This window comes from Plecotus auritus (assembly GCF_963455305.1).
Source record: "Plecotus auritus genome assembly, chromosome: 2".
In the NCBI taxonomy this organism is placed as follows: Eukaryota; Metazoa; Chordata; class Mammalia; order Chiroptera; family Vespertilionidae; genus Plecotus; species Plecotus auritus.
In genome coordinates this window covers 157,525,266-157,597,354 of record NC_137771.1, presented here as the reverse complement: position 1 = coordinate 157,597,354, position 72,089 = coordinate 157,525,266, and positions in this window count along the sequence as shown.

Here is a 72,089-nt window from a genome sequence, read left to right as displayed (position 1 = left end):
GAAAGAGTTCAACCTAAGGTTCTTCCCAGTAAACAGAGGGGACCCTGTGAGCAAGTGGCTGCTAGGCTCTTATTACTTATAAATTTGGGCCCTCGATTGACCATGCGGAGTCCATCTAAGCAGATAAATTGTGGGCTTCACATATGAAATGTCCAAGAGAAAGTCAAAGGCAGAACTGGAATTCAAAAACAAATCTCTGTCTTATTAAATAGCCTTCTTTTCATGCCTTTTCTCAATGACAGAAATTCCAGACTTCCTGGCAGTAATTAAAAGAAATAGCAATGGAGGATTAACAAGTTGTAAATTTCATTGCTTACCTATCTCCCTTCCCAGTCTACTTTAGGTCTAGCATTTGATTAACCATATGTTAGTAAGTGTTATTGACTATTATTACTTCTTTCATTTCTAAAGTTCCATGGTCCTTATAAAATACTTTTACCATCAGTGAGATAAAATTACTTTTCCTAAGGACAAGTTAGAATAAGCTGCAAAAATGACAGGCTCTATGCACCTCTATGAGGCATTAAATGAGGTAATACTGCCTTCACCGGGAGGTAGTATCATGCTAGCAGCCTAGAACTGCCTGCATAAAAATCTACTTGAATGGAAATAGAGATAATAAAACTTAGAGAGTACCTGGGTAATCCTAGAATAAAGGAACAACAAATATTCAAATAATACTTTATAACTTACAGTTCTCCCCAAATGAATGAAAATCTCAAGTTGAAATCTGTTTTCATAAGCTAAAGGTGATTAGATTTTTAAAATTACTTGTTTATTTTTAATTGAATTTATTGGGGTGACATTGGTTCCCAAAACCATACAGGTTTCAAGTGCACACTCAATAAAACATTATCTGCACACTGCATCATGCACCCATTGCCCCAAGCAAAGTCTCTTTCTATCACCACCCCGCTCCTTTTGCCCACCTCCACGTATCTCCCTCTGGCTATCACCACACTGCTGTCTGTGTCTATGTCAGATATATATAATTTTTTTTTTGCTAATTCGTTCACCTTCTTTCATCCAGTCCCCCCAAACCTCTCCCTTCTGACAGCTATAAGTCTGATCTCTGTATTCATGCCTCTGTTTCAATATTGTTCAATGTAAACAGAGACACAAATTGCATTAGTAAAATACCTGAAATCTACTACCCAATAGCAACAGAAAAGCAATCCAGTAGCTGGCTAGGTACCCCTAATCAATAAATCAAGAATATTCTAAAGCAATGGAGCAATGGTATACAGGGATACAGATTATTAGTCATAAGATGCTTAATTCATCCCAGTTGGGGAAATTAGTGATCACTCAACAACTTTTCACAGTGTGAGAATTTCATACTGAAGTAAAAAATAATATCTTGTAAATGGAATATAACAAATTCATGCTACTGAAGCTCTAGCATTTTGGACAAGGATAGTGTGTTAGCTGTCACTGTAGGTTTTATTTATTGGTTTATTTGCTTCCTTATTTATCTACTAGAGGCCTGGTGCATGAAATTCGTGCATGGGTAGGGTACCTAGGTCTGGCCGGCGATCAAGGCTGATCTGTGGGGTGACCAGCAGGGCGATTGGGGGACCCCTGCTGGCACCCGCCTTGGCTGGCCTGGGGCAGGGCTGGGGGCAGCTCCTGTGTTGAGCGTCTGCCCCCTGGTGGTTAGTGCACATCATACCTACTGGTCATTCCGCTGGTCATTCCACCATTCGGTCAATTTGCATATTAGGCTTTTATTATATAGGATTATTGCTAACTGTATTCCTTTCTTCAAATACAAGGTATTTATTCCTTCTGGAACTATGCAAATGGCTAAAGTCTCATTTTTATTGTCTTGTTGTGGGTTCTGAATAGGTCCAACATACTGAAAAATATGAAACATAAACTTTGAGCTCTATCACTGAGGTGGCATATCCTTGTTTAAATAATTCAAAGAGAAAAACACTGATGAATTTGTCATTCCAAAGAATTCAGTCTGCTATACTTGAGTAAGAAATAAATTCTTCAGATGCAGTAACATAGTAAGGGATGACAAAGCATTACATAAAGAAGGACATCAAGAGGACTGCACTTCTGAGTGGTCTCCTCTGTGATTCTTTTCAGGAGATCAGACTATTTGGCAGATATACACGGAAATTTTATACTTTATAAATGTACCTAAGTTGCAACTAAAGTTATCTATGAAATTCTATGATTTATGATATAATGTTGCTATTTCAGCTTCCAAATGCTCCTGTTCTTTCTTTGGAATGAATATATAGAATCTATTCGTTTTTGCCCCGAGTTTGTCAAATATCTTTTTCTCATCATTTTTCACTTTCAAATTAGATTCTGATGATAGTTCTAAAAAACATTTTAGCTTTTTTACCTTAGTTAATATACTTTTTATAAAGCAGTAATAAATATTTTAAATAATCAGTTACAGACACAAATAAATTAGAAATTGCTTCATGTTTAGTATTCAATGCAAATTTTGTAGCAGAAGAAAATATAACAAGTAAACAAAACACATTTGACAGGTCATGTCTAAAAAAATTCATTGCTATGCTGTATACATAAAATAATACGATACTAAATATAAATTGTAATTAAAAAGAAATGTAGCCCAGCCAGTGTGGTTCAATTGGTTGGAGTGTTAATCCATACACTGAAATGTGGCAAGTTCGATTTATCCTATATAATAGAAGGCTAATATGCAAATCGACTGAACGGCGGAACAACTGGTCACTATGCCATGCACTGACCACCAAGGGGCAGATGGTCAATGCAGGAGCTGATCCCTGTGGTCAGTGCACTCCCACAGGGGGAGCACTGCTCAGCTAGAAGCTCTGGGCCAGGATCATGGCTGGCAAGCACAGCGGCAGTGGTGGGAGCCTCTCCCACCTCCTCAGCAGTGCTAAGGATGTCCAGCTGACAGCTTAGGCCCGGGGGGGAGCGGGTCTAAGCCGTCAGTCAGACATCCTCTGAGGGCTCCCGGACTGCGAGAGGGCACAGGCTGGGCTGAGGGACTCCCTGAGTGCATGAATTTTGTGTACCGGGTCTCTAGTTGAGATATAATTGACACATAACATTGTGAAAAGTTAAGATATATACAATATGATGATTTGGTACACAAATACATTGCAAAATGATTACCATAATAAGCTTAATTAGCATACTGATTACATCATAATGACAATTTCTTTTGTTTGCTTTTTTAATTTTTTTATTGTTTAAAGTATTACATATATTATTACATATATCTCCTTTTTATCCCCCATTGACCTTCCCCCAGCCTCCCCGACCCCCTGTTGCATACCCTCATCCCACCCCCGCAGTGTCTTGTGTCCATTGATATGCTTATATGCATGCATACAAGTCCTTTGGTTGATCTATTTCCCTCCCTCCCAAACACTCCCCAGCCTTCCCGCTGTAATTTTACAGTCTGTTCGATGCTTTACTGCCTCTGTATCTATCTTTTTATTCATCAGGTTATAATGTTCTTTATTTTCCATAAATGAGTGAGATCGTGTGGTTTTTTTCTTTCATTGCCTGGCTTATTTCACTTAACATAATGCTCTCCAGGTCCATCCAAGCTGCTGCAAATGGTAAGAATTCCTTCCTTTTAAAGCAGCATAGTATTTCATTGTGTAGATGTACCATAGTTTTCTAACCCATTCATCCGCTGATGGGCATTTAGGCTGTTTCCAAATCTTAGCTATGGTGAATTGTGCTGCTTGCATATATCCTTTCTGATTGGTGTTTCTAGTTTCTTGGGATATATTCCTAGAAGTGGGATCACTGGGTCAAATGGGAGTTCCATTTTTAGTTTTTTGAGGAAACTCCATACTGTTCTCCACAGTGGCTGCGCCAGTCTGCATTCTCACCAGTAGTCCACGAGGGTTCCTTTTCCTCCACATCCTTGCCAGCACTTGTTGTTTGTTGATTTGTTGATGATTGCCATTCTGACAGGTGTGAGATGGTACCGCATTGTTGTTTTGATTTGCATCTCTCAGATAATTAGTGACTTTGAGCATGTTTTCATGTGTCTTCTGGCCTTCCTTCTGTCTTCTTTCAAAAATATTCTATTTAGGTCCGTTGCCCATTTTTTTATTGGATCATTCCTTTTATTAAGTTGTATAAGTTCCCTGTAGATGTTGGAGATTAAACCTTTATCAGTGATAACATTTGCAAATATGTTCTCCCATACAGTGGGGTTTCTTGTTGTTTTGTTGATGGTTTCTTTTGCTGTGCTAAAGCTTTTTATTTTGATGTAGTCCCATTTGTTTATTTTCTCTTTAGCTTCCATTGCCCTAGGAGCGGTATCAGTGAAGAAATTGCTTCGGCACATGTCTGAGATTTCTCCGCCTGTGGATTCCTCTGGTATTTTTATGGTTTCCCATCTTATGTTTAAGTCCTTTATCAATTTGAGTTTCTTTTTGTGTATGGTGTAAGTTGGTGGTCTAGTTTCATTTTTTTGCATGTGTCTGTCCAATTTTCCCATCACCATTTATTGAAGAGACTGTCTTGACTCCATTGTATGTTCATGCCTCCTTTGTCAAATATTAATTGAGCATAGTGGTTTAGGTCAATATCTGGATTCTCTATTCTATTCCATTGGTCTGTAGTTCTGTTCTTGTGCCCATACCAAGCTCTTTTGAGAACAGTGGCTTTGTAATACAGCTTGAAATCTGGTATTGAGATCCGACCTATTTTGTTCTCCTTTCTCAGGATTGCTATGGCTATTCGGAGTCTTTTTTTTTTTTTATTCCAGATGAATTTTTGGAGAGTTCTTTCTAGGTCTGTGAAATATGCCGTTGGTATTTTAATGGGAAGTGCATTGAATCTATAGATTGCTTTGGGTAGTATGGACATTTTAATGATGTTGATTCTACCAATCCATGAACATGGTATGTTCTTCCATCTGTTTACATCTTCCTCTATCTCTTTTTTCAGTGTCCTGCAGTTTTCCACATATAGGTTTTTACCTCCTTGGTTAGGTTTATTCCTAAGTATCTTAATTTTTTTGGTGCAATGGAAAATGGGATTGCTTTTTTAGTCTCTCTTTCTGTAAGTTCACTGTCGGTGTATAGAAATGCCATATATTTCTTGGCGTTAATTTTGTATCCTGCTACATTGCCGAATTCATTTATTAAGTCTGTTAGTTTTTTGATGGAGTCTTTCGGGTTTTTTATGTACAATATCATGTCATCTGCAAATAAGGACAACTTTACTTCTTTTTTTCCAATTTGGACGCCTTTTATTTCTTCTTCTTGTCTAATTGTAATGGCTAATACTTCCAGTACTATGTCGAACAGGAGTGGTTAGAGTGGGCATCCCTGTCTTGTTCCTGTTTTTAGGGGAAGTTGTTTTAGTTTTTGCCCATTGAGTATGATGTTAGCTGTGGGTTTATCATATATAGCTTTTATTATGTTGAGGTATGATCCTTCTATTCCCACCTTGTTGAGAGTTTTTATCAAGAAAGGGTGTTGGATTTTGTCAAATGCTTTTTCTGCATCAATTGATATGACTATGTGATTTTTATCTCTTAATTTGTTTATGTGATGTATCATGTTTATTGATTTGTGGATATTGTACCATCCTTGCATTCCTGGGATGAATCCTACTTGGTCATGGTGTATGATATTTCTGATGTACTGCTGGATCCAATTTGCTAGAATTTTGTTGAGGATTTTGGCATCTATGTTCATGAGGGATATTGGCCTGTAATTCTCTTTCATTGTGTTATCTTTATTTGATTTTGGTATTAGGCTGATGCTGGCTTCATAGAATGAGCTTGGAAGTGTTCCTTCCTCTTGAATTTTTTGGAACAGTCTGAGGAGGACAGGTTTAATTCTTCCTTGAATGTTTGGTAAAATTCCCCTGTGATGCTGTCTGGCCCCGGGCTTTTGTTTCCTGGAAGCTTTTTGATGACTGCTTCAATTTCTTCCATAGTGTTTGGCCTATTGAGATGTTTAGATTCTTCCTGATTGAGTTTGGGAAGGTTATATTTTTCTACAAATATGTCCATTTCATCCAGGTTGTCCAGTTTGTTGGAATAGAGTTGTTCATAGTATTTTTTAACAATCCTTTGTATTTCTGTGGCGTCTGTTGTTATTTCACATCTTTCATTTCTGATTTTGTTTATTTGGGTCCGCTCTCTTTGCTTCTTGGTGAGCCTGGCTAGAGATTCATCAATCTTGTTGATCCTTTCAAAGAACCAGCTCTTGGTTTTGTTGATCTTTTGTATTTTTTTTTTTTTTTTTTTTTTTTGGTCTCAATGTCGTTTATCTCCACTCTGATCGTTACTATTTCCTTCCTTCTGCTTACACTGGGCTTTTCTTGTTGCTCTTTTTCTAACTCTTTGAGTTGTAGGCTTAGGTAATTTATTACCATTGTTTCTTGTTTTTTGCAGTAGGCTTGTAGAGCTATGAACTTCCCTCTCACGACTGCTTTTGCTGTGTCCCATAGATTTTGGATTGTTGTGTTTTCATTGTCATTTGTTGCCATGATGTTTTTTATTTCTTCCTTGATCTCTCTGGTAACCCAGTCATTGTTTAATAGCATGCTGTTTAGTCTCCAGGTATTTGCTTTTTTTGGATTGTTTTTATTGTAGTTGATTTCCAGTTTTATGCCACTGTGATCTGAGAAGATGCTTGATATGATTTCTATCTTCTTGAATTTGAAGAGACTTTGCCTGTGACCCAACATATGGTCTATCTTTGAAAATGACCCATGTGCACTTGAGAAGAATGTATATTCTATGGCTTTGGGGTGAAATGTTCTGAAGATGTCAATTAATTCCATCTGGTCTAGTGAGTCATTTAGGATTGATGTTTCTTTGCTGATTTTTTGTTTAGAGGATTTGTCCAATGGTGATAGTGGGGTATTAAAGTCCCCTACTATGATTGTATTGCTGTCATTCTCTCCCTTGATATCCTCCAGGAGTTGTTTTTTTATGTATTTGGGTGATCCTGTATTGGGTGTGTATATGTTTACCAGAGTTATTTCTTCTTGTTGGATTGCTCCCTTTAGTATTATGAAGTGGCCTTCCTTATCTCTTGTTATGTACTTCACTTTGAGATCTAATTTGTCAGATATAAGTATTGCTACCCCAGCTTTTTTTTTTCATTTCCAATCGCCTGAAAAACCTTTTTCCATCCCTTCACCCTCAGTCTGTGTGCATCTTTTTTTCTGAGGTGGGTTTCTTGTAGACAGCAGATATATGGGTCTTGTTTTCTTATCTAATCTGTTACCCTATGTCTTTTGATTGGGGCATTTAATCCACTTACATTTAAAGTTATTATTGATAGGTACTTATTTGTCGCCATTTATATTCTTTACCCCTGTGTTTCTTCTTTGCTTCCTATTTCTTTTTTTTACAGCAGACCCTTTAGCATTTCTTGCATTGCTGGTTTGATGGTAATAAATTCCCTTAGTCCTTTTTTGTCTGTGAAGCTCCTGATTTCACCTTCAATTTTGATTGATAGCCTTGCTGGGTAAAGTATTCTTGGATTCAGACCCTTCCTTTGCATGACTTTGTATATTTCATTCCATTCCCTTCTGGCCTGATGAGTTTCTGTTGAGAAATCAGTTGCTAGTCTGATGGGGGTTCCTTTGTAGGTAACTTTCTCTTTCTCTCTGGCCACTTTTAAGATTCTTACTTTGTCATTGGTGTTTGCCAATTTAATTATAATGTGCCTTGGCGTCGGTCTTTTGGGTTCATTTTGCTTGGGACTCTGTGAGCTTCTTGGATTTGTGTGGGGTTTTTCTTCCCTATATCAGGGAAGTTTTCTGTCATTATTTCTTCAAACAGGTTTTCTATTCCTTGCTCAGTTTCCTCTCCTTCTGGAACTCCAATTATGCGGATGTTGTTTTATTTCGTATTGTCCCAAAGTTCCCATAGGCTCTCCTCCTGCTTTTTATTTTTTTTTCTAGAAGCTGCTCTACTTGGGTATTTTTTCCTACCTTGTCTTCTAGCTCACTGATGCAGTCCTCTGCTTCTTCTAGTCTACTCTTGATGCTTTCTATTGAGTTCTTTACAGCAGCGATGTCATTTTTCATTTCTTCTTGGTTCTTCTTCATTTCCTCTTGGTTCTTTCTCATATTGTCGAATTTGTCTTCCATTCTTTTCAGCCACCTTATGACCATTTCTCTGAATTCTTTCTCTGACAGGTTGCTTGCCTCCATGTTGTTTACTTCCTTTTCTGGTGATGCCTGCTTTTCTTTCATATGCGGGCTGTTTCTTTGTCTCCCCATGGTCTCTCTTCTCCAGGTGTCTGGTTATGTAGTTCTCTCTCTCCTTATCCCAGGCAAAATCTGACCTTTCCATGGTGGAGTGTAGAGCTTCTTGAATTCACATGTTTGTGCCAATTGGGGACCAGTGTTCTGGGGTTCGCAGCTGTTTGGTGGGTGCCGTAGTTGTAGATTTTCAGGCTTCCAATAATATCCACTTTCCCCTTCAAGATGACACGGTCTCCGCATCCGAGCCGGTGGCTCCAGGAGGGAACCCAGCAGCAGTGTGGGTTGCCCAGTCAGGGGAGCCCTGTCCAGCAGTCCCCCACCTTCTCCTGGAGTATAGCTGTTCCTTGACTCACCAACAGACACTCCTCGTGCAACCCTCAGCTGTTGTTTCTATCTGCTCCAGGACAAGGCTCGGGACACATCTGTCTATTCCGCCACCATTTTTTTGAGTCTGACAAATTCTTTTGTTATGTGAAATTTTAATTTATATTCTTAACAATTTTCAAGAATATAATACAGTATTGTTGACTATGTCACCTTACTGTATAATAGATTGCCAGACCTTATTCATCTTATAAATGAAACTTTGTACCATTTGACCAACATTTCCACATATCCCCCAACCCTCGTCATGAACAACCACCATTTTACTCTGCTTCTATGAGTCTGGTTTTTTTTAAATGCCACATAAGTGTGATAATAAAATATTTTTCTTTTTCTGACTTATTTCACTTAACATAATGTCCCTAAGGTCCATCCATGTTGTCACAAATTGCAGTATTTCCTTATTTTTAAAGGCTGAGTAATATTCCATTATATGCCTACCATTTTACATACACACAGGTTAGCAAATGTAGGTTAATAACAATAAATAATATAATAATCAATCAATAAATGATAATACAAGAATAAACTCTGTGTTTTTCTTACTCAAAACTATAAACCTACGTTTTCCCACCCCTATTTATATAAAAAAATCTTTACCATTCATCTAATGATTGACACTTAAGTTATTTCCATATCTTGGTTGTTGTTATTTCATTTCCTTCACATATATATCCAGAAATTGGAGTGCTAGATCATACGATACTCCTATTTTTAATTTTTGAGGAACTTCCACATTGTTTTTCATAATGGCTGTGACAATTTATATTCCCACCAACAGTGCACCTTGGGTCCCTTTTCTCCACATCCTCATCACTTATTATCTCTTGTTTTTTTATAGTAGCCACTATAACAAAAGTGAGGTGATATGTCATTAAATCATAATTCAGCAGGTCTGGAGTGGAGCCTGCAGTTCTACCTTTCTGCCTAACTTCCAGATGATGCAATGCTACTCATACATGGGCTACACTGTGAGTGGCAAGGCTCTCATCTACTTACAAATTCACTGACATGTTACTTCTTTATCCACATTTTTCTCTTTGTGTGCATATTAACTGATTTTGTTGGGATAAATAACAGGGTGATAAGAATATGAATTTCTAAGAACAGCATATTCCCTAATAATCAAATGCATAAATTATTGTAATCTACTCTGCTTTTATTAGATGATCAGCAAAGAGTTATTTACCAATTTATAGCATCTATATAAAGCCAACCCCCTGTAATTTTGAAACCTTCCTTGGCCCTCTTTGAAAGGAAACATGGTGCTTTCCACAGAATGAAACATTTTAAACAGCATTAAACAAAGCATAAGAAGATTATTAATTTGTCTTGGCCAGTGCTTCTCAGTGGTTAGAACATCACTCTGTGCACAGGTTCAATTCCTGGTCAAGGGCACGTACCTGGGTTGTAAGTTCGTTCTCTGGCCCCTGTCAGGGTACATTCAGGAAGCAACCAATAAATGTGTTTCTCTCACCTCTATCTCCTCTCTCTCACTCCCTCCTTCTCTCCCCACACCCCTTTCCTCCCTCTCTCCCTCTCTAAGAGCAATGGAAAAAAATCCTTGGGTGAGGATGAAAAGAAGAAGACTATTACATTATGATAGGGTACTCTATAATTACAAACTATTTACCTAATTATATGCTGCCCTGACATTCAATAAAAATGCAGATGAAAGATTTAATGTATTTATAAGCAAGATCAAATTTGAATGTTTTCACTAAATATGCCAGTGGTATCTATTAGCTCCTTGCTTGGTCTTGTTTTCTTTCTCACCTTTGGCCAAACCTTATTATTGGAAGAGAGATACTGGTTTCAGGCTTTTAATCCTATAAAACAATCAAGAAATAAAACATCTAAAATACCACTCAAATAATCATTTTTTAATTATAAGCCCAGCTTGACATTATTAGAGTCAGACTATTAGTTTTGCTCAGAGGTGATAACCCTTTCTCTAACACAAAGTTCACATATAACTATTTGTGCATTCTTATTCATGAAATAAAACACAGAGAAATGAGTCTGATTAAAAGATAAGTGCATAATCATGGAAAGAGACAAATATAAATTAAGAATAATTTTTTTCTTCAATGGCACCGTTTCAGAGCTGACTTTAGAAAGAGTCATGCAGGCTCTTTATTATCTGAGAGTCAGGATAATTTGAAAGAAAGAACCATGCCAGGATAATTTCTCTCAAAATTCAAACACACACACTTAGAAATCTTTGAAGAAACATTCTGCCATAGATATCACAAATATCATAAATTCCTTAGTATAAATGTCATGAGGTTCATGTCCCTTAACATTGTGTCTACATGGCAGTATTGTAGACTGAAGGGAAAGTACAGGGGATCTAAAGAGGGAAGAGTAAAATGAAAGACTAATCTAACTCGCTTTTGCCAGCTCTCCCAAAGCATATAGATGAGAATACACTATTAAAATGTTAACACCACTCACAAAAAAGTATGACTTCAATCATAGAAAAAATATATAAATATTTATTAAACACTTTTAATTAAATACAGCTAGTTTTTGTCTCCAATCACAATAACCACTATTGAGTGCTTTCAAAGTAAGAATTTTCCATGCATACACTCATTAAATTTTGTCCTTAAACAACCCTATGATATAGGTTTATTTTAATCTCCACCTTACAGGTAAAAGCATATCTAAAATGATTAATTTATCCAGGATCATACTTCTCATTAGAGACAAAGCTGGGATTTTTAAAAAATCTTTATTATTAAAAGTACTACAGATGTCCCCTTTTTCCCCCATTGATGCCTTCTAGCCCACACCCACACCCTGCCCCAGGTCTTCACTACACTAGTATCTGTGTCCATGGGTTATGCATATATGCATACAAGTTCTTTGGTTGATCTTTTCCCACCTACGCATGCTTTCCCTCTGAGATTCCACAGTTGAATTCATGCTTCTATGTCTCTGGATCTATTTTGTTCAACAGTTTGCTTTGTTCATTAGATTCCACATAAATAAGATCATGTGATACTTGTCTTTCTCTGACTGGCTTATTTTGCTTAGCATAATACTCTCCAGGTCCATCCATGCTATCTCAAAGGGTAAGAGATCTTTCCTTTTTACTGCTGCATGGTATTCTGTGGTGTAAATGTACCACAGCTTCTTTTTAAAATTTAAAATCTTTATTGTTTAAAGTATTACATATGTCTCTTTTTTCCCCTGGCTGCTCCCACTCCCCAGCACATGCCCTCAATTCCCTACTGTCTGTGTCCATTAGTTATGCTCATATGCATGCATACAAGTCCTTTGTTTGATTTCTTACCCACACCCCCCGCCCCCATCCCTTCACCTTCCCTCTTAGGTTGGATGGTCTGTTCAATGTTTCTATATATAAGGATCTATTTTTGTTCATCAGTTTATGTTGTTCATTATATTCCACAAATGAGTGAGATCATGTGATATTTCTCTTTCTCTGACTGGCTTATTTCACTTAGCATAATGCTCTCTAGGTCCATCCATGCTGTTGCAAATGGTAAGAGTTCCTTTTATTCCATTGTGTAGATGTAGCACAGTTTTTTTAATCCACGCATATGCTGATGAGCACTTAGGCTGTTTACAGATCTTAGTTATTATAAATTGTGCTGCTATGAACATAGTGGTGCATACATTCTTTCTGATTGGTGTTTCTGATTTCGTGGGATATATTCCTAGAAGTGGGATTACTGGGTCAAATGGGAGTTCCATTTTTAAGTTTTTGAGCAAAGTCCATACTGTTTTCCACAGTGGCTGCATCAGTCTGCATTCCCACTAGCAGTGCACGAGGGTTCCTTTTTCTCCACATCCTCGTCAGCACTTGTCATTTGTTGATTTGTTGATGATAGCCATTCTGATAGGTGTGAGATGGTACCTCATTGTCATCTCAAAATTAACACCCAGAAATCTATGGCTTTTTTATACACCAATAATGAACTCACAAGAAAGAGAACCAAAAAAAAAAAAATCCCATTTTACCATTGCAACAAAAAAATTAAGATACCTAGGAATAAACTTAACTAAAGAGGTAAAAAAAAAAAAAAAAAAAAAAAAAAAAAAAAAAAAACTGTACTCAGAAAACTACAGGACATTGAGAAAAGAGATAAAGGAAGACATAAACAAATGAAAGAATTTACTGTGTTCATGGACTGGTAGACTTAACATCATTAAAATGTCCATACTACCCAAAGCAATCTATGTATGGAGTCAATGCAATCCCCATTAAAATACCAATGGCATATTTTGCAGACCTAGAATAAACTCTCCAAAAATTCATATGGAATAAAAAACACCCTGAATAGCCACAGCAAACCTGAAAAAAGAAGAACAAAATTGAAGAAATCTCAATACCAGTTATCAAGCTATATTACAAAGCCATGGTTCTCAAAACTGCCTGGTACTGGCACAAGAATAGACATATAGACCAATGGAACAGCACAGAGAACCCAGAAATTGACCCAAGCCATTATTCTCAATTAATATTTGATAAAAGATGGAAGAGCATGCAATGGAGTCAAGATAGTCTCTTCAATAAATGGTGTTGGGAAAATTGGAAAGATACATGCAAAAAAAATGAAACTAGAACACCAACTTACACCATACACAAAAATAAACTCAAAATGGTTAAAGGACTTAAATATAAAATGGGAAACCATAAAAATATTAAGAGAAATCCACAAGCAGCAAAATCTCAGACATATGCTGAAGCAATTTCTTCACCGATATAGTTCCTATGACAATGGAAACTAAGCAGATATTAAACAAATGGGACTACATCAAAATAAAAAGCTTCTGCACAGCAAAAGAAACCATCAACAAAACAACAAGAAAGCCCTCTGCATGAGAGAACATATTTGCCAATGTTATCTCTGATAAGGGTTTAATCTCCAAAATTTATAGTGAACTCATACAACTTAACAAAAGGAAGATAATCCAATAAAAAAATGGGCAAAGGACCTAAATAGATACTTTTTGAAAGATGACATATAGAAGGCCAAGAGACATATGAAAACATGCTAAAAGTTACCACAGCTTTTTTATCCACTCATTTACTGATGGACACTTGGGCTCTTTCTAGATCTTAGCTATTGTAAATTTAGCTGCTATGAACATAGAGGTGTATACTATATTCTGTCTGATTGGTCTTTCAGGTTTCTTGGGTATATTCCTAAAAGTGGGATCACTGGGTCAAATGGCAATTCATACTTAATTTTTTTGATGAAACCCCATACTGTTTTCCACAGTGGCTGCACCAGTCTACATTCACACCAGTAGTGTACTAGGCTTCCCTTTTCTCCACATCCTCACCAGCACTTGTCATTTGTTGATTTATTGATGATGTAATTCTGATAAGTGTGAGATGATACCTCATTATCATTTTAATTTGCATCTCTCTGATGATTAATGACATTGAGAATTTTTTCATATGTTTCCTGGCAATCTATATGTCTACTTTAGAGAAGTGTCTATTTAGGTCCTTTGCCCATATTTTAATTGGATCCAATACCTATTTTTGATTAAAAAAAAAAAAAAAAACTTTCAGCGAAGTGGGAATAGAGGTATCATACCTCAACATAATAAAGGCCATATATGAAAAACCTACAGCCAATATCATACTCAATGGGCAAAAACTAAACACATTTCCCCTAAGATCAGGAACATCCCTGGATGCCCACTTTCTTCACCTTTATTCAACATAGTGTTGGAAGTTCTAGCCACAGTAATCAGACAAGAAGAAGAAATAAAAGGCATCCAAATTGCAAAGGAGGAAGTAAAACTATCAGTATTTGCAGATGACATGATATTACACAGAGAAAACCCTAAAGACTCCACCAAAATACTGCCAGATCTAATAAATAAATTCAGCAAAATAGAAGGATACAAAATTAATATCTAGAAATTGATGGCATTTTTATACACCAATAATGAAAGCTCAGAAAGAGAAACCAAGAAAACAATCCCATTTCCTATTGTGTATTATTGTAACGATAACAAAAAATAAGGTACTTAGGAATAAAATTAACCAAGGATGTACAAGACCTGTACTCAGAAAACTATAGGACATTAAAGAAAGAAATAGAGGAACATGCAAAAAAGTGGAAGCATATACCATATTCATGGTAGATATTAGTTTTTCCAATCCAATGGAAGATATTAAAATACCAATGGCATATTTCACAGATCTGGAACAGATATTCCAAATATTTATATGGAACAACAACAACAACAAAAAGACCCCGAATAGCGTCAGCAATCTGAGAAAGAATAACAAAGTTGGAAGGAACACAATACTGAATATCAAACTATATTACTACAAAGTCATTGTAACCACAATAGCCTGGTACTTGCATAAGAACAGGCATACAGTTCAGTGGAATAGAACAGGGAGCCCAGAAATCAACCTATGCTTTTATGGTCAATTAATATTTGACAAAGGAGGCAAGAGCATACAATGGAGTAAAGACAGTCTCTTCAATAAATGGTGTTGGGAAAATTAGACATGTACATGTAAAAAAATGAAACTAGACAACCAACTTACATCATTCACAAGCATAAACTCAAAATGGATAAAAGACCTAAATATAAGTCACAAAACCATAATAATCCTAGAAGAAAACATAGGCAGTAAAATCTCAGACATCTCTCAGAGTAATATTTTTACCAATATTTTCTGAGGGCAATGAAAACAGGAAAAAAATAAACAAATGGGGCTATATCAAACTAAAAAGCTTCTGCACAGCAAAAGAAACCATCAACAAAATGAAAATGGAACCCACTGTATGGGAGAATATATTCACCAATGATGAATTTGATAAGGGGTTAATCTTCAAAATATATAAAGAACTAATACAACTCAACATCAGGAAGACAAACAGTCCAATTAAAAATGGGCAAAGGACCTGAATTGACACTTCTCCAAAGGGGACATACAGATGGCCAGGAGACTTATGGAAAAAATGCTCAATGGATTCATTCTCCATTTTCTAAATACATATCAGCAACTACATAAAATATGAATGAAGGCAGCAATACAGCTTTACATTGTAACTATTCAGAAATTGGGAGATATAGTAGATTTACAACCATCAAAGAAAAATCATTGCATTTCTCCCAAATGTCAAGCACTGCTACTGATGACTTACTTAAATCTGCTTCCTTACTCTGTCAGCTGTTCACACATCCACCCTTTATTGACATTAATTGATCGACCAATATATGCCGGACACCAGACTGAGTGTTAAAATAAACATTCTTCACAGCTATTCAAGACCAAGAAATTTGTCTGAAACACAAATATCTCTTTCATATTGTCCCTTAGGACTCCTTGGTGCCAGCATGTTCTATATTTGTCCTCTATTTCAATAAAACTAACTGATAGGTAAGTAGAGTCTGGGTTCTAATTTAAATAATACTTATTGCTATGAAATTCACTCAGCGCCATTGAGGAAATCGCTACTTCTTGTGATCAAGATACTTCCTATTAATGTATCTTATTGTCCTCAGTAACCTGATACATATTTGGCCTGAGCTATACTATATTTGTGTGCTGTACCTACTTAAAAAACACACTTGAAATAGATAAGGCTTTGGAATTTAATAATTACTGAATAAAAAGACATAAAATTAAGCAATGTTTGTCTCTGCCAGTGGGCATACATATGCCATATGTAATATTTTCATTGGTATAGGAATATTCATCAACCAGACATGTTTATCATTAAAATAATTATTTCGGTAAAAAGAGAATTGTAACATTTTTTTGCATTTAATGTTTCAGATTTGTTACAGAAACTATAAAGGCAAAAAAGAAAAATTATATGACTTATACTTCAGATTTTCATTAACAGTCACAATTTCAAATATTCTGACCCCTATAAACTCATCTGAAAATATGTGCTAATATGTAGACACTAAAACATGTGCTGTGTGGTTTTCTTACCACTTTCTTTTTTCCTTATCCCCCGACTCCCACCCTAATTGTGTATAAAGGTGATAGATAAAAGAAAGCTTCAGCATGTTCCAGAATATTCTCTATAGAACCCAGACTCATTCCATTGTATTTAGAAGTTTTATAACATATAAATTTATTTTTAAACAATAGAATGACTATTACTTTTAGCATGACAATGTTAAAAACAAACACAAGAGGAGCTAAAACTGTAGATTTGGAAAAGGGGCAGAAATTAGTGCATTCATTAATTGAGATCAGCCTCACATTATCAATAACATTATTTAGTTTCTTGTAATAGCTTTTTTTATTCCAGTAATTACTACCGATCTGAGACAATATCCTTGAAAAAAAACATGTAAGTGAAAATCAATTGTACACTAGTATTTCCTGGTATCACTGTGTATCAATCACTCCATTACTGACAGTCTTAATAGGGTAAAAACAGACGCTAAATTACTATTCTTCATTTTCCATCACAATAGAAACACTAAGATGATCCTAGTTGATGAATTTGCTGAGAGTTATTTTCTATTCATGAATACTATTCCAAGTTTAGTCTTCACATATACAATATACATTACACACTTTTTGTGACATGTCCTTGTAAATGGTAATTACTTTTCTATGCAGAAAATGTAGGAAGAATCCAGTGTCATAGCAGCAATTGAAGCAAGAATACTCTGCCTGTGGTAAGGTTTAGGAATAAGAGAATGACACAATAAAAAGAAGCTTCGAATGAAAAGAGATAGATACAGGGAGAGAAGACAAGAGGGAGAGGAGGAGGAGGAGAGAAAGTGGAGAATAAGGAAATGGGAAAGGGGAGGAGGAGAGAGGAAGAGAGACAATTGAGAGAGAGAGATGTTTTGTCAGCTTAATATGCATAGATTCATCACTCTTGTTATGGCTCAAATACATTAATTTTAAAAAGCAATTTCACTACTTCTTAAAGACAATATTTATCTTGCCTTCAATTATTTTCCCTGCTGAGAAAACAAAACAAATGAAATTACCAGAGAAGAATGAATATTCTTCAGTTTTGTCTGTGTGTGTGTGTGTGTGTGTGTGTGTGTGTGTGTGTGTGTGTATGTTGGGGGGGTAGAAGGGTAAGATGGGATGATGACAGGGAGTATAGGGGAAGGCAGGCAATTACTGATGTTGAAAAACTTAAATGGGTCAATATTAACAGAGAAGACTTCTGTATCTGATTTCCATACCTGAAGGAAGTTTTCTATACCTGAAAAAAAGCTAATGCTGTCCTGTCAGGATGCAAGACTTCCAGAGATCCATTTGGCTTGTTTGTTCTGTTGTGTGCAATGCTCCTTATCTTTGTTCCTTAATGAGTCTGGGTAATAAACATCTAGAGGAGAGAGACTAAGAAAGTGAGAAATAGCCAGGTCCTGAGAATAGTTAAAGGACCATGAATGTGTAGTAAGAGAATAACTGAGACATATGCCAGCCATAGTCAAGCTGCAGCAGAGCAAGTGTCCTTTGCTGTGTGACCCAGGGATGCTTGGGTCAATAATTACTACTTACTAAACATGGATTCTATGTGAAGCACTCTTCTAATCACCAAAATTCGTGGGTGACACTGACCATGACATTTCCTACCCCCATGGAGCTTCTCCTGGTAGGTGTTGGCATGGATAAGGTGTGGTTATCATTTTCCTAACCACTGCTCTTCCTGGGGAGTTTCCCATGAGCAAGTCTTCATAAACACCCAGAGCAATGAGTAGAGCTGACATCTTCGATCACAAAGGTGAGAGAGTTCAGTTAAATTCAGTGATTTTTTCGCCCTAGCTGGTTTGGATCTGTGGATAGAGTGTCGGCCTGCAGACTGAAGGGTCCAGGGTTCAATTCCCGTCAAGGGCACATGCCTGGGTTGTGGGCTTGATCCCCAGTGGGTGGCGTGCAGGAGGCAGCCAATCAATGATTCTCTCTCATCATTAATATTTCTATCTCTCTCTCCCTCTCCCTTCCACTCTGAAGTCAATAAAAATATATTTTAAGATAATAAATAAATAAATACATAAATTCAGTGAGTTTCTCTAACATAAACTGAGAAAAAGGAAACTAGGACTTCGGGGATTTTGAACCAGAGGATTTGTGTTTTTGTTTTTTTAATTTCACCCTAGGAGAAGATGCTGAGGGACAATCCTACTACAAAGGAAAGGAAACCTGGGAAGAACCAGAATGCAGTCCCTAACATCTACAGGGATTAGGAGTCGACTAAAGCTCTGCCAAGATTTTTCTGACATTTAGAACCAAAATCCTTCCCTGAGGATACTTCCCTCTGCTTGTGCTTTTAGAGTTTTCTGCAATCATTCATAATTTGACCTCTCTTAATAATGAAATTAATAAAATATCAATAATACATTTAATGATAATGCATGTAATAACTATTACTTATTGAACACTATCTATATTCGAATCATTGGACCCTAAGTAAGTGCTTCATTACTATTTTTCTGAGGTAAGCAACACTCTGAGATAATCATCATTTTCTCCATTTTTACAAATGAGAAAAATTAAACTCCATAGAGATGAACTGCTTTTTCTCAAAGTCTCATAGACTTGAGATTGGCCTTAACAATTACTAAGTCCCTGCTAAAGCCAAAGCTTTTGATCATTTCCTAGTAGCCAGATAGAATACCATTGTGTAGAGTGGGAGAAGAGGGAGCAGGAATTGTTTGTACATGCATAAAGAAGTAGCACTGACTATCTCTGAGAAGGAAAACTTCACAATGTGTACATTTTTTGTGTATTTGAATTTTGTGACATCCTCGTGTACAATTTTTTTTAGCACAAATGCTAAACTGCCTCTCAAATTCATTCCTGTCTGTCCTAAGTTATGCTAAGACAATCCGAGGGAAGGGATTTTTTGGTCCATGCTCACCTAAATTCAGGGGTGTACTGATATGTTGGTGGTTTGACGTGAGGAAGGCAGAACTCATGCAAGAGTGAGAACACTTCTGCAGAAATGACAGTGAAAGGAAAAGGTCAGCACCTAGCTCCAATAGACTGGATGGTTTTCTTCTGGACTCCTTTCTGCTAGCATCAGTTGTCTACTAGAAACAGTCAAGCTTAAAGCCCTTATTTTACACATAACTCTAACCCAGTAGTGTTTTCATTGAGGTGTGTGAGTATATAAATATACATTTCCAGAAAATTATTTTACTTTCAGACATCTCTTCCTCTCTTGTGCTCACTCTCTCTGTTTCTCTCCCTTTCCTGTTCCTCCTCCTCCTCTGCTCTGCCTCTCCTTTATTTACTTCTCATTGGAGGGGCTAGTTCTGACTCCAGGAAGCTGCTAGTCTGAGACATTAGAGAAACATGATTCTAATTATGTTAAGGTATCAGTATTCCTTTAGCCCCATCCTGCATAAATTTTTTAAAATATATTTTTATTGATTTCAGAGAGGATGAGAGAGGGAAAGCGAGATAGAAACATCAATCATGAGAGAGAATCATTGATTGGCTGCTTCCTGCTTGCTCCCTACTGGGGATCTAGCCCACAACCCAAGCATGTACCCTGATGGGGAATTGAACCATGACCTCCTGGTTCATAGGTCAATGATCAATCACTGAGCCATGCTGGCCAGGCTCCTGCATAAATTTCATGAACCATATCTATAGACCATGGCATTCTAGACACTCAGATCTAAGAAACCCATCTGTGAATTCTAGCTGGCCAGAACACAAAGTTCATAACAGCCTTTCCTTAATTGTATTGGCCAGTTGGTCCACTGCTCAGTTGGCTGAGACCCCTGAAGCACAAAAAGAAAGGGACAAGCATCTTAGGAGGCAGCTTCTTATTCCCTGGCTATGCTGGCCTGCAGACAGTGATTGAGAATCACTATCAATTCTTAACACCTGACATTTAGTTCAAGGGCCTTTTACCATTCAGAAGCATTTAGGAAAACATTGGTGGTAGCAACTTACATAGTTATCTTTATGGGAGCTACTGTATCTACTAGCCAGAAATACAGAAATGTTTAAAAGTAAACTGTCACCCCTAGCAGGTTTGGCTCAGTGGATAGAGTATCGACAAGCGGACTGAAGAGTCCCGGGTTCGATTCTGATCAAGGGCACATACCTTGGTTGCAGGCTCCTCCCAGGCCAAGGCCCTGGTCAGGACATGTGCAGGAGGCAACCAATCGATGTGTTTCTCTCACATCAATATTTCTCTCTGTCTTTCTCTCTCTCTTCCACTCTCTCTAAAATAATAATAATAATAATAATAATAATAAATGAAAAATCATCCTCAGGTGAGGATTTAAAAATAAATAGATAAATAAAAGTAAACTGTCCTCTCATGTCATTGATAATTGATTAACTCAGACTTTCCTTATACTTCAAGTCTCCATTCATTTGGAAGATTGAAGACAGAACCTTCAGCTTTTAGGCATTTTCTTTCCAAGTATAAAACCATTGTGTTTTCTCAGAGCATTATTTTTGTATGCAGCAGCATGTGATTAAGAGGAAGAATAATAGTGTTGTTTCTTAGTTCTCAACAGGAGGTATATCATAATTAATAGGGAAATTTTCAACAAGCATATTTCCTTCACAAAGATATGCTCTGGTGAAAAAGGGAGGAGGGAAAGGGAGGCTGTGGTTGGTTACTATGCACTTTGATTGAAAGTCCTAAGGATTGATGCCCTCATATCACTCATTGATAGAAAAAGACTGCACCTCTGAATCAGGAAACCTGGGTGTCTGTCAGAGCCCTGCCATTCCTCATTAATTTATTTATTCAACTAAGACTCAGTATTTTCTCTGTCAGGCACTGGGTTAAGTTCTAAGTCTAGAGTGGTGAAAAAGACAGAGAGTTTTCTTGACCTCCTAAAGCTGAAACTCTAGTTGGTGCAACAGATATTAAACAGATAATCATCCCTAAAATCAATTCAATTTGAAAATTATAAAAAGGGAAATACAGTACGCTCTGAGAACATTAGCTGTCACTGGGCCTGGGAATTACCATGGTACCACTTTAACTACATTATAGCAGTCAGACCAATCACAGAATCTGCCCAAATTAAAGGGGAGGAGAAATAAATCTCATTTCCCTGTGGAAAAAATGTCTAAGACTGTATAGCCATCTTTAATCTGCTGCACAAACACTGGTAAGAATCAGCTGTAGCTTAACTCTTTGTTTCTTTGCCTCAGCCTTCACTCGTCCATCCTTGTTTCCACAACCTATACGGATCAAACAAGCTCTTGCATTTACATAAAATTTATAACAGAAAGAAGAAATAGGAAAAAAAAAAAAACCACGTTTCTTCCTGGGTCCCCATTAGAGGAGTGATTGAAGGGAGAAGCTTGACACAGTTTCTCTAAACAAACCAGCACTAGGGCATTCAACCCGAAAGCTCAGAAATGAGTGAGAGTGCAGTTCTCATTAGACCTTTTTCCTTCCTGCAATGGATGCAAAAAAAATTATTTTGTTTTTCCATCTGACAATTTATTAACCCATAGAAAAACAAACAAAAAAATCCCAAAAGTCCTCAGTGCCTGTTTTCATATGTTTAGATCCTAACTGAAAAAGGCATTTCTATGATCAAGTGGCAGGTGATTCTAGAGGTCTTAAAGAGTTTATTATGACAGAATTTCAACTGAAGTATATTCTTACCAGCTATATAAAATATACAGGAAATTATGCTTTTTCCCAGAGGAAAAGGCATGGCATAAAATGAGAGCATGGGTTTGGAGCCACATAAGTATGAGTTTGAGAAGCACTTCTGCCACATGGGAAACTGTGAGACTGACAATATCACATCTGAGCTTCCATTTCTTCAGCACCATTGCTGCTGAGGAAATTGAGAGTAAAGTGTGCCTCTGCAATGACTGACACATAGCAGATTCTCAAGAAATGGTTGCTGAGGGAATGAATAAAATCCACATCATCAAAGCACTCATCTGCAAAATAAGATTTGATCAAGAAAGTGATGACCTCTAAAATAATAGAAGAGGAAATGAATGTTTATTAAGTGCCTACTATGTGGTAGGCATTGTGCCAGCTGCTGGAAAATAAGATGAAAAACTTAGGCTTCCTCTCAGAGAAAAGCATGTCCCACAAGAGCTATGAGAGACAAAACCAGAGTGTGCTGTGGAAATTGCAGAGCGTGTGCAGGTCTCACAGAGGGACAGGGGAGAGGCCTGGGTGGATTTTATGAGTGAATAGGAATCAAGCAAAAAAATGAAGAGGGTAAGAGGCAGGCACAAAGATTATTATGTAAAAAGGCAAAAGGGCCCATTTAAATATCCTTGAGATTAGGGCTGAGAAGTGGCAGGGAATGGATTACTTGAGTATTTTAAAATAAGGTTTATATTCCTTATTCATCATCAGATCCTTGGCAGTGAGCCCAGTTCCAGGCACACAGTAGGTACTCAATAAGTACTCATTATGTGGGAAAAGGAGAAAAAAGAGAAATGTGGGGGGCCTTATGAGTTTTGTACTCTGTTCTAATAACTTTGAATGTTATGCTAGAAGCCACAGGGATACATTGGGCATTTCAGGTGGTGCCTATGTGATCAGATTTCTCTTTTCCAAATGTTTATCTCATAACACTCTGGGGAAAGATTTGGAATGGATTAAACACATAGGAAGGGAACAGTTAAGAATCTATTACAGCCCTAGCCGTTTGGCTGGGTGGATAGAGCGTTGGCCTGTGGACTGAAGGGTCCCAGATTCGATTCTGATCAAGTCACATGCCAGGGTTGTGGGCTCGATCCCCAGTGTGGGGTGTGCAGGAGGCGGCCAATCAATGACTCTCTCTCTCATCATTGATGTTTCTATCTCTCTCTCTCCCTCTTCCTTCCTCTCTGAACTCAATAAAAATATTTTTTTTTAAAAAAGAAATATATTACAGTGATCTTCCTGTGGTGGATTGCTAAACTTTGACAAAGATCAAGGCAGATGTAACATTCTCTCACCGTTTCACCTGAATCAGAGAATCTCAAAGCTGCTTCTTCATTTGCCTTGAATATGAAATTGAGACATACGTCAGAGTACCAGTCAGCTCACAGTATGTTCCTATTGACCTACCTGAGTGCTCTCCCACCAACAAAACTCTCCTGATGAAATGGCAATTTGGCTTCTAAGCACGTCTTTGCTGTGAGAAGATGTGTGAAACACAGGCCAGTAGAAAATGTTCTGTTTTGTGGGGACTTTATTTTTCATGTTCTTTCAGCTGCATTTTGGATTTTGCTCTAAGCTCTGGGCCAGTAACCTCTGGAAGTCAAAAGTTCAATCGAAGAAAACAATAGTTTGTACATGATTCTCATCATGGCAAAATGGCATCATCTGCTTGAGGCTGTAAGACTGTAGATGAAAGGGGATTGAACATGAAGTCACTAGCATTTTGGCCGTCCAGCAGAAAAAAGCAAGTGGTCAGTTGGATGAAATGACTTACAAGATCCCTTACAAAGTCAAATATTTATCTAAAGGTAGTCAGAAAATAATCTTGACCCACTCAGCTTTACCTCTCGCTTTTCTCTTACTTGGATTTATATCCATTCATTCACTCAACAAATATCTCTTGAGAACTCATTTTACAAGGGGTGTGGGAAGTGAAATGGTGCACCAGATAAAGACAGGCCCTGTTTTCAAGCACTGCCTCTAGGCAATTGAGAATTAGGCCAATCTTCTCAGGGTTTCTGAAATACAGTCTAATTAGTTTCACACCAACACTTGGTTTGTGCCCTCATTTTCAGGACAAATATTTCTATTGTTGAAGGATTTACTCTTAACCTCTCTCTCCTATGAATCTTCCTTATTATTCTGGCTTAGAATAACTCCTTTGTTTTATAGCCATTTCATGAATTTTAGCCTTTGATGATATAAAGTGTTACTCTCTGACTGACATTACTTGAAAGGATAGATGTAAATATATACTGGTATACAGTATTACAGCATAACGTGGTTTTCCAAATTGGCACCACAAATAAAGATTGGTGTCTACAACTGATGATATATTTGAAGCACCTTCAGCAAGACTGAATTCCAAATAGTTTACAGTAACTTCACAAAAGATGAACTTAAAGTGATTGTTTTAGCCTCAGGTCAGAATCCATTTAAGAAGTATCAATAGATAAGTTTAACAGGAAGATAATGTTAGTGCCTCGATGTGACAAGTCACATATTTCAACAGTGAATTTTTTAAAGTTGGCATATGAATCAATGAAGACAAGAGAAGAAAAGAAATTCGACTGCTCATCATTGTCTAAAGAATACATAAAGCTGTCACAGAGAACAACGGAGCTGTTCTCTACCCTCCAGCTGAAATAGTCAAGAAACAAGAGATTAAAATGTAACTCAATCCTCCATGCTATGCCTGGGAGAAAGTGAGCAACTTGCCAGTAGGGTCAGCTTCAGGGGAGACTCTCAAACCTTATCTATCACTAGAGGCCCGTTGCAGGAAGATTCCTGCAAGAATAAGGCTCCCTCGGGCCTATTCCTGCAAGAACAGGGCTTCCTGCGGATTGAGCGAAGCAGAGCCCACCGAGGCCCCTGGCCCAGCTGACAGGCCCAGACACTTCCAGCTGGGAGCAGTGAGGCTGGATCCGCTGTGGGAGTGGGCAGATCCTGCCTCTCGGCTCAGCCCCCAAGACCCCTGGCCTGGCCGACAGGCCCAAACACTCCAGCAGAGGAGCTGAGGGGACTGGGCGCCGCCATCATTTGGCTATGGGCTATGGGCTCAATAAATACTGAGACTTTTGTAATGTAAAAATGTTTATTCTACTTCCTTATCTCAGGTCCCCATCTACTATCTGAACTCTGCCCTCACCACCACTCTCCCCAAAACCTATAAAATATTTCTTCACTATTTACATGATAGGATATTCAGTCTTCTATTATAACCAAATATCAAAGGAATAGCTTTCTACATTGCACTGTCAAGTAGATAGTCAAAAGAAAAAAAGAGAGCTCTATTTTATTTTAAGTAGTGAATTCTCCTCAGTCCATTAAGAGTTGAGAAGAGCAGATGCTTGATAGTTATCAAAAGGTCAATATTTAAGAAGGCATACTGTGATGTATATGTTTATAAAAGATTCCACTTAATCCAATCATTTGTAACCACAAAAATCCTTTTTTTCCATAATTATCAATCAATGTAGCTAAATGATTTGTAACCTATACCCCATCTCTGAAAAGTAGAGCAAATTATTGCTATTTCTAACTACAACTCTAGGAATTTTCATGTTATACATAACAAAAAAGCTTTTTAATGTTGGCACTGCTTGATAATTTAATTTTTTAATAATTTAATTTTAAATTAGAGATTAAACCTAAGAACTATTTGAGAATGTTCTAATTCTCATAAGTTATATAAATAATTGTGAATGGGGGTAGTGATAAATTAAATATAAATTGAAATACATGGGGTACAGAGTAGTCACTTAAAATATACTCATTGAGTAAATGAATGGCTTTTGATGGGAAGAAAATTAGACTAAAATTCATTGCCTGGCAATTCTTCAATGAGGCATGTAATCATCAGCATACACTGATACAAGACCACTCAAGCGACTTGTAAAAAGGGTCAATGCAGGAAAAATTCATATGAGGTTGATCAGAGTGGGGGAGTAGTGTTATTTTTTGTTGCTCAAGGTTTTATAAAAACAAGTGAAAACAGTTACTTCTTTAGGGGAACAGGAATCATATATAATTTATATTTCTCCCGTTTCATAAAGAAACGAATGTGAAAATTAGAGTTAACTGGCCCAGTTATAGATGTATGTGCCTCCACCCCCAAATTTATATGTTGAAAGCCTCTCTCTATACTTGGATGGGGCTTCTAAGGAAGTAATTAAGTTTAAATCAGGTCATAAAGGTGAGGCCCTAATCTGATAGGATTAGTGTTCTTAAAAGAAAAGATACCAGAGAGCACTCTCTCCACATCCAAATACTGAGAAGATCATGTAAGGACATGGCCAGAAGGTGGCTGTCTTCGAGCCAGAAAGAGAGCTCTCAGCAGAAATGGAATTGTCTGACACTCTGATCTTAGACTTCCAGCCTACAGACAGTGGGAAAATAAAATTCTATTGCCAAGCCACTTAGTGGGAGGTATTTTTTATGGTAGCCCAAGCAAAATAGGACAGGCCCCATAGCTCTTCTTTATTCCAGTAAAGGGGTAGTAGCCCTTGGAGACTGGTATTGCCGATATTTCCTGGATGACCCACACCTTCATCTGAATTTGCATCCAGGCAAAATGATGCTTTTGGCATTCAGATCTCAACCAAATGGCTTTACCTCCTACAGTAGATGTTTTGATATGCTGGCCAGATCCCCTTTCAGGACGGAAAGACTTACTCCTCCAGAAACTGGAAGAGAGCTAACAGCTCAGATATCTCAGTATCTCATAAAACTGTCCTCAGCTGGAGAAAACTGCCTCCACTGAGGTTCCACCTCCTTCCTGGGTATCTCTCATCCTCAAGTCAGAAGCTGCTTCCCAGAGAACCCAACTGTAACTAACTCCCCTCACCAGACTTGCCTCTAGTTTTACTTTGCTGGTAAAAACTGGGTTTCCAATTAAAAACTATAAGGGAAAAGAGTCATAAATACAGCCTAATCCAAGAATGGGAAGGAAAACCTGGAGGGAAAATAAATTACTGAGCACCGGGCTATGCCTGAATTGTAGTTTAGGTTCTTTGACATGAGTTACCAAGTTTTTCCTACCTAACATTTTTTAAGTGGCAATATATTCATATTATTTTTCAGAAATGCCACCAAATCAAAATAATTTCACTACTAACAAACTTCATGTTAAAAGAAACCAATGCCCATTTTAAATAGAAAGCAAATTTATAACTTCAAGAACTCTGAATATGCGATGCCTATTCCTGTCTCCTCTGTTTTGTTAACTCTCTCCTCTTCTTCCCACTCTTCCTTGTATTAAAATACAGTGTATGCTACTCTTCCTTCAAAGCCCAAATCAAGTTTCAGTTTCTTTGTGTATCCTTACATGATATTATTCTACAATGCCATTATAATTTTAGATATTTTACAACACCATATTGTACAATTATCCCAAACAAACTTACAAACTAATTCTTTGAATGTTTGGCAGCAACTTAAAAAAAAGGACATGAAAGGATTTAATCCCTTTCAGAAGGAATTAAGGCACTGGGAAGGCACTTGAGCATTCTATATTGACCCCTCTTGCCTTTTGTACCAAGAGGGACCCTCTTCTCACAATCCAATTGCCCTCAGCTGTTGCCTGAGCTTTCTGTTCATGCTGAGCTGGAAGCCTCGTGGTGGCTGGTACCATGGATCTGTCTCTCGCCCAATCGTGTGAATCTGTCTCTCGCCCAATCGTGTGAGCTGGGCCCTCCCTGGAGAAGAAACCTGAGTTCCCCGAGATATGTGATCAGTGCTGGGGCCCCGCCAGCAGGCCAGGGGATCCCAAGGCAGGTGCTGGGCGTGGAGGCCATGGGGGCATAGGCTACCAAGGAGACAGAACTGAACCTCACATCACCCTGCTTGGCCCCAGAGGGTGAATGGTTAGCCAGAGACGGGTAAGATTCCTCAGGGAAGGAACAACCTAAGACAGGCACAGTCGCAGAGGGCCCATCAGGAGAGAACTTGGGGGTCAACAGAGGTGGGGCACAGACCTTCACCCCCCCAACCTTGCAGGGGCCTGAACCCTCACCCCATCTGAGGGAGGTCTCCTGCCCCCATGGCTGCTTTGCTTCCCACACCCAGCTCAGATCGGGACACAGGTGACAGACAGTGACTTGGCCCAGCTCAGATTGGGACCCAGGTAACAGACAGAGACTTGGCTAACAGCAGCTGCCCTATATCTAAATCCAGCCCAGCACCATGAATGCCCAGGGCCTACTCAAGAATGAAAATAATCCTTTCCACTAATATTTACAGGGTAAACTAAGATTGTTGGTAGAGTATTAAATTTGACAGTAAAATAATAATCAAGTTTTGAGATTAATTTAATTAGGCTAATTGAAATAAGCAAATATTCAAGAAAATTTGATTGTACTGGACAAAAAGCTGTTCCTAAAGTGGTAACTAAAATTTCTATTGATAGTTCATCTCATGGTAAAATTCCTGAACATGCAATGAACCTAAAGCAGTCATATTTTTTTGCATAAAATTAAAATTTAAAGTTATCAAGACTGCATTATAAAATTTACAAAAGCCTCCATTAATCAAAAAGGGGGGGGGGATAGTAGGGTAATTTCATGTAAGGAAAAATATCCTATAAGTAAATTACATCTAGAAAAATTTTACTTTACAAAATTAATTTTCATTTGTAATGCTAACAACAAAACACCCATGAAAAACACACATGATGTCTAAATAAGACAAAGGAAAATCGTTTGGGCAAAAATAAAAAGGATCCCAAGTCAATTATATAGAAAAGATTTCTTTATTAACTTTTGGTCGAGAATATGTTTGTATATTTTCAGAAAACAACTCCAAGACCATCTGGATTCCTGCAACAGAGAGGAATTGACAGGTCTGCTCTAACCACGAAGACAAGAGGAGAAACAGTCCAGAGATGGAAGACGCTGACGACACCTTGCCACGCTAGCAGTCAGCAGCTGTGCGACGCAGCAAGTTGCCTAGGACCAAACCAGAGAGGGTCGGACCTGCATTGCCACCATGTGCCCACCATCCAGATATCATTGCTGACATGTACACTTAAGGAACTGTTTGACATTGAAACGGGGACTCAGAACTGTTGGACATTGAAATTGGGACTCAAACATTTTTTGTTATTATGTTTATTTCTAGTCTGCAGAGGCAAGATTTTTTAAAGGAAAGAAATGGGAGGAAAAATAAATATAGAGGCAAAGAAGCATTGAACAGACTGTCAAACTACAGTGGGAAAGCAGGGGAGGATTGGTGGGAGGGCTGTAAGAGATCAACTGAAGGACTTGTACGTATGCATATAAGCATAACCAATGGATACAAGACACTGGGGCGGGGGGGCAGGTAAAGGCATGTACTGGAGGGTAGGGGAGGCCGGTGGGGAGGTCAATGGGGAAAAAAAAAGGAGACATATGTACTACTATTTGTAATACTTCAAACAATAAAAAAAAAATTAAAAAAAATTTCTTTGTGTAATCTTCTTTGTACAACTCTAACTCTTATACCTGTAGATTTTATGTGTACTATTTAATTAATGCACTGAAAACATTTTAGTTCTATAGTTTAGCTCTTGAAATGTCTCATAAGCTTTATGAAACAGAAAGTAATATAGTTCTTTAAATCCTTCATTGGGCCCAGTGCCTTGAACATCACCTTCTGGACAAAGGTACAAGAACTCTCCATTGCAGATTTTTAAAGAAAAGCGGAGGTAATCCTTTCATGAAAAAATGTCTAAATTTTCTTTTTCTATGTGAAGAATAGAGGATACATTCCCAACCTGTAATTGCAAGGAAAAATTATCTATATCAAGAGCCTTCATCTATATTTAATACTGACGAGTGAGGTTTGGGGATAACTTGTAATCCTTATGCAGACATTGTGCAGGTTAAAATTAAGTGGTTCTAATAAATAAAAAATGCTGGTTTAATTTTTGCTATTAATTAATACAAAACATATTTTGTATGCACTAACAATGTTCCAGGAATTAGGGATATAAAGCTCACTGCTGTCTAATCAAAGCAACATCATTTCCTTTATTAGTTCCAGTGAGCAAGTAGGAGCAGGTAAGACCAGACATCATTGGCCAGCCAAACTGGTGTGAAAGGAAGACACATTTGTTAGATTCACAAATCCAGATCCATAAAAGAATATTTTTTCAGAGTATTAAATCATAGAATCTACCGAAATCTACATAGAATTTACCAAAACCTATCCCATATTTTAATCCTCACTAAAAACCTATGACTGTGCACTTTGCAAAGAAATAAAGTGAGAATCAAACACACCTTGAACAACTTGCTAAATATTACATTACAGCATTGTCTGCTCTTAGCTACTGCACCATAATACTGGTATTATTATTCTAACACAGGTCAATGAAAACAACCCTCAAAAATACTTTGTATGATAAAGCTTTCCTCTTAGGTATTACTTGTTTACATTTTTATGAAGCATAATGTGCTCTCTATTTTAATTTTATTTTTTTGCCTGTAATAGCAGCTACAACCTTAGCTAACTAAAAAGTATACTCAAATAGACCCTATTGGAATTTAAAATAAAACTATAATGTTTTCTCTATATCTACCCCCTTTCTCCTTCTAACCATATAATTACCGAGATACTGAGTTTTCTTTTTACAACATTGAAATATATGGGGTACATAGTCATCACTTAAAATATACTTATTGAGTATATGAGTTGCTCTTATATTAAATAAGTTTTGATGGAAAGAAATTTGAATTAAAATTTATTGGCACAAAATGAAAAAAAAAATCGTCAGGGGTGAGATTTTCTCAAATGAACTCAAGTCTCATAGTTTGCTCTAAGAGTTTTGCATAACATTTAGAATTTGGGAGACAAGTAATCAAGAAACATTGTTTTTGTCCTTTTTGAAACAAAGTAAGCAATTACCCAATCATTCTTGTATTAGGAACCATCTTTAAAATCTGACTTCTTTCTTATTAAACAGAGTTTACCATACTTAGTGAATAAAATGAAAATGTTGTACATAATATTATTGTTTTAAATTTAAATAAAATTATATGAAGTTACCATTTTAAATGATGTCTTGTAAAAGACTTTAAAGGATCTCCTGAGGTCACCCTAAAAATATTTAGTGTGTAACGATGGCCAAATTTTGAAATAACATAAAAAATTAAGCAGAAAATTACTATTGCCAACATTCCTTGGAAATCCCCCTAACTATAAAGTTTTATATAATGTAGCTACAATCATTGGTTCACTAGTATTATGCTCATCACTAGGGAAACAGAATCTACCTCACCATTTCTCTCTTCCCTCTGAGTACACAGAAAGGCAATAGCTGTACAAATCTTAAAATTGGAAAAAGTGAGCCATCTGTGATTTTGTGTGAGAACTGTCTGACAGGCCTCCAAGGTCAGTATGATACACCCAAACACACCAATGAATACCTACTTCAATTCTAGCCAGAAAGAAACAGCAAATCCCTGAAAACGCTCTGGCAGGTAGTAAGTAGTAGGAGGGCTGCCAATTTGTAAATGATCCCAGGAGAAACCGGAAGGGAAAAAAAGCATAAAATAAAAAAAGAGAGAGAAGAAAAAGAGAGAAACCCAGGAGAAATGCTGGAAGTCATGGTTTTCGGGGACTTCCTCTATAGAGAGTACAAATGCTTCATAGTGAGAAGTGTCTGAAGATCCCAATACAGCGTGGCAGCAAGGACTGAGTGAGCAAGGCTGTAGAGAACTATGCAAATAAGCCTGATAGGATAAAGTTTGGGGGAGATTTCAAACATCACCCTACAGAATGCTGCTAAACTAAACACAGAAGAACCAACAACAACATAGGGTCCTCAAAAATTTTGCAGTGCAAGAGAAAGTATGATTAGCATCGCACTAACATGCCAAAATTAGAGATCACCTGTGAAAAGCAAGAGCCAAAGACATTTTGTAAATGCTTTGGAAATTTGAATAGGATGTATGAAAATGCTATTTATATGAAAAGAAAACATATCATGAAAATAAAACACAATAATAAGAAGAAGGAGATGGCTGACACTGTTATCCTCTGAGTGAGCTGTCGGCAATAAAATGATATCACAGAAAATAAAAATTGTTATTAACCCCTAGGGCAAATAACACAAAAGAGGAGATACTATAGCAAAAAAGTTTCAATAAATATCTGGAGGACCAAAAGCAGAAGATATGATAACTGATTTGCTTGGGTAAAGTAACAATCCAAGTGCCTGCAGGTGAACTGTGGAGCAGTGAGGCAATCTGACCTAAAACCTTTGAGAGATTTAACTTTGGAGGTACCAAGGAAATAGGGTGGGCAAGGACTGAAAAGAGGAGCTGGAAGACTGTATACAGGCAGCTGGAATCTTGCAGGTCCCCTTCTCCATGCCCCTGAGAAGAGGATTATTCCCGATATCCCCCTCACTAGCAGGACAACAGCTGTCTGTTCTCTGAAAGGCTATAGACTTTGTGACAGGGGCACAGAGGAGAGTAGAAGGATGTTTGACAGTGAAAATGAAATGGGATGAAGTCTCCCTACTGCACAGTCCTGGTATCCCCCTCCTTCTCTTGCCTAGAAATTGGATGTAAGGATTTTCTCTTTCCATGCTGCCACGAGAAGCAGGAGAAGGGAACATTTTGTGTATAAGTCTATAGCACGAGAAAAGAAGTCCTTGTTGTGACATTGTGTGATCCATCAATTAAAAGGCTGGCTCTCCCCAGTATTTCAAGTATCCACCTTGAAATATTGGTGGCACCAGTCTGTAAAGTACATGATTATCTAACCACTATGCTATACATCCAAAACTCATACAGATAATTTTGATTGTAAATTATAATTGACAAATAAAACAAATTTAAATAAAAAGCTGGCACTCTTCCTGCTCACTATAGAGTTAACTAATCTGCCAACTAACAAGTCCACTCTCCCATGAAGGCATTAAGTTTCTAATGAGTTTTTAGATGGCTCTGAAATATGAATAGACAGATCAAGATAAGTGTTATTTAAAGAATGTTTTCATAGTAAAAAGAAGAAGCCAAAAGGAATACCAAACAAAAGCTACCACAAAAAAGTAAGGGGGAAGAAAAGAAAAACTACGTACAGAAAGAGACTAGTTAAAAAATTATGTATAACACACACACACACACACACACACACACACACACACACACAAACACACATTTAGGATCAAGAGAAGACATAGTGTTTTAAATAAATATTAGGTGTACCAGTTAATAATGCAGATTTTTTTCAATAGATGGAGTTACACATATGTTGATATATATGCAATTTGATATGTATGCTATTTTGTTGAATTGACAGCAAGCTTCAAAACTTCATACGTCAAATTTGCTGAAGGTGTTAACATCATAGATATTTTTATAATTAAAGATGTCGAATTTCGTGCAAAAAAAAGAGCATTTGGGGGAAGTTTTAATTCATTACTTTATTTTGAAGAAAAGTGTTACTGAAAGTTATCGTATACTTCGGGAAGCTTATGGTGAACATGCTCCATCTCAAGATACTTGTGAACGCTGGTTTAAATGCCTTAAAAGTGATGATTTTGATTTGAAAGACAAAGAATGTCCAAGTCAGCCGGAAAAGTTTGAAGACCAGCAATTACAAGCATAATTGGATGAAGATGTATGTCAAACTCAAAAACAACTTGCAGAAAGATTAAACGTTGCTCAGCAAACAATTTCTGATCATTTACAAGCAATGGGAAGGATTTTAAAGGAAGGAAAATGGGTGCCACATCAACTGAACGAAAGACAAATAGAAAACCAAAAAGTCATCAGTAAAATGTTGCTTCAATGTCACGAAAGGAAGTCTTTTTTGCATCGAATTGTGACTGGCATGAAAAGTGGATTTATTTTGAGAATCCCAAATGCACAAAATCATGGGTTGATCCAGGTCAACCATCAACATCGACTGCAAGGCCAAATCGCTTCGAAAAGAAGACAATGCTCTACATTTGGTGGGATCAGGAAGGTGTGGTGTATTATGAGCTTCTAAAACCAGGTGAATGCCCTAACTGGTTTGGCTCAGTGGATAGAGCATCGGCCTGCGGACTGAAATGTCCCAGGTTCAATTCTGGTCAAGGGCATGTACCTTGGTTGCAGGCACATCCCCAGTAGGAGATGTGCAAGAGGCAGCTGATTGATGTTTCTCTCCCATCAATGTTTCTAACTCTCTATCCCTCTCTCTTCCTCTCTGTAAAAAATCAATAAAATATATTTTAAAAAATAAGTAAATAAAGCCAGGTGAAACCATTTCGCTACCAATAACAAATAATCAATTTGAACCACACTTTGATCGTGAAACGACCAGAATGTGCCAGAAGACACAGCAAAGTAATTTTGCTTCATGATAACACACCATCACAAACTTTAAAACCAGTTAAAGACACGTTAAAAGATCTTGTCTGGAAAGTATAAACCCACCTGCTGTATTCACCAGACCTTGCTTCTTCAGATTACCACTTGTTCTGATCGATGGCACACGCACTTTCTGAGCAGCACTTCAAAACATACGAAGTGGAAAATTGGGTCTCTGAATGGTTTGCCTCAAAACAATAAAAGTTCTATTGGGATGGTATCCACAAATTACCTGAAAAATGGGGGAAATGTGTAGCTAGCGATGGACATTACTTTGAATAAAGCACTTTTGATGTTTCTCTTTAAATTATCGTGTTTTCTTTGATTACAAAATCCGTCATTATTAACCAATACACCTAGTAAGTAAGTAAACAAAAAGATAAACATAACTGCTAATAGGAGAAATAGATAATATATATAATAAACAGACCTTTAAATTAAAATATATTGAAATTAAAAATTAGAAGTTCAACTATATAAAGCCAAGTAAATCAGAAAAAAAAATATGGGGAAAAAATAAGATAAATTGTGATAGTCCCAGAGAATCAAAAGAATATCCAAAATCTAACCATTATATAATTTCATCCCCACTCCACCATCAAAATAAAGAACTTAAAAATTACAGAGAAATAAATTATGCATATGAAAATTTCACAGAATGACTAGGCTAATGAGTGAAATAAAAATTTCAGAACAACAGGCATAAAAGAAAATTTTAAAAGCTTCCAGAAATGATGCAAAAACAAATACAAAAATACAATTAAAGAAAAGAAAATCATGATAGCCATTTTCATCAGCCACACTGGACACTAAAACACTGAGGAACTATGCCTTTCAACTTCTCAGGCAAAATTATTTTTACCTTAGTAATCTATTCTTATTCAAACTATCAATCAAATGAAATGGTAGAATAAAGATATTTTCAACACTTAGTCAAAAGTTTACTACTCATTTCTGCCTTCTTGAGTGGCTATGGAAGACATATTTTGGTAAAACAAATGAAAGAATAAGGCTGACATGGAATGAAGGAAACAGTAGGTTCCATATAGAAAATTTATCAGGAAGTTCCATCCCTGGCCAGGTAGCTCAGTTGGTTAGAGTATCATCCCAATATGCCAAGGTTGTAGATTCAATCCCTGGTCAAGGCACATATAAGAAGCAACCAATGAATACCTAAATAAGTGGAACAACAAATCAATGTATCTTTTTCTCTCTCAAATCAATAAATAGAACAAAATAAAAAAAAAAATTAAAAGAGAAGTTCCAGGCAGCAGTTGTGCAATAGGTCTAAAGAGCAATAGTCCATTTTAGACCATGTGGTTAAAGAGCTGGGAGTGGGTAGCTTCCAAGAATAATAACAAATGAAACTATGACTTGATTTTTGAGTGTTTGAAGAAAATTATTACTAGGCAGATCTGTTGGAGCATTTGGTAAAGGATTATTGACAGGCAAATAGAAAACTAAGCAAAACAAAAAGCAAGTATGAACTCCAGGACAGAAAAAGGCAGTGTATTATTAAAATAATAGTGCATTATTTGGCTCAGTAATGACTAATACATAATAATAATAATGTAAACACTGACTGTTGACTTAACCAAAAATTGTGACAAAAACATTTGGGAAGATAGAGAGAGAAGAGGGATAATAGTAGTAGCTTAAAACTCAATTACTAAATAGTTCATATTTAAAAGGGAAACATCCATAAAGAGCATTTTTAAAATACTACTTTAACATATGGAGGTACGTAAAAATTTATAGCTAAAAGAGTTAAATAAGAATAGAACTGAGTGTAGAAAGGGGTGAAGAAGGGTGAGGGGCAAGGAACTCTAATTTTTAATATAAACCCTTTAGTTCTATTTGATTTTTTCATTATATACTTGTACCATTTATTTTTAAAACATGAACATTAAAAAGATGTTTAGATGCTCTAAGAAAGAAATGAGTATAATTGAAATGTGTCAAAAGATAGAATAAAAACATAACTTAAAAAATTCTATGCTTAAAAAAATAAGAATAAAGAACAAACAAAATTATTTAAAATAAATGCAGTATTAAATGCATCATAAAAAATTTTAACTGACAAGTTTTAAAATACTCTCAAGCTCCCAGGCCTAAATAAATGAATTAAATAAGCCACCATGGAGTTTTAAACTAAAAGCTATGATTCCATAATTTAATATTGAAACTAATTCTTGCTCCATGTATGAAAGTATATAAGACATATTCTCAGTCAGATTTTAAAGTGTTCAGAACTAAAATATTAGCTATGTAGCATTCTTAAAAGAAATTACTTGAAGTTTTCAGATGATTCAAGATGACAAAATTAAATCTGAATACAATAGAGGTATTAAAGATGTACCAAGAAATATTCCTGCATTACTGTGGGAAAATCAATGGGCAGAATGATTCTAACACCAATCAAGCAGCCAATTGGTGTTTCTCTTTATATATAAAAGCCTAAGTGACCGTTCGACAATTTGACCGGTAACTATGATGTGCACTGACCACCAGGGGGCAGACGCTCAATGCACAGGCATGGAAACATGAAACAGACTGATGAATCTCAGAGGTAAGGGGGGAGGGGGAAAGGCAAGAGGAGATTAACCAAAGGTCTTATATACATACTAGAGGCCCAGTGCATGGATTTGTGCACCAATGTGGTACCTCGGCCTGGCCTGCAGGGATCCAGTCGAAACCCGCAGTCTGACATCCCCCAAGGGGTCCCGAATTGCAAGAGGGTGCAGGCCAGGCTGAGGGACTCCAGTGGTGCACAAATCTGTGCACAGGGCCTCTAGTTAATTATAAGATTCAAAAGGGGAGTGTCTCCCTAAACAAATTTTATCAAAATGATAACAACACTGAAAAATGTGGAGAGGTTTTTGCCACATTTCCTTGGGACATCTTGCTGAATCTTAAAAGCAAATGGTGTCATTATTAAGCTTTATCTCTTGTTATGAGAAGAGCCCTGTGATTACAACAAGAAATCCCCAGGGAAACATCTATAGTTTCTTACGTCCAACTAAAATTGATTTTCAACTTTTTTAAAAAGCAAAAATCAAGCTATGACATGCTGAATGATATATTTTTTCTTTTATCTTGTCTATATTTTCTACATACTCCTTAACAATGAGACTTTATTTTGTTTATGAGAGAAAGAAAATGTAGATTCTAATTAAAAATTTCTAAAATAGAAACAAGAATATATGAAAAAAAATTTACTCCTCAATTAACAGTATTCATTTAAATATTTATAGATAACAATTATGTGCCAAGGACTAGGTTAGACCATACACATGTCTGTTCCCTACTTTCCTGAAACTTTCAGTCCAGCAGGAAAGAAAGGCATGAACACCATTAAAGTTTAAAATTCAGTTAACACATACCATTAATTCCTGTCTGTGCAATAATGATAATGAGCTATTTGTTAAGGTGGCAATCTTGGTTCTATTTTGACTTCCTTTATCTATGATGTAAGAAGTATGAAAAAAAATGGATACCATATTTACTCAATAGGGGACTGAGAGATAGATTTGAAATTTTGGAAAATGTGAAGATTCCAAAGTTTATTTGCTTTGGTAAGTGTCAGACGATGGTCATTGGTACCAATTCAATGCCAACAGAGATCCCCATTTTGGGGTGTGGTGAAGGAGGAAACTTTATTCAGTGCAGAACAGCTCAGCTGTGATACAGCACAGATGTGAGAACAGAATAGCTGTGGAACAACTCAGTTGTGATACAATATGACTGTGAAAACAGCACAGCTGTGAGGCAGCCCGAGCACCAGGCCCCTCTCTGGCTAGACAGCTCTGCTCTGCTCCTGCTGGTCCTGCTCTTCTTTGCTCTGCTGCAAGCTAGTCTGTTTTGTGGTGTGATAGTCTGCTCTGCTTGGCTCCAGTGAGACATCTTTGGTGTTTCAGCTCAGCCAGGGGGATGCAGTCTTTAGATTTCCATGGAAAGGAAACTATGCTTTAAGAGCTAGAGGGGAGTTGGTTTACATAGACAGAAGACCCTGCCCCTGGTCTCTGACTGATCTGTCCTCATACAAATGAGGACTCAAAATCCTCACAGTATGATTGGTCCAAAAGATACTGTCCTGATTGGTTAAAATTGAGCTGTGCTGATTGTTTGGAGCTGTCCAGGTTGTTTGAAGCTGTGCAGCTATGACTAGTTGGGGAAAGCCTCAGTCCTATTGGCTGAAATAGAAGTCTAGGAACTCCTTTATAAAGACTGGTTCAAATGGCAAAAACTATAGTACAATTCAGTTCAGAGGCAGGTAGTTCAGTGCAGGCCTCTCCCTGAAGTGCAGTTTGTATGAGAAGCCCCTATATAGAAATGGCTGCTAGATTATTTTTTAAAAATTAAGCCCAGTTAGCCACCAGGAGCTCTTCTTAGTAGATGTCTTCTTTCTCAGGGTTCACATAAGTAAGAGTTTGATCATCCTGGTTATTCCTATTTACTTAGAATAGGAATTGAAGAAATCACATCATCACTCTTATTTTCAGATTCTTCTTTGAAGTACAGATAACTTCTTTCTCATCCTGCTCATATGAGGATTAAAGAAAACATTCATCTATGTTGCTAAATACTATGCTAGAAATCTACATAGATTATATCATTTAAACCTTACAATAATTTATGAAGTTGTTATTATGCCCATTTTATTGATGAAGAAAATGAGCTTCAGAATGATTTAAAAAATTATTAAAAGTTGTACACAGGGTCAAAGATGGAGTTGGATCCCAGCCAGTGTGCTCAGTGGTTGAGCATCAAACCATGAACCAAGAGGTCACTGGATCAATCTCAGTCAGGACACATGCCTGGGTTGTAGGCTCAATCCCCAGTAGAGGATGTGCAGGAAGCAGCCAATTGGTGTTTCTCATCCATGTTTCTATCTCTCTATCCCTCTTCCTTCCTCTCTCTCTAAAAAAAAAAATAAATAAATGAAGTTGGAACATGAAATTAAGTCCTTTGGATTCAAGACCCTATTCTCTTTCCATTAAATCTTACCTTATCTCACAGCTATTTTAACTTTAAAAGAATACCTTTATAGATAGTACATAATTCAAGAGATGAGGCCCTACTGGTGAAAGAGCTGATGCCATGACATGCAAATGAATGTCTACCAGGAGTGGAGTTGATTCTTCTTGGGAACAGAGGGATTGACTGGGTTTGAAGTCCTTCTCAGGCCTAAGAATCTATGTGGGTTTGTTATTGTTTTAAGATATAATTATTCCTCCTTCAATACTGGTAAAACCTGCAAGGTTCCTCTTAAATTGAAGCCAAAAGAAGTGGCAGTTGTCAAAAAAATAATTTGCATCATTTGTTTCTAATGCAGGTGGTTGAAACTTGAGTTATGCTGAAATGCTGAAACACAATAGCAATTTATGTGTTGGAAAACTCCCATGCGTGTCAAAATATGTTAGACACTGCATCAACAGCAGGGTGCTTAAAACCATCACAGTGAATTTCTTAGCTATTTGCAAACTATTTGGAAGTATGAAAGGGAAAAGTGTAAACAATTCATGAAATTTACAAAAGTGTTGCAGCATCTTGGAAATATAGTTAATTTTTAACTTGTGTGTCTTTAACATTAAAGCACATGAAAATGCAAAATTTAAAATACCTAAACTCCAAATCATTAGCAGTCTAAAGCCAGGTTTGGTAGCCAGCAGTGATATTTTATGTTGTCTTCCCAATGCAATGAATTTGGAAAGTAAGTACCATTAGTCAAAAAGATTTCCTCTTACTCGAAAAATTCCTTCCTGTCAAACCACCTATGCCAAATAAAAGCGGGGGGGCGGGCACATGCCCCCTCTCTCCCTTGCCCAGTACAGGCACTTTGTTCTTGAGATTTCTTGAGCATGTTAAAATCTAGGTGGAAAGCAAATAAGCTGATTAAGACCAAAGAACTGTAGCAAAAATATCTTTTTTGGACAACCTATTTCTGCCTCCAATGTAGATTCTGGTTCTAAAATTAGGAATTCTAGTCCTGGTAATACCGAATTATTGGACTGGAACCCGGATTCTTTGTTTGCTGGAATCAAAGAATGAATCCACAGACAGAAAGTGGTATAGCAAAGGTGGAGATTTATTGAAGAACAAGTACAGACTCCCACGTAGGGAGAGGGAAGAGTCCCACAGAATGGACTCCCATGTAGGGAGGGGGAGAAGGGTCCCACTGGGTTCCCTTTCCCTATGGCTTATAAAGGCAGCAGATCCTGGTGCCTTGATATCCCCTCTGATTGGTCACTATTCCCTTAGACTGGTTACTATGGGACCTGTGAGGTTCTCCCCCCTCCTACCTTATTGTTTTCCGATTCCCTTTGGGCTTTCTTCTTTCCTTCTGAATGAAGGGCTTCCCTTTCTTTATTTTGTAAATATGACCTTTCTTGGCTACTTCCAGTTCCCTTGTCTTATGGAGATGTAACTACACCTGGCTTCCTTGTGTTATGGAAATGTACCTTCTCCCAGTTTGTGGCCCTGTGTTTTTTCCATGGACCCCGATTCTAAAAAATCCCTAAATCTACCTATATCCCCCTAAAATTCCTGCTTCACTGGTTTCCTGCCCTTTTGAAGTCAATACAGCAATTCAATGTCTCAGATTCTGTGTTTCTGAAATAAAGATGGTTATTTTGTATGTTCTATAAATTAGAAGCAGAAAAGAAAATATTTGCATAATGTATTATCCATATTTTTTTTGAGAAAATGGTGATTTATGCAAATCATCATCACTAGACAAGACAAAAGAATGAAACAGGCTTCATTCATTTCAATTTTGATATTCTCAGTTTATCTAAATTTAAAGTAATCAAAAATGTTCTGAAACTGTTAATTATTCAATGTCAGAGGCTGATCAAGTCAATTGGATATCTTTTCAGCATGTGTATCTGGTTGCAAAGAGAATCACTGTGTGTCTGTTTTAACTCCAAGTAGCACTAAAAACTAAAGTCATCTGGGAGGATCCACATGAGAGGCATCTTCACTATAGTTGTTTGGCATCCAGGGTTACAGTCCCTCTCCATCTACCTTATGCTATAACCTGATCCTATTTCCCATGACTTGCTATATTTAGTGTCTTTTTACTTAGTTATGCCTCCAGGTGTATTTTGGGTGGCTAGTTTCTATTCTAGATTACCAAACAAGTAAATCACTTCTGAGATACAATTGTGTTTTTAAGGTGATGAGAACAAGGGCAGAGGCCAGGCTTTATATTCATCTGCTATTCCCCTTCAACGCCTAATACAATGCTTGGTGCTCAGTAAGTGTTTGCCGAAAGGAAATTAAATACTAAGCAGAAATTGTGGTTGTGAGTGCAGAGGGGAGAAGTGGTGGCTGTAGCAACTGAGGATGGGGATACAGAATCCCAACTAGGGAAACTGCTTTTGTGTTCATTCATTTCTGTTTGTGAGACTGCAGATCCACTGATAAGACAACTTAGTAGCAGACTGTTACCAAAGAGAGATCTTTTCTGCTTATTTTCCATTAGGCAGAAACTAAAAACCACTGAGACTTCCCTGATGGATCCTGATCATGGAGATTTCTGAACAAAGGATGTGGGACAGTGTCTTCCTGTGAGTCCCAAATCTCCGATATGTATCAAAGCTGCACCTTCAAAATCCCCTCCACCCCTGCCGCCATTACCTCCTTTTGGTGCTAATCCCACTTATCAGTCACCGAAAAAAAAAAAAAAAAAAAAAAAAAGAAAGAAAGGAAGGGAGAAAGAAAGAAAGAAAACCAGAAAAAGAGTCCAGGGTTATTAATCTATATAAAATTCCTTAAAAAAGCAAATACAGTTAATACCATGTCTTATTAAATTGAACCCTCCCTTACCAGAGTGATAAAAGGTTATGGGATCTATAAGACTGAATCCTTTTTACATACCACTATTCAAACTAATCCTCCCTGTGGTTCAGGGAACAAAGAATTCTGAAATGGGGAAAACAGGGGTCCTGCTTTTTACTTCCTAACTCTCCTTGAGAAGACTGAAAAGGACTAATTCCAATGTAACCCTGATATTCGGGGCTAGTGATCTGAATCCAAACCAGCAAGCTCAGTGTACATTCCTAATAACCTATAATTAAGTCCCTCTCTCCTTCCCAGATACTGGTCTTGCAGAACCTGTTTCTGTGAACAGTGCACTGCCCCGGAGGGAGGGTTATTAACGCTGACGCCAGGCCTGACCATCAGATATGGCCTGGAGACCCCCAACACCTGGGGGCCTTCTTGCAAGGCCCGCGAAAAGGAACGGAAGCATAATCCATGTTTGTGGGACAAAGATCACAGGGAGGGAGATATAGGGAGGGCCCCATGCTTGTTCCTTCACTCAGATTTGGAAGGCTGTTCCCTGAGTCCGCTGGCGTATTAAACAGTGTCCCTCCTTTTTTCCTCAGAAGTGTCCTTGGTTTTCTTTGGTCTTCTGCAACATCCTGTTCTAGCTGGTTAAAGCAAAAGCCATTAATCTAATACCCTGCACTGTATTCAGAGCCACAGCATCATCAAGCAATTGGTGGTCTGGCTAACTCGCTATTAAAAAGCAAATAGTCTGTCTAGCTTTAGAATCTCCTCCCAGAGAGTAACCGGAGAGGAAGCATCAGCAAAAGGTAATAACTGGGCTGAGAGGACTTCTATTTTGGACTTCTGGCTTAGTCTTGAATTTAGCTAAAACTGTTATAGGAGTTTTAATACTTTCAAATGTGAATTTTCTCCCCCGTTTGAAGTATTGTTTTAACTGGGTCCGCATTAAATCATTTGTGTAATATTTACAATAAGTCTGTTTACTAAAGCGAGGTCAAAACTTCTCCCCTCATACAGAATATTAATCAATATGTACAAAAGAGTGCAATTACAATAATTATTATTTACTCTAAAGAAAAATATCAGAATTACTCTGAAATGTAAATTTTTAAGACACTATTATCTATGGCTTTCTAATTTTTTTTCCAGTTTCTTTAATGGCAGTCCTTTTATAGTCACCAAACTATCTGACTCCTTAGATTAAGTGTAATAAAGCACATATTAGCATTTTTTTAAATTAGCAAGTATTATAATATGGTGAAGGTATCATCATAGAAGCAGAGGCAGAAAAACATGAATAAATATGATGTAGATCAGAGAGCCAAGGGGTACCGACCCCCATAAAAGAACCAAGAACACTACCTTTTTATCCATTCATTCATTAATGATTACTTACCCCCAAGTTACTTTTGAAGTTGTGTGTAAAATCTAAGAATGAATTCTTGACAGATGAAGAAAGAATAAAAGTGAAAGAATAATAGGAAGAGAGGGAAGGAGGGATGGAGGGAAAGAGGGGAAAGAGAGATTGAAAAAATGAGTTATATGTTATCCATTTTTAGTGAAAGATAGTTTAGGAGAGACATTTTTGGACAGTTCAGTGAAACACCATAATGTTGCGGGGGTGCAGTTTATTTATTTGAAAAGTAAAACCAAATTAAGAGCCAAAACCGGTTTGGCTCAGTGGATAGAGCTTCGGCCTGCAGACTGAAGGGTCCTGGGTTCGATTCCGGTCAAGGGCATGTACCTTGGTTGCGGGCACATCCCCAGTGGGAGGTGTGCAGGAGGCAGCTGATCGATGTTTCTCTCTCATCGATGTTTCTAGCTCTCTATCCCTCTCTCTTCCTCTCTGTAAAAAATCAATAAAATATATTAAAAAAAAAACAAAAAAACAAAAACCAAATTAAGAAAAGTAAGATTGGAGCCAGATCAGACCAAAATGTATTTCAAAGAGGAGAAAGGAAGGAAAGAGATCTAGTAGTATACTGCTACTTAAGAACAAAGTTATGAGAATTTGAAGTGTAATGATAATGAAGAAATTTAAAAGAAAGAAGTAATTTCAGAAAAAAATACCACAAGAAAAGAATATATCATATTCTTATAATTGATTAGATTACCAAAGGACAGATAGTAACATGGAAAAGTCAGATTAAAGGGTCAACATGGGAGAATGGTGAATGCCCTTCCAGGGAAGATAAAAGTCCAACATACAAATGGTAGATGTCCAGTACTTAAGTAGATGCTGGAGGACAGTTAAAGCCATGTTTATAAAACTGCTAATCATTACCCTAGAAGTGAGAAACCACACTCATCAAAGTGGTAATTCTAAAGTTATAGCAAAGAGGTAAAAGAGTTGGATTCCGTAATTGATTCATTTTGTCTGTTCCTTTGTTGGTCGCTTCCATTTATCCCCTTCTGCACTCACTGTTCAAACATTTGCTGACCAGTTGCTTTACAGATTCTGTGGAGCACTAGAAAAGCATTGGTGAGAAGGAATGGTCCCAGTCGTCAAGGAGTTTCCAGTATGGAGAGGAAGAACTGCAGAGGCACAATACCAAGTCCAGCAGAAACAGGTCAGGAAGGGCTTTCTGGGGGAAGTCAATGCACATTCAGTCCTAAGAAAAGAGTAAAAGCCCCAAGGAAGAGGAGTAAGGTTATCGAATGGATGGGGTCAGGGCTGCCCAGGAAGAAGAAACAATGTAAGGAAGCAGCACCGAAGTATAAAATATCAAATGTTTTTGAACAGGAGCCTGGATGCATAGAGCATGGAAGATTAAGTAGTTTAATTACTGAAGCTTTGCGTCAGGAAGTGGAAGTATATATCAGATGTTGAACTAAATCGTGGAGGGTCTCGTATATTCTGAGCAACTTAAACTAGATCACTTCAGCCATGGTACAGAATGAACTGGGGTTAGGGGAGATGGGGAGATAGGAGCAAGGAAATCAGGTTTAAAAAAAAAAAAGGTAAGTAATTGAATTAAAGTAATGGCAATGGCAATAAAGATAGAGGGCAGAAATGTATCCAGGAAATATTCAAGAGGTAAAATGTACTATTGTTACAGAAAACCGAAGAAGAACAAAGCAATACTTAGAGAGATGGAGTTACATTTATCACGCGCGGGTCCAGAGGAGAATGTCTCTCAAATTCTGGGCCCCAACATGCAGGAATTTTCCCTATTTATGTGTTTTTACCTTCTTTGTCTCCCAAATATGGGGTGTTTCCAGTCCCTTTTGCAAGTTCTTAAAGAGCCCGTATGTGCTGGGGCCTCGAGACCTCAACCAGAGGCCTGGCCTGGCACCAGCACTGATAACCTTGTCTGGGGAAGGTTTAATGGCCTCTCTGAAGTGGGACTAGTCTTAGCAAGCAAGAATTTACAGAAGGCAAATAGCAGGGCTATAATTTCAAACAGCAGTATTTATATAAGATGAATGCTTCACTATGTCTTACTTATTAATTCATAGTACATGGAAAGTTGAAGAAGTATAAATACCAACTTAAACTGGCATTTTATTAGGATGATTGGGGCAAAATATGCTAAGTTCAGTTTTGGATATTTTGACTTTCATATAATCTGTCAGAAATCCAGTTCCAACATTTTAATGCATAGCTAAAACTCAGGCAAGAAACTGCTGGGTATATAAATCATCAGTCATCAAGTGATGGATAAACATCAAATTCAAGGAATAGAATTTCAGAAAGAAGTTAATTTTCTACTTTACAGGTCAGATCTGCATAATTTCTTTTTATTTAAAACATTGGTTGCTTTTAATCTCAGGGGGAAAAACAAATTGATTTTTATTTTTTAAAAAGAACGGAAGAGTAAATGAAATTCTACAAAATAAGTATGTCATGAGAAGAAAAGTGTGAAAACAGATTCCCCACCGAAGTTTATGGGGAATCTAGAAAAAGAGCAGAATAGAAATAGAGAAAGGAGCAACCACTGGAGAACCAGAACCACAAGTGGTTTTTAACTTTAACAGTCACTAGATAATAAATGATGGTTTCCTTGCCTTGCTTACCCTTCACCTTCTGGACTGATATATTTTTTTAAATGCAAGTTAATATACCATGCGCTGTAATGCTCAGGTATAGGAACCCTAGAAAACAAAACTTGAATGACAGCATACGTTTATTTGAGCTAAACTGATTCCCATGGCATTTCTCCATGATAAATCCAGTAGCAGTTCTTTAATGGCATAAATTCTATGATTTTTGCTACTTCCCTGCCAATGCACTCAACATCTTTCTCAGGTATTACAATTATTATGTAAAGTGTGTAGATGGCTCTTTCACTGCTGTCTAGCCAAAGTTATTAAATATTTAATAAGTGTTGATTCAACCTAACCATGTCATATTCTACTTTCCCTGCTGATAATTAGTATAAGAAAAATGTGCATGCCTTCTCCTAGATGAGCTCTGGAAACAAATTGCAAGATAACAGAGGTTGTATTCTTTCCCCCTAGGAATGATCTGCAAACAAAATATTCACATTTCTATAAATATTTTCATCAATATTTATTTGGATAATTTGAACATAAATGTTAGAAAGCAATGGAATCACTCATTTGCTAGAACTCATAATGACTTCTAGTATGTGGAGTCCTAAATTAGTTAGCTTAGAAGATTTTTTACTAATTACAAGTTAATTCATCTTTGTCACCTCTACCTAGTGTCTAACTCAGGGCTTTTTAAATGGTAGACACTCCACCAGTTGTATTATGATGAAGATGTTGAATTAGTTTTAGGCATAATATTATTTATTGTTGGCTGGGTGATCCAGATTATACATTTTATTATCATGTTTATAGTATTTATACCTCAAATTAAGCTGTTACACTAATTTAAAAATTGATCACCTCTGGTTTGTTAAGTATCATTTCACTACCTTGAGAAGCACTTGTTGAAAGAGACTTTTGAGTGAGGGATCTCTTGCTATCTTCTAGGACTTTTGTCAGTTAAAAGGAGTTTTTAGGGGTAAAATAGGTAGGTTTTAGGAAATTTTAGGAATTAAGGTGTCCATAGAAAAAGCACAGAGCTGCAGAAGGTCCATTTCTATAGGATAAGGGATCTGGGAGCTGCAGAAGGTATACATTTACAGAATAAAGAGAAGGCAGCCCCTCATTCAGAGAGGGAAGAGGAAAGCCCAAAAGGAACAGGAAAACAATAAGGGAGAAGAATCAGGGAATCTCATATACCTCACTTGAAGTTTGAGCTCTGAAGTTGCTATAGTGACCAAATCAGAGGGGATAGTGACCAATCAGAGGGGATGTCAAGGCACAAAGAACTGCAGCCTTTACAAATCGTCGGAAAAAAGGACTTAGTGGGACTCTCTCCCCCTCTCCACATGGGAGTCTGTGCTTGTTTCTCAATAAATTTCCATCTTTTAACTATACCACCTTCTGTCCATGGTTTCATTCTTCATCTCCACCTGGACAAGAACCCAGGAACCATCCTGCCCAGAGCAACACCACACATTCCAGTTCAATTTTCCCATTTCAGTTACATTGTTGACCTGCATTCTTAAGCAGTTGTCTTTCCTGGTCTCAGAACTATATACAATCTGCCAATAATCTGAACTGATTTTATTAGGGAGAAGAAAATATTTGTTTTATTTTTTCCTAATCTGTGAATATGCTTCCTTCTTTCCATATTATTTTCTTTGTTCAGCAACACCTTTATTCACCCAGGGGTCTTTGTACCTTATCAGTTTTTCAATCCTGCTTCTTTGTTGTTATATTCTTTTTTTTTTTACTTCTTATTTTTTTATTGTTTAAAGTACTACAAATGGTAGTACATATATCTCCTTTTTTCCCCCCAATTGTTGGTATATTCTTAAACTCTTCATAAATATTTTTTAAGTGACAGTACTTCTTAAAGTAATAAAATAAAGCAGCACTAATCTTAAATACCTGCTAATATGTTATTATACTATTATTTTTCTTTATCTCTAATTAAGTTTCTTTACATATGGAAATTCTTTTGCTTGGTTGAGGAGTTAAGAATCTGTTCTGATATAAGTTCTAGCTCTAAAATAGAAAGATGTTTCTAGATCAGACCTGGTAAACATTTGTCTGTTATTAACTATGTTGCAAATGACTTTTTTGTTGAAGACATAGAAGTAGCATAAGTTTTAAGGCATTTTTATAATAGCACTTAGGTAAATGTTAATATTACCTTTGATTTTAGCCTGCAGATTTTTGTTTGCAATAGGAACTGAATAATGGAAAGAGAGAACATGAAGCAAATAACCTTATTTGGAATTACTTCTGCAATGCAATCAGTCTTATTTTGCAATTTGTCATAGAATTGCTTTAAGCTAAGAAAATCTCTATTGATGTCTATTGAAACAGAACCGCTAAAATCAGTTTCTGATGAGATAATGCAAGAAACACTTGGAATATGTGCAGAACATTTTCTGAATTTGGGAAGCAGTATTGGCTGCTATGAGCTGAAACAAATCTGGAATTGTAAATTCTGATTGCTGTTTCTAAAATGCCCATCGTAGGTCATTTCATAATCCTGGCATAAGGTTTATTTTTAAAAATAGGCCAAAAATGCATCTACTTATAAAAATGTAATTGAAACATACACTGAGTGGCCAGATTATCATGATCTCTGAACGCATAATAATCTGGCCACTCAGTGTATATCCTATATAATAAAAGGCTAATAAGCAAATTGTCCCCTCGACCAGGAGTTCAACCAGCAGGCAGGCTGGCCAACCACCCATGTCCCCTCCACCTGGCCAGGCTGGCTGGACCCCACCCATGCACCAATTCATGCACCGGGCCTCTAATATATATATTAGCCAGATTATTATGCGTTCAGAGGTCATAATAATCTGGCCACTCAGTGTATAGTCCTTAGATGTATCCTTTCAACTGATGTTTATTAGTACCTGGGTTATTTATGGCCAAGAACTAAAATACAAATTGGAAAACATTTTTCACGTTTTTATATTTTATAAATGGCAAAACTAAAACTGATGAGTTAAATTACAGTGGCAGCACTCACCTAATAGTCATTCCTAGAACCAGAAAGTGCAATGCATCAAGCTCTTATTTCTCCTTCTTCTAAGGGAATTTAGTAGAAACATGTTTCTGCAGAAGCAGAAGAGATTGCTAAAAGAACAATTCTTAGAATTATGGGGATGTCTTCTCTAAACAGAGGTATCTCTGAAGAGCATGTTTGGTGTGGAGGAGTAAAAGGTTAATATCTAATGCATGAGTCTTTGTAGTACCTTGAATTGTAGGGACATAATGTCAAATTCTTCTAAACAGCTGCTGTTGGCTATATATAGATGTGCATCATAGCATTTGTGTCAGTAATGCCCATATGAACAATATCACCCACTTTGTTTCCTTCTTATGTAAAAATAATGATAGAGAATGCATTGTAAAAAATTCAAATATGTTGGCTGTCCATTTACAGTGTATTTCTAACAGATTATACCAGGCAGTATTTCTGATTGAATGGCTATTCCATAAGGAAGAAGGAAGAAGGAGGAAAGGAGGGCCAACTTTGTAAGATTGCATCAATACTTTGAACTGGTATCACAAAAAAACAGGCAGAAAAGGATTATTATGAAGAAATCAGAATAGAAACCCTGGATAGCATTTCTCTCTAATCTAATATGAGCGAAACAAACATATCCAAACATGTAGACAGTTGGGCTGTAAGCACCACCAAAATCCTCATCAGTTTATAGAGCCTCAGAAATGAAAAATAAATACATAAAAGAGAAATAAATAAAAAGAAATAAAAAGAAGTGTGGGGTAGACAGAAAGTATTGTAATCCATGGAAGAGGAAAATAAGCCCCAGTGAAAGGAGTTAAAGTAGAATTAGGTAGTTATGTGAGGGGTGGAAAAAGGAGGAATTGTGGAGCTAGCATAAACAAAGAATGTGTTTTGGCCCTAGCTGGTTTGGCTCAGTGGATAGAGCATCAGCCTGCAGACTGAAGGGTCCTGGGTTCAGTTCCAATCAAGGGCACATCCTGGGGTTGTGGGTTTGATTCCCAGTGGGGAGCGGGCAGAATGCAGCCTATCAGTGATTCTCTCTCATCATTGATGTTTCTATCTCTCTCTCCCTCTCCCTTCCTCTCTGAAATCAATAAAAATGTATTTTTAAAAAGAATGTATTTTGCAGGAAACAGGATGTTTCTTCTTGGAAGTGAAAGAGAACAATGTTGCAAAAAGGAAGGGAACTAATCAGAGAGTGGCACAGGTGGACAAAGAGCAGGCCTTTAGCAGATATGAGGGGAAGAGCAGAATGCTTCAGGGGCAACCTTTTTGAATCTCCCTCCTGAGGGGAGCTTGTGTGTTTGCAATAAACTCCTGCCTTGTTTGAAAGCCTCTGGTCTTTGAGACAAGACTCAGGGAAGAATCCTGCTTGCCAGTTCCCATATCACCAGGAGGGCTGGCAAGAGCTAGATAGAGCTGGTATTGCGGGGAGTCAAACAGTCATTTATCCTTTTAACAAATATGTGTTAAACATTCCTACACACCAGAGACTGTCATAATGTTAGGAATACAGAAGTGAACTATAGAGAATCATTGATCTCAGAAACGTAATCTAGTAGGGGAAAGTCCAACATAAAATGGTAAATGAATAAATACACAATGTATTATTAGGCATTTTAAGTGCTATGGAGAAAAAGAGATTAAGGGGTTGGAGAATAACTGAGGCATATTTTAAGTGAAATAATTTAAAAGGTATCTTTGAGGAGATGATATTGGGGACAGACCTGAATGAAATGTGTAAGGGATTTATGCAAAGATACAGAGGAAGAACATTTCAAGAAGAGGAAAAAGCAGTTTATCGTCCTAAGGCATGAAGGAGTGTGGTAGGAGACGACATCAAAGATGTAGACGGGGACAGATAAAGGAGGCCTTTGTCACTTACTCTAAGTGTGATAGAAATCCACCAGAGAATTTTTAGCAGGGGGAGACAGAACTTGATCATGCTGAGACTGATATGTTTTTCAGACTGGAGAATGCATTTTTAGAATGGCAAGAGTGGAGGGGGGAAACCAGTTAGCTAATTATTGCAGAAATCAGGGAGAGAAATAATAGCTGGAACTAGAAAGGCAGTGATAGAGCTGTGACAAAACACAATAGGATCATAATGGGATTCTAGATATATCTTGGAGGTAGAATTAATTTTTAACATGTTAAATTTTAATAAAATAATGATGATAACATATGAGATAATGCTCTAAAATCACCTTACTTCACTTATTTTCCTCCTGAGCACACGGCTAGGTTCTCTCTCTCAAATTTCTTGCAGTTAGATGGTGCCCGGTGACTGGATGGTGCCCGGTGACTGGATACTGGCTGATATATAACACTGCTAGCCTTAGCTCTTAAAACAGCTCCATGAAATCATCTACGTGCTGGCACTCTTTCCTCATCCACCAGAGTCTACAGAGGATCTATCTACTCAAAGACTCTAAGAAAAGGGGACAGACCCTATCTAATTCTGGTATTGTTAGAAATTATGATGATGCTAATGTAGCAAACATTTTTATGGAGAGTGAAAGGCATTGTTTTAGATTCACGTACGTTATCATATTTGATACCCCCAATTGCACTGTGAGGTAAGTAGCATCATTATCCTCACTTTACAGATACCTCTTCAAGTGAAAACCTCTGGTGGCCACTTGTTAGACATGGATTTAACTAGTGGAGCACAGTGGCTTGGAGCTTGGACCAAAAAAATCACACAAACCATGAGTTCCAAACCTGGCTCTGATTACCAGTGAAATAATCCTTGGCAAATTATTCAACTTCCCTGGTTCTTTTTTCTCGTTTTTTGACTTTTAACCCATAAAATGAGGACATTAATATCTACATAGGTAGTGATGAGAATGTGAGGATGAAATAATTTCTAAGCATACTATACAGTATTTTTCAAAATTTCTTTATAAATAATTGGTACTGTTATGGTTATTTCATGTGGCAAGACTAAGAGCCATCAGACCCTGGTCCATAGAAAAGAATCAGCTCAAAACACAACATGAACATGTGGGAATCAGTGAACCAGGAATATGTATCCTTCCAGGTGTCAACTTAATCCTTTCCTTTTTTTGCTACTTGGAAAATAGAAAAGGTTGTCTTAATTTGCTTTTCCCTAAAAGAAGACTGAGATGAGGATTCAGCTTATTTGGAAGACATTCTCAGAAAGCAGAAGTAAACATGAGAAATGAATGGGAGGAAACCCAATAAAGCATAAGTTATTGAGCTGGTTATGACTGTGGGCAAATGAACTCAACCCCACTGAGGACCCTCTGATGAATCATGTAGACTGCACCTCAGGATTTTCTATCTAAAGGAGTGTCTGGGGCATTCATCCTTCACTGTATTGGCTGAGAGTTGCCATTCAGAGATTAATGCCCTTCCCAGACCCTCTACCTTAGCACTTTCAGAATGCCCTGTGTTTATTGTACATGACCTACCAGACTTTACAAAAGTCCTGAGGAGTGAAGAAGAAAGGCAGTGCTGTCAATATGCAAACACGCTGCTGACAAGAGCCACACACAGCTGATATCAGAGTTGTGCCAAGGAATAGTTTTCACAGTATCAAAAGAAATGGATGTGAAAATTCAGCTTTATCTTAGGATCCCTTGTCTATGAGCACTTAACCTTCCATATTCTACCTGTAATAGGTGAAAGATAATGAGAGCCAGTGAGTTGGATCCAAGATTTTCTGAATGCTTCTGCACAAGAAGGTAACAGTTGAATCACATCAGAAAGGCTCCTTAATCAAATACAGTTTGGAAATATTGACTTAAAAAGTGTTAAACAGCCATCAGGTCTGAAATTTTTCTCATCCTTTAAAATGGTAAAATCTACAATGAATACTCAAAGGGATATTGTTTGGTATCTTCTACATTTATATAAATATTGGTTACCTTTTAATGATGTATGATTGACATTTCCCAGAAAAATGTTTCGGAGAACCTACTTGAGAAAGTATTCAGTAGGACTATATTGTCTGATAGTATAACAATAAAGGTCACCTTCCTTGTGATGTAAGTGGAGGGAAATTCTGAGAACTAATAACCAAATAATTAGGCTTGATAAAGGTATTTTCCGGAAATATGAGATCAATGTGACTGCCTCAAGAGAGGACACATTTCTGCTTTTATGTTTAGGTTTCCTGTAGGTATGATATTGGAAAAGGGGTACATAGAGGCTACTGCTTTATTTTTACTCTTTTCTTGCCCACTTAGGCTTTAACTCAACATCCCAGCTGATGGCCCCTAACTTTGTTTTTGACCTGCCAGAATCTCTCAAAGTGTGTGGGAGTCAAACTGGCCCTTACTCCAGGAATTCGTTTCTCTTTACACGAGTTCTTCCTAAATGCAATAAGCTTTGAAATGATACAAAATGGGAAAGCAATACAAAATTATAAAAGACAGGAAAGCTCTAACAGAGAGTCTAAAGAGGACTTTAAAATGTGATGCAGCTTGTGAAATTGAAAATTAATACCATAAAGAGAAATTGAGCAAGATGCTGTTTCAAATGTCAAGAGAACCTTAGAGGTCAGTAAAATTAAAAAGAAATGTGTGGCCAAAACCGGTTTGGCTCAGTGGATAGAGCGTCAGCCTGTGGACTGAAGGGTCCCAGGTTCGATTCCGGTCAAGGGCATGTAACTTGGTTGCGGGCACATCCCCAGTAGGGGGTGTGCAAGAGACAGCTGATCGATGTTTCTCTCTCATCGATGTTTCTGACTATCTATCCCTCTTCCTTCCTCTCTGTAAAAAATCAATAAAATATATTAAAAAAAAAAGAAATGTGGGTACAGCATAGGGATAGTAGAAACCGTGTATAGCATGGTATGAAAATTCTTTTCCAAGGATACTTTGACCACTGTGCAAGGAATAATCAAGTGAGAACCATTTGTGTAACTGGGTACTCTGTTTTAATCACCAGCTAAAGCAAAAGATGAGAGATATAATTATGTGGAACAGTCATACACACCTTAAACCCAGGTGCCCATAGACTACTTTTGTCAATAACATCAATTCTGATAGACAGAATCACATAATTTGATGCAACTGAAGTGAGCAATAAAATTCATTAGTGATCCAGAGCCTAATGACAAAAATAAAAAGTATAAAGAAAACGTGTTATCTAAAACCTAGTCAAGAAACAGATAAAAGAAAGAATATCCAAAGTCTAAAAATAACAAATTTCTGAAAACATTTCAATGAGGATCAAAATTTTGCATAGTGATCTGACTAGATGCAAGCCAGTTTATGAGGACCACGAAGGACATATCTCAGCATCATTATTCCCTCCATCTGGAATACTTCCTTCCTAGGCTTGCAACAGGTCAGTATCTCTGTAGAAAATTCTCTATCCTTAGCTAAGGTGAGCTTGGCTTCTCACTGCTCTTTCAGAAGCTTCCCCGACCCCAGTCACAGCAATTCACATATTTCACATTTTCTCATTAACTGGTAGCTAGTTGAAAACAGGCTCTATGGCTTTTCCATACCTGGCAATCAACAGAGTTAAGATTTTAGTAGGTATTTAATAAATGATTAGTAATAGAGTGAATGAATTAATAAATTAATGAATAATACAGTGATCACTGGAATTAAAGTTATATTTGGAGACACATGAATACTAGCTTTTTAAAAGTAGAATTTAATTAAACAAACCAAAGTCCAAATTTTAGTTTTGACCTATGCAGCTGGAGTAGTTTTTCTTTTCTTTATTTCACTTGAAATACCACAAGATATCTAAAACTACTAAGTGCGATTTTAAAATGCATGATTTGTCACTTCCATACCTTCTCAAAATTCACACTTTGTTTAGCTATGTTATAGCTTCTATTGAAAATGTTCTTTTAATATCTACTAACGTGTTTTTTTAAAAAACAGCTATGTTTCTTTTAATGGCCTTTGATATACTAATAAAAATTAATCTCAGATAAAGAACCTTATTGGGGAAGGAGTAACACATAGTAGTTAAGCATGTGGCCTCTTTGAGAGACTATCTGGGTTAAACCTGGATCTAGCATCTAATATTTAATTTTTGTAGTTATTTAACCTCTATATACCTTCATTTTTTCATCTGTAAAACAAAAATAATAATTATACCTGACACATATAGTTTTTGTGAGAATTAAATGATATAATACATGGAAAACATAGATCTGTTTTGACATACATTAAACAACAAGTATTAGTACCGTTTGAGGTCTTACTAGTATATTTTACCTGGAAAATCCCAAAATTAAATATAAAGTTTAAAAAAATCCTTGTGAGCTGATCACCATTTTCAGGGCTCTCACAGTATGGTCCTGTTCTCACCTTTGGTGAGATGAATGTTTTTTCCTACTTTACCCACATGATCTCTACTTCTTGGTCCTGCTCTATATATTACCATTCTAAAGTCCAAGGGAATATCTTCTCCTAATCTGCATTCATTCTGTTATTAGCCACAAAACACAGTGGCTTTACACTCTGCAATTTTTGCAGCATTAGTGTTATTACTTATTTATTTAGCTTATGCTTTAATATATTTTTGCCCCTCCTTACCTTCTATCAATGCTGGGAAGAGGTAATACAGAAAGGGAATTTTGAGTGGACATAATTGAGAGATAGAGCAATGCCTTGCCCTAAAATATAGTCCCCACACTCAACCTGTTTCTGAACTCGTTCATCCTGGATGGGGAAAAAAGGAGGCCACTGGTTTGAAGTTTTATATAGTCTTAACCCAGGGTCCAGCTTATAGCCAGAGACCATCTCATCAGAATTGGTGCTCTCAGGTCCAAGAAGCCCTCTGGTAAAGGGCACTAGAGTGAGCATTGCCCAAACAATACTGGATATGCACAAACTCTAAGTATAGGGCTTAGGCCCTAGCTAACTTCTATAGAAGTATCTTGTGCTCCATCTCAGTACATTAGAAACATCCTATATAATAAAAGTCTAATATGCAAATTGTCCCCTCCACCGGAGTTCCGCTGGGAGTTCGACTGCTCGACCAGTCGCTATAACATGCACTGACCACCTGGGGGCTGACGCTCTGACTAGTAGGTTAGCTTGCTGCTGGCACTGGTGGGCTGGACTGGAAAGTGAGTTGTGAGGTGAGAGCCATCAGGAGGCTCCCAGGGATTGGCCCAAGCCCCTGGTGGGGGACGGGCAGGCGGGGCGAGGGTGGGAGCCAGGAGGGACCCTGTAGTGTGGGAGGCTGCTATGCGTGATCTGAAAGCCATGGACTGCACAGACCTCTGCAGCCTGTGGCATTCTCAGTGCATAATTTGTAATCTTCAGAGCTGCTTCTTTTTATTTGTTAAGTTTCACTAACTACTCCAGGAGAAAGGGTAGCATCATTATGGGAGGATGGGCCACATATGCCTGCCCGAGGCCAATAGGTGACTTCGGACTCCCTAGGGACACAGCAGAGAGGGGGGTGGGGCTGAGTCAGAGAAACCGAGTCCAAAACTTGAAAGGAAGCGGGAGGCAGCGAGGAGCAGAGGGTAACAGCTGTGCAGGGACCTAGAAAAGCTGCTGGGTAGGGGCAGCCGAGGAGCCCAGTGCCTCTCGCACCAGACAGGCTCCATATCCCTCACTTCTCCCCGTGACCCATCACCCCAGTTTCTCTGAGGCCCAGCCTGGGCTCGCCCCCAAACAGGTCCACACCACCTCATGGCCCTGCACAGCCCCGCCCCGCCCCACATAGCCCCTCCCCACACAGCCTTTGAGGAGCTCCTCTCCTGAGGAGAAAGGGGGAGGCTGCAGACAGGAGGTCGCAGGAGGAGGGGGCAGAGCAGGGCCCACCAAGTTAGATGAAGTGGTGGGAGGGAGAGACCCCACAGAACTGGGGACAGAGATGGGTGGGAAAGGAGGGCTGTGCGGAAGCGTCGCTCTTGGTTGAAGTAGAAATCCTGACCCCATTTTACAGAACCCAGCAGAGTGTGTGTTGGGGGGGGGAAGGGGTGAAGACAAAAGAGGGTATGAGGGGACTGGATGGATGGAGAGCAGTGATGTTTGATTCATGGCCTATTTATTTTTATTTTTATTAATATATTTTTATTGATTTCAGAGAGGAAGGCAGAGGGAGAGAGAGATAAAAACATCAATGATGAGAGAGAATCGATCTGCTACCTCCTGTATGCCACCTACTGGGGATTGAGCCTGCAACCCAGGAATGTGTCCTTGACCAGAATCGAACCCAGGACCCTTCAGTCTGTAGGCCATGGCTCTATCAACTGAGCCAAATCACCTAGGGTGACCTATGGCCTATTTAAAACTGCTGCAATAGGCTGAGCAGGGGTCTTACCACTATGGTGTTACTGATAATGAGGGTGTCTCTCCTTATGTTAGGGTAATTGGAACTGCAGCAAGGTAGCCTGCAAAGGGTTTCCATGCACACAATGCAATTTACTTGTGCGGCAGCTGAAGAGGATGAGCAGAGCCTTGGAAGGACATGCGGTCTCCAAGGCTAGGGGCTGGAGGGAAAGTGTGTACCGAGCATTCTGCGCCATGTGTTACAATCTATATATATAAAAGCCTAATATGCTAAGTGTCCGACCAAGCAGACAACCGACTGGTTGCTATGATGTGCACTGACCACCAGGGGTTAGAATCTCCTACTGGTAGGTTAGCTTGCTGCTGGGGTCTGGATGATCAGGACTGGGCGAGACGGGGCTGCACACGCCTTGGAGCCCTCCTGTGGTCCCTACCTGGCCACCAGCCCCAATTGGCCCCGATCGGGACTGGGTAAGATGGCCCTAATTGGCCAGGCGGAGGGACCCCATCCATGCATGAATTTTGTGTATCAAGTCTCTAGTAATATAATAGGAGGAAAATGCACTCATCTGGTATTTAAAACTTAGATCAAGAGAGAGGAGAAACCAAGATGGCGGCATAGGTTAGCACCTAAACTGCTGCCTCGCACAACAATTTCAAACCTACAACTAAAAGACAGGACGGACACCATCCAGAACCACAGGAAAGCTGGCTGAGTGAAAATTCTACAACTAGAAGGAAAGAGAAAGGCTCACAGAGAATTGGAGGTACGGCAAAGGGTCTTTGTGCGCGCAGAGGGAAGGGCGGCTGAGAGCCTGGCTGACTTTCTCTGGCAGAAGGGGGAAGGAAGCCCCCGACCACACTGAACCCCAGTTCTGACTGCACTGAGCCCCAGTTCCAGGCGAGCCCCTGGGGACCCATGCTCTTGTGGGGGGAATCTGGACTCTTGGGCAGAGACTTGGGAGCCGGGGAAGGCAAAAGTCTGAAGGCGCGCATGTGCCAGTGCGCACAAAGGCTGCGGAGGTTGCCACAGGCTTTCCCTAGTGGAAGGGAGTCAGAAGCTCCTGACTGCACTGAGCCCCAGTTCCAGGCGAGCCCCTGGGGACCCACGCTCTTGGGGGAATCTGGACTCTCGGGCGGAGACTCGGGAGCCGGAGAAGGCAGAAGTCTGAAGGCGCATGTGCAAGGGCAAGGCAGACTGGAAGCCAAGTCAGTCTGCCCCGCCCTGAGACTCCACCCCATCCAAGCTGAGCACAGAGGCTATTGCAATTTGGCAAGTCTAATCCTATAAGGCTGTCTCCAGCACCAAACTTGGCCCAGCATAGACACAGCTGATCCTTACAGCCAACTGGCCTGGAGGTCAATTCCTCCCAGTGATACCAACAACAATCAAGACTTAATTACAACAAGGCTGTACACACAGTCCACAAAAAGGTGCACCAAGAGTGTCCACCTCAGGTTAACTGGGGAGGCCGACCCACTGGGCCATATAGGACACCTAGCACACAAAGCGACCCTACCAACTCAGGGAAGCAATGAAAATGCAGCGTCAAAGAAACAGATCACAAATGAAAGAAATGGAGGAAAACAAACGACTGGATATAGAATTCAAAACCACGGTTATAAGGCTTTTCAAGAATATCCTAGAAAAGGCCGATAAATATAACGAGACCCTCGAAGATATGAAAAAGGACCAACTAGAAATTAAACATACACTGACTGAAATAAAAATATTATACAGAGACCCAAAAACAGACTAGAGGAACACAAGAATCAAGTCAAAGAATTGAAATACAAAGAAGCAAAAAACACTCAACCGAAAAAGCAAAAAGCAAAAAAAAAAAAATCCAAAAAGTTGAAGATAGTGTAAGAAGACTCTGGGACAACTTCAAGCGTACCAACATCAGAATTATGGGGGTGCCAGAAGAAGAGAGAGAGCAAGATACTGAAAACCTATTTGAAGAAATAATGACCAAAAACTTCCCCCACCTGGTGAAAGAAATAGACTTACAAGTCCAGGAAGCGCACAGAACCCCAAACAAAAGGAATCCAAAGAGGACCACACCAAGACACATCATAATTAAAATGCCAAGAGCAAAAGACAAAGAGAGAATATTAAAAGCAGCAAGAGAAAAACAGATAATTACCTACAAGGGAGCACCCATACGTCTGTCAGCTGATTTCTCAACAGAAACTATGCAGGCCAGACGGGAGTGGCAAGAAATTTTCAATGTGATGAATAGCAAGAACCTACAACCAAGATTACTCTACTCAGCAAAGCTATCATTCAGAATTGAAGGGCAGATAAAGAGCTTCACAGATAAGAAAAAGCTAAAGGAGTTCATCACCACCAAACCAGTATTATATGAAATGCTGAAAGGTATTCTTAAAGAAGAGGAAGAAGAAAAAAGTAAAGAGAAAAATTATGAACAACAACTACATATCTATCAACAAGTGAACCTAAAAATCAAGTGAATTAAAAACCTGAGGGACAGAATAATCTGGTGAATATAATAGAATCAGGGGCATAGAAAGGGAGTGGACTGATAATTCTCAGGGGGAAAAGGGTATGGGGGGTTCAGGAAGAGACTGGACAAAAATCATACACCTATGGATGAGGACAGTGGGGGGGGGGAGGTAAGGGCAGAAGGTGGGGTGGGAACTGGGTGGAGGGGAGCTATGGGGGGGAAAAGGAGAAACAATTGTAATAATCTGAATAAAGATTAAAAAAAATAAAAATAAATAAAACTTAGATCCAAAAATATTACCTCCATCACAAATTATAAATAGGGTAAGTCAGTTTTTGTATTGTGATTTTCATTTCCCTATTTCTAAAATGAGGATATTCATTCTTTTTTAAAAATTTTACAGAGTTCTCATGAGAATAAAATGAGATAACATTAAAAAAATTAACAAGGCTTGATAACTTAAGATGTCTGCATAGCAAAGTGGAAGGAACATCAAACTTCAAGTCAGAAAGACCAGGGTTTGCAGTTTGCCTCTGTTTAAGAGGATAGAACTAAACTGGGGATGAGCTTCAAAGCCATGTGAGCCTCATGTGTAAGAGGCGCTTAAATGGTTTCCTCTTAGAATTTCACAATTAAATTGAAGTACTACAAGCTTTAGGCAAGGTTCCTAGAACACAGAATACATCCAATGGCAGCTGATTATCTCTTTCTCTATAACAAATTAATTACATAGTCATTAACTACTATGTTTTATCATTATATAAACATACTAAGAGTACAAGTGATGACCTTTAGCTTATATAATGTGCTTTATTCTAATATATCATTTGAAATAATCATCTTTTGAGGTCATTCCTTTCCTTTTAAGTCCATGACTAAACTGGTCACATTCTCTGGACAAAGCAGATCTATTTCTTTTTTTCAGTTTTGTTTTTCTGTAAACACATTCTAAATAACTGTTCCTAAAATACATTTTGTTATGTTATGCATACATAATTTTCAGTTTTTACATCCTTCAATATCAGTGCTTTTCTTTGACCCATAGAATAAAGCTTTTCTACATGGACTATAGCCATAAACTTCCAAAACCTCTTGACATAACATTTGTTATAACTCTTCTCTTTAAGTTGCAAAGCAGATTGTGTGTTTTTTTTTTCCACTGTCTTTAAAAGATCCGGATTTTTCTTAATTTATCACAGATTCTGGATGAAATAACAGTTAAAAGGAAGGCAAAGTTTAGTATTTTATTGAACAAGACTTCCCAAAACTTGAAATGTGAAATTATTTTTGAGCAATGCACTGTTTTTTTCTAACGATATTCAAGGTTGGGGTGTGTTCTATCCTTCCACACAATAAGTGACTGAAAACAATTTTTTTAAAGATTTTAAAATAATAGCATAGATGCATGCTGAGTTCTGTTAAAAGGAATCATGGTATCAATTTAATTTTTTATGTGGGTTGTGAAATACATTTAAAGAACTTTATCACAATATACATGATTGTGTATTCAATACATACAATATGCTTTTCAAAAACATCTTCTTTGTTTCATAGCTAACCTTGCTGCTGTCGTGCGTATCACACCAGGGCTATTCTTTTGTCTCTCCATAGGAACTCTTTTCTTATAACCTTCAGTAGCTATACACAACAAAGAGGTAAAATACCTTGAAAATAAGGCACACTTAGCAAAAGGTTGTATGCCTTCCTATTTTGCAATTTCTCTCAGTCTCTTTTGAAAAGTTTCATTTAAATGTCTATATTAATGATGTTTATGTGTGGGCGTCTTTTTCAATTTCAGGGCAGCTGAATGAACTTCCTTTAAAGGACTAAAATTCAAGTGCACTGAGTTAAGGACACTGGTAAGTACAATACGAATAAACTTATGAAAAGGTTTCCACTCATCTATGACTTGAAAACTAGTTTTGATGCAGGATGTTTTGTCATGAATATGTCCCTACTGATACAAGGAGAGCCAAAGATCTTTATGTTCCCATACTCATATAAGCCAAATTCATTTTATGTTATGCATGCATATTACACATATATATTTCATAAATATTTGGTTTGAAATGCATGCAAGGATTATTTATAATTATTATTTAACATAAAATGCTCTAATATTTATGAATTGGACCTTCCAATCATGTTATAGTCACTGGTATTGAGCAGGAACTTTAAAAATCCAACACTAGCCAAGACCGGTTTGGCTCAGTGGATAGAGCGTCGGCCTGCGGACTGAAGGGTCCCGGGTTCGATTCCGGTCAGGGGCATGTGCCTTGGTTGCGGGCGCATCCCCAGTGGGAGGTGTGCAGGAGGCAGCTGATCGATGTTTCTCTCTCATCGATGTTTCTGACTCTCTATCCCTCTTCCTTCCTCTCTGTGAAAAATCAATAAAATATATTAAAAAAAAAAATCCAACACTAGGCAACAAAGGAAAAAAAGAGAGAGAGAAAGAATTCATGGACACGGACAATGGTGTGGTGATTGTGAGGGGTGGGGGGGGTGGAGGTGGAAGAGAGTATGGGGGGATAAATGGTGATAGAGAAAAATAAAATTGCTTAACAAAACTGATATTCACTAATAAAATAAAATAGAAAAATCCAACACTAGGCCCTGAGTAGACTTGACAGGATTTATGCCTGTAAACTTATAGATTGGAGAGCAGCAAACACCATGTCTGTGTTCTATATTTTAATGGAAGTTTGCAATAATCCATGCAACAATGAACCATGTTTCCCAAGTTCTTGTGAAGCTAATGTTTGATTACATTTCATATTTGAGGTTAACCTTAAATCATGATATGTTTTCCATATGCCAGTGCAACAACAAAATGGTGGCTTTCAAAGACATGGGAACCAATTTACACAAGACAAATAAAACTTAACTCCAAATGCATTAACATTTACTGTACCTTTAAAAATATTAGCTGTGGATACCAGAGATTGTTAGGTCAAGCAAAAGGCCAGGGAGCCATGGTCTCTTTGAGTTTCTGTATTGCACATGTGGTAAACTATTGCTTGAGCACATGATGCAATTCCAAGATAGAACTCTTAGAATAACATGATTTACTGAATTTCTTTTTAAAAACTTTGACTCAAAACTCCTATGATCAGCTAACAGAAAGATCAGCATTACTTAGAACTATAAAATACTAGTAATGTTTAAAGTTTTTCCTTATTTGGCTCCTCAAGAGTCATTTTAGCTGTTAATATTACATTTTGAGGACATACATAAAGCAAACCTTCTTCCCAGGCATAATGTAACTACAGTTGACATCAGCCAAGCTAATACTATGAAACTCCCTCATTCTTTTACTTTTAATGTCACTTTCTATATTTTTATAGCAATACAAGAAACAAAAAATAACTGGATTATTAGGCTAAAACTGGTATAATCTAGGAAGACTATATATATATATATATATATATATATATATATATATAGAGAGAGAGAGAGAGAGAGAGAGAGAGAGAGAGAATTAATAATATAGCAAAGCCAAACAATAATGAACATTGTTCTCATGGTTTATTCCTGTGGCAGAGTCCCTAACTTAATCAGTGCAGTGGTAATAAGGCCTGTCAAAGATCAAAGTCCTCTATTGAGTACATTTTGCAGCCTTGGATGTTAGCATGCATCTTAAGATAAAATGTTAATGACAATTGGACCAACCTAGCAATGATTGATAGCTTTCTCCCCCAAACATTTCACACACACACACACACACACACACACACACACACACACGTAGGTCAGTAGTTTTTTTTTTACTTATCACTCTCTCATGTCTATAAAAAATAATTCACCTTAAACCAATAAAAATCTATACATTTGGGCAGCATGAGCTATAGAACATCAAACAGCACGTTGGACTTTTGAACATAAAGTGAATTTAATCCAGTTCAATTGTGTTGCCATTCTTACCTTAGGTTGTACCTGATGTTTGTTCTTACAAACATGAGCTTCAGAATGTACCAGTTGACATTATGCACTACTTTCTAATAGTGAAATAATTTTTGATTTAATAAATAGGCCAATTGTTGCTTTTGTAGTCAAGCACAGTTATAAAAATAAGAAATATTAATATAATTGTAACAAAATTATATTTGAATAAATTTAGAAACTAGAAAATATTTTTAATATTAATCCCACCCCATATATTAAAACTCAGGTTTGGTTTCTTTTTTTTAAATATGAAAATTATTTTTCCTAATCATAAATTAACACAAACTATGAAAGTATATGTCTTGTTTTTTTAAAGAACAATAAAAATGAAAATAAATTAAAGTCCCCTTTTTCTCAAGCAATCATTGATATTCTGGCATTGAATTGAGCACAGTATTTAAGGCAGAAAGAATGGCCTTCAAATCTGTGCACTAGATGACTATAAGATCTACTTCAAAAGAGTTCATCAGGATTTCTTTTCAGACTTTCCTTATGAGAAGAAAACACCATCTTGTCTCATTATTCAGATAGGACTCATTCAGTACAAGAGATCTAGAAAGAACAAAACCAAGTGTTAAGATTTTTAAACATGCTTTTCTATTTGCCATTAAGAACTTTTATCAATCTATCCATCCAGGAAGCATTATTCTGCCTCATCTATATTTCATGTTTTTAAACTTCCTCTAGTTTTCTCAAGTGCTTTCAACAAGCTCCAAAATATTTCACTGTGAGATGGTATTTCTTTTCTTTACCTAAAGACGTTATTACTTCCCTATTTATTTTATTTTTGGCCTCCTTTTTACTATGATGAAGATTGGAGGTGTCAATAAAACTTCATGCAAAATCATTATTTCTATTAACATTGATGTTTATTAAAGGAGTAGTAAAACACACAGTCTTCTTGATAAAGGTTAATCCTCAAAATTTCATTCAAAATACATATGGAAAAATGTTTGGTAAAGGGACATAAGGACTTCAAAGGTTAGCAATAGTAACTAGAAAAAATATTCTACTGAAGAACAGGAACAAGCTAAGTTTCACCACAGCATGAGTTCCCAACTAGATCATCAATGAGCAATGATCTTGGTCATTTTTACCCTTCTACATTAAAGTGATCTGCAATGTCATCAAATAAATGTTCTTCACAAATCCAATAGGGAAGCTAATTTACCTACATGTCCCCCTAACTCGCACAGGCTACATTTTCCCAACTTTTGTTCCAGAGAAAGAACTGCTGAGAAAATATTTACATAAAGTCAGAGGAAACACTTGTTCTAACCACCATAAAATTTTCAGTCACATATACAAATATTTTCAAATAATAAAAATTCACAAGGCATTTAAAGTGTATTAACAATGGGAAGGAGGACACATAATAATGGATCCCAGCAGGAAAATTTTAAATTAATTAGAATAACATTTTAAATTATTATCACAGGTAACTAAAAAAATAATCAGAAAACCCATCAATCATTGTGACCTTTTACAAATATGGAGTAAGTGGAGGAAAGGCAACATGGCTTAAAAATCAAGTGAGTGATTTTAAAGATAAATTGTCCTATATAATAAAGAGATAATATGCAAATTGACCATCACTCTAACACACAAGATGGCCACCCCCATGTGGACACAAGATGGCCGCCACAAAATGGCCAGTAGGGGAGGGCAGTTGGGAGGAACCAGGCCTGAAAGGGAAGGCAGTTGGGGGCAATCAGGCTGGCAGGGGAGCAGTTAGGCATCCATCAGGCTGGCAGGCAAAAGTGGTTAGGGGCAATCTGGCAGGCAGGCAAGCGAGTGTTTAGGAGCCAGCAGTCCTGAATTGTGAGAGGGATGTCCAACTTCCCGTTTAGGTCCAATCCTGGTAAGATTAGGTCCAATCTTACCAGGATTGGACCTAAATGGGAAGTTGGACATCCCTCGAGGAGTCCCAGATTAGAGAGGGTGCAGGCTGGGCTGAGGGACACATCCCCCACCCCCATGCATGAATTTCATGCACCGGGCCTCTAGTAGTAAGATAATAAAGTGAAAACAGACACAAGAAACAGAAAAATATGAAAAATATAGAAAGTCTGACAGCCACCTAAAAATATCTTCAAAGAAGAAAGTATAAAAAATAAAGGGACCAATCAGAATACAATAGGACATTCCCCTAATTTGAAGAAGTTTCAGATTGATAAAAAAAAAAAAAAAGCTGGAGAATTTATGAGAAAAAAAAACACAACTCCTAGACACAACATTGCAAACTCTAAATAAGATAAACAAATAAACAGACAAAAAAATTCTGACATTTTCTACAGAGAAGTAAAAGTTACTCACATGTAGGATGGTCCACTAAATACTTCTGGATCATTTAAGTGTAAATCAAATACTGACAAAGATGTTCTCATAGGAAACAAGGGGTAAAATATTCTGGGTTAAAATATTTGTTTTCAAAAAAATATTTAGAGTATTACATTCTCTGCCCTGCCAAACTACCAAGAAAATGTGAGACTAATATAGAGTCAGTTTTAAATTCTAGTTTTATACTGCCATAATTCAGAAAATGTATCACCCATGCACTATATATGACAGATAATAATTGTAGGAAACCAGACAAAAAATAAGGAGAGTTTATTTAACATTAACATTTGGAAGAATTATTTTTTGAGCATTATGTTAAGTGAAATAAGCCAGGCAATGAAGGAAAAATACCATATGATCTCACTCATTTATGCAAAATAAAGAACATTATAACCTGATGAAAAAAAAGATAGATACAGAGGCAGTAAAGCACCGAACAGACTGTCAAATTACAGCGGGAAGGCAGGGGAGTGTTGGGGAGGGGAAGGAAAGAGATCAACCAAAGGACTTGTATGCATGCATATAAGCACAACAAATGGACACAAGACACTGGTGGGGATGTTGGATGAGGGCATGCAACAGGGGGTAGGGGAGGCTGGGGGAAGGTCAATGGGGGAAAAAAAGGAGATATATGTACTACTATATGTAATACTTTAAATAATAAGAAAAAGAAAAAAAGAAAAAAAATAATTATTTTTTGAAATGTGAATTTTTAATTCCCTAGGATCATATTTTCTTTTTTTTTTAAATATATTTTATTGATTTTTTACAGAGAGGAAGGGAGAGGGATAGAGAGTTAGAAACATCAATGAGAGAGAAACATCGATCAGCTGCCTCCTGCACACCTCCCACTAAGGATGTGCCTGCAACCAAGGTACATGCCCTTGACTGGAATCGAACCTGGGACCTTTGAGTCCGCAGGCTGACACTCTAGCCACTGAGCCAAACCAGTTAGGGCTCATATTTTCTTTTGTATGGGTCCATTCATATTTTTTACTTTAAAGCACGAAATATTTAGAGAAGCATATTGTGAAAGCTGCCTTTTAGTGATTATTTGAAATTAATCTAGACATTGCACAGAAGACTTAATGTTTAAAGCACAGAATTAAATGATGTAAAGGCTGACAACATAAAAAATGGTAATATAACTAACAAAAATTGAGAGATAGAATGATGAATTAAAAGAAAAATTGAGTTGCATAATTTCTTATTTTTATAAGAAATTCATTAGACTATTAATTTTACAAGTTAGTAAATCACATATCAAATGAATCTATTTTTTTGAAATTTGAGGTGCAACTAACAGAAAAAAAAAAACACAGTAAATAGTGAGATTGGCTGGTGATAGATATTGGAGAGGGAAGATGCCAACTGGATTTTATATTTTATTTAATTCACCATATACTGTGAATTTTTTAACCAAACAAATGGATTAGTCCTATAATTAAAACTTTAATAAAAACACATTAAAGCAAATATTGTCTCTGATAATTGCTTGCTTAAAATAAAGTATAATTTTGCTTTACCATCACAAAAGCCATAACTTCAGAAATGCCTTAAGAGCATTAAGGTGTTGAATAATAGCTGCTGACAAAAACAAACCAAATAAAACCCAAGGGTGAAAAATTCTAGTAACATCACAGGAAGTCTAGATATTGTTATTCTTTTCTCTTAATTGTTATTGTAATCTGTACCAGGATCAGAGAATAAGTACTTCGTAAAATGAGAAACTATGATCTTTGACCAAACAGAGAACCTGAATAAAACCAGAAATGGCCAAAGCCCCCTACCCTGTTAGCTTACTCTGAGGTGCCATCAGTGGTCTCCCATTAGCCACAATTATTGAGTAGAATGCAGGATAGACTGCAATGGCCCACTGATCTGAGAGAAGAACCCAGGACTCATGAGGGGATAAATTTTATGGTAGTCTCAATTGTCAAAAAACAAAGCAAAACTTCATCATAGCTGGTATTGAATAGGTCAGTGGTCGGCAAACCGCAGCTTGCGAGCCACATGCAGCTCTTTGGCTCCTTGAGTGTGGCTCTTCCACAAAATACCACGTGTGGGCGCGCACATACAGTGCGATTGAAACTTCGTGGCCCACGCGCAGAAGTCGGTTTTCGGCTCTCAAAAGAAATTTCAATCGTTGTACTGTTGATATTTGGCTCTGTTGACTAATGAGTTTGCCGACCACTGGAATAGGTAAATGTCCCTAACCTCATAGGAAGTGGTATTTTTTAGGAAAAAGAGATATTTGAGGTCAGTTGGCCTTGGGTTTGAATTCCAACTTTACCCTGTGAGCTGAGATATCTCAATTAAGGAAATTATGCAAAATAGAACTGCTCTTAATTCGGTTTCTTCACCTTCAAATACAGATAACAAAAGCAACTGTTTGAGGTTGTATTATGACCTATAAATAAATATGTTCTTGTTTAGGATCTCCTGTTATTCTTTTTATGGTTTAGATTCTAACAGGGGTCCTCAAACTATGGCCCGTGGGCCACATGCAGCCCGCCGAGGACATTTATCCGGCCAGCCGGTTGCTGCTGCCTGTCCTGCTTAGCAGCCGACTCGCCCCGGGCCCGCAGTGCGCATAGGAATTTGTTCATAGTTTTTTTTTTAAACTATAGTCCGGCCCTCCAGCGGTCTGAGGGACAGTGAACTGGCCCCCTGTTTAAAAAGTTTGAGGATCCCTGTCTAGAATAAGCAAATTAAAAGAATAATTTATGTGAACATTTTCATTGTAGTTACTAAGACTAAGTACAACTCAAGGCATCATAGAATAGTATAATCCCTTTCTTGAGAGGACCACACATAAAAGTCATTTAAGGGCCTAACATTGTTTGTCAGCTGAGCTGTCCTAAATCAGTGAAGAAATTTGGGTTGGTGACAAGACATCCTGGTTTTGTTTTACTATTCGAATGTTACTTTCTTTTAAAGCTTGATATTAGGGACTTTATCAGATTGCTTCCTCCATCAGTGATACAAAGGACCAATGACAGTTAACTGCTATACTTGATTTTTCAGATGCTAAAGATCTTACAACCAAGAAGTCATTTTGTCAAGCATACAATTAAAGGAGGTAGTTTCCTATAGAAAAATTTGGACTTAGAAATGCTCTAAATGCATTAAAAAATGTGCTATCCAAAACTAAGTTGAATTGTTCTCATTTTATACATTATTAGTATAACTAAATTCTCTTTTTTTACCACATGCATCAACCAGTGCACAAATCTGCTCCACTAGGGATTTGGCTCTAGGAAAACAACTGCAGTTGAGGGGAAAATATGATTCAGCATTTTCCCCATGAAAAACAGGGCTATTTATAAATTTTTAACTTGTTTTTACATTTACAGTGAACAAAAAAATGTACATGTTGACATGTATATTTTATAAGCTGGTTTTCCATTTTACTTGAGGGATTTGCAGAAGTTGCCCTAAATGTTGTGCACAATCAAACAAATCCCAACTTTTATTTACTCCATATTGTTTTATAGCCTCTGTGCTTTTAGAAGGCCACTTATTCTTGAGTCTCATCTGCAACTAGATTCTTGTTCCCCCCATCTCCTTGTTATATATCAGTATCCATTTACGGTAGGTCCCACCATATCCAATTCATTGAGTATCTGATGAAGAACATGTCCTCACTCATTTTTATGAAGTTCTAAATTAGACTGGGACATTGTTTTTCCAAGGAGAATAATATCAGAATGATTTCTCTACGTTTCCATCCTCAGCTTATTCCATAGAGACTATTATTTTATTTGGTTTTTCTTCCTGGAACTTCCTTTAGCATAGACTGTCTCCCCAAATCAAAGTTTTTAATTATTTACAATAAGTGTTTCTAAGTAGGATTAATGTACCAGCACTTAAAGTCAATTCCCTGGCTCCCCAAGGAAACTCTCCTCCTCACACATTGCACTTAGCTGATACAGACTATGAAAGTATCTGTCGTTTATACTTGGGCCTTAACTTTTTGCTGTTAGCTTTTTTTTTTTTTTTTTTTTCATGTTTATCCAGGGCAATAAGGATATGAGCTATTCTTAATGTTGCTGCCGAAATGCACTCTTCTTTACAACCTGATTGACTTGTTGGAAGGAATTCTGAAGAGCACTCAGTTGAGACAACCACTCCACGAGGGGGAAAGCAGACCTTCTGTACAATGAGCTCATCCATATCTCAATCTTGTGTACTTTTTTGCATTCTGCACACTCTTTCCAAAACACATTGTCTATTCAGTGTGGCATGTGGACAGGCTGTCTTAATTGCATTTCACACTTTCTTCATATAATTTTTTTTAGAAATGCTAAAATCTAAAGAATTTACCAAATGTCAAAAAAAAAGTAAGTCTCTCCTTCTATTCCCAAAGTTTTACTTTTCTCAGCTTTTATGCAAGACCTGAAAGTTCCTCCCTTCACTAGAGCCAGAAGAGAGCCTGGGAGAGTTTTAGTCCCTCTGTTCCACTCATTCACATTACATTGCTCCCTGCCTATACTGCACTCCTGTCCTCTCTACCAACCAAGCCTAGACCTTATTCCACCAGACAATTTTTCACACCATATTATCCCTATCATTCTTTTAGTTCCCAAGCCTACCTACACACCTTCCTTATATAATTTGTACCCCCCTGTCCACTGTTTGAGGAAGTGTTTTGACTTTATTTTAAACTATATTTCAATGGAACAAAATTGTGTCCATTTATCTGTTTTTATTTACAGATCTCAAATGTAAAAGGGCTGGTACATCATCAAAACATACTGAATTTAGAACACCTGGTGTAGTCCTTAATTCTGCTACTGCTAATGATAAAGAATTTGGTTAGTTACTGAATCTTCCTAAGCCTCTATTTTCTCCCCTCAAAATTAGAGATAATATCTACTTCATATCACATATCAAATGAGAATATCTGGAAAATCTTTGGAATTTTCCCAAGAATAAAGTAAATATCCAAAAATCCTTGCCCACTCTGCACCACTTTTCATGTTGAGTATCTATGTCACTTTCAGTCCAAGTTGTAAAAATTTTATTATAAAATGTGAGCATATTTTGTAACAAGTTATAATTTATTCCATTAGAGTATCACCACACCTATAAAATTTTTTTTTAGTTACACCCATACTCCCTTGGGCTACAGATCAGCATATTCTGGGATAATAAAATTAAGGCTCCCAAGAAGCCCTCTTTTCTGTAAGAGTCTAAAAAGCGTGTCTTTAAAATCTGTTGAAAGAATGAATGTTTTCTGTATAGAAATTATCTGTATAGAACTGTTCTGTGTACTTTCAGTGTGGTTACCAATTTCTGTCCTGCTAGAGTGAATTAATTTACATACTCATTACATCATTCAGAGACTTCTTTGGCACTGAACTTTGAGAATGGTCCCATTTTAGGCATTGATGCACATTAAAAATGGAATAGACAATGCTCTCTAGCCTCAAAGAAGTTATGCTCCAGAACAGGCAGCTGGCCCACTTCTCTAGTTTAACAACCCATACTCTAGAATATACTACTGAAGAATGACCATTGTTTAAACATGTCAGAAATAAAATTGTGCAAGAAAAAGGGAAAAACATCCCTATGTACAAGGTGCATTATACATTTGGGAGGAGAAAGTATTTAACTTTAAAGACCACTCTTTCCTCCCTTCCCTACAGTCCCCTTCCCTCCCTCAGGTATATCCAATCCATGACTCAAGAATAAAACTTACGAATTCATTCTTTCCACTTATTTGGATAACCTCTGAATAAAAA